General features: G+C 45.5%; 3 protein-coding genes and 2 long non-coding RNA genes across 9 annotated transcripts; all 5 read right to left on the reverse strand.

Moving 5' to 3' along the window:
• Positions 1-4903: 4903 nt before the first annotated feature.
• Positions 4904-54483, reverse strand: LOC124015209 (putative mediator of RNA polymerase II transcription subunit 26). The gene is made up of 8 exons (XM_046330250.1): positions 54071-54483; positions 53858-53971; positions 52829-52888; positions 38840-40222; positions 5520-5668; positions 5166-5324; positions 5049-5085; positions 4904-4972 (listed from the first exon to the last, which is right to left on the reverse strand). Exons 1-7 carry the CDS (start codon positions 54383-54385, stop codon positions 5076-5078), a joined length of 2190 nt encoding a protein of 729 aa, XP_046186206.1. The 5' UTR covers positions 54386-54483; the 3' UTR covers positions 4904-4972; positions 5049-5075.
• On the reverse strand, positions 16383-17889 carry LOC124015212 (activating signal cointegrator 1 complex subunit 2 homolog). 2 transcript variants are annotated; one of them, XM_046330259.1, is made up of 5 exons: positions 17170-17889; positions 16999-17087; positions 16645-16803; positions 16528-16564; positions 16383-16451 (listed from the first exon to the last, which is right to left on the reverse strand). In XM_046330259.1, exons 1-4 carry the CDS (start codon positions 17581-17583, stop codon positions 16555-16557), a joined length of 672 nt encoding a protein of 223 aa, XP_046186215.1. In that variant the 5' UTR covers positions 17584-17889; the 3' UTR covers positions 16383-16451; positions 16528-16554. The 2 variants fall into 2 exon arrangements, with proteins under 2 accessions (XP_046186215.1, XP_046186214.1); XM_046330258.1 differs by having other exon boundaries at positions 16645-17087.
• On the reverse strand, positions 37793-38456 carry LOC124015213. The gene is made up of 3 exons (XR_006835110.1): positions 38055-38456; positions 37938-37974; positions 37793-37861 (listed from the first exon to the last, which is right to left on the reverse strand). It is a non-coding gene; the product is annotated as an uncharacterized LOC124015213 (long non-coding RNA).
• Positions 50593-52721, reverse strand: LOC124015211 (ataxin-2 homolog). 4 transcript variants are annotated; one of them, XM_046330256.1, is made up of 5 exons: positions 51756-52721; positions 51208-51236; positions 50854-51012; positions 50737-50773; positions 50593-50661 (listed from the first exon to the last, which is right to left on the reverse strand). In XM_046330256.1, exons 1-4 carry the CDS (start codon positions 52695-52697, stop codon positions 50764-50766), a joined length of 1140 nt encoding a protein of 379 aa, XP_046186212.1. In that variant the 5' UTR covers positions 52698-52721; the 3' UTR covers positions 50593-50661; positions 50737-50763. The 4 variants fall into 4 exon arrangements, with proteins under 4 accessions (XP_046186212.1, XP_046186211.1, XP_046186210.1 ...); XM_046330255.1 differs by having other exon boundaries at positions 51726-52721; XM_046330254.1 differs by having other exon boundaries at positions 50854-51236.
• An 8407-nt stretch (positions 54484-62890) lies between the features above and the next one.
• On the reverse strand, positions 62891-63726 carry LOC124015214. The gene is made up of 3 exons (XR_006835111.1): positions 63619-63726; positions 63474-63532; positions 62891-63367 (listed from the first exon to the last, which is right to left on the reverse strand). It is a non-coding gene; the product is annotated as an uncharacterized LOC124015214 (long non-coding RNA).
• Between the last annotated feature and the right edge of the window lie 351 nt (positions 63727-64077).

Below are 64077 nucleotides of genomic sequence, written 5' to 3' on the forward strand. Positions count from 1 at the left end.
TGAGCTCACCATTGATCGAAATAACTAGGTAAAACACTTTATAGCCATGCATTTTTTCCTCACAGAAACCGAAGATAATAAGAGAAGACGAGATGAGTTTGGTCTGTTTGTAGTATGCATGTTGAAGGGGTGTGTCATCTACCGTTGTTCACATCCCACCATTTTAATTTCCGGAAGTCCTCAAAAAATTTGTGAACTCTTACCTCATTTTGTTATAACATCTTTGGTCAAACAGACGTGAATCCCAGAATGCATTGTATGTCAACAAACATGGCTACACAGCTGGAATTAGCTTAGCTCATCATAATCAGTACAACCTTCAAAAAGGTATTTTACACACATAATATGTGCCCATTACAATCTGTGCAAGAATCGGAATGCATGAGTTGTCACCTAGAATTGAAAACATGTGATTAAAATCGTAAATACACAAATAATTACCACAAAACATTTTCTGATAGTGATTTATTGATACAAGTGGCGCGTGCCGGCAGTCAACCACGTAACCTCCCACTCTGCGCCATTCAGTGTTGTTGTTTATGTATGTAGCTAGTGAGCTAAGCTGTAGCATTAACAATGTCTTTCAAAAGGAGACAACTCACAAATGTGGAAATTCTGGATATTTTTTAAAATTCTGACAATGAGTCTGAAAGTCAGGAATCAGATTCTGACAGTGACAGTGAGGAGCTGCCCCTCAACCTTGTCGCCATTGAGAACCCTGAATCTGAATTTCCCTTGTCAACTGAGGAAGTACCAGGTCCCTTTGAAGATGCTGGTGGTGATGGAGGCAGACCCACAGTGGATGAAGTACAGGAGTTCTGTGGTAGCTGGAAGGCCACCAGTCATTTCACCCCACCTGGCCCTGCTGTCTGCTTTGACGAGTCCCAGTCTGGAGTGCAATTCCCCTTGCCATTTCCAACTGAGGCAGAGTGCTTCAAGTTGTTTCTCACAGAGGAGCTGGTGGGAGAGATAGTTGAGGAGACCAATCACTATGCCTTAGAGCTACAGGAGAAGAGAGAGCCAGGAGTGAGGGGGAAACTCGCTAAATGGGTGACAACCACAATTAGTGAAATGTATACCTTCCTGGTGACAGTCCTTCTCATGGGAATAGTAAAGAAGAACTCCCTAAGAGAATACTGGAGCACAGATCCTATGTTTGCAACTCCCTTCTTTGCCTCCCTCTTTTCCCAAGATCGCTTCCTAGTTCTGCTGCGATGCCTGCATTTTGTCAACAATGCTACTGCCATCCTAAGTGACCCGTTATACAAAATAAGAAATGTTCTTACCAGCCTGACATCAGCATTTGGTCGGGTCTTTGTGCCATACAAGGACCTATGCATTGATGAGTCCCTGATGTTATGGAAAGGCAGGCTGGCGTTCCGTCAATATATTCCCTCCAAAAGGCACAGGTTTGGAGTCAAGTTCTTTGTCATGTGCGACGTGAAGACAGGATTTGTCCAGGATATTATAGTTTACACAGGGTCCACCACTGACATCAAACATTATGAGGGGCTTGGGGTGTCAGGGTCCGTGGTGATGACCATGCTGGCTCCTCATCTCGGCAAGGGACACACTTTGTACGTGGACAATTGGTACAGCAGTCCCACACTCTTCCAGCATCTGCTCTCCAACAGCACAGGGGCCTGTGGCACAGTCAGGTCGAACCGGAAGGGGATGCCGGCATTCGGATGCAGGAAGATGCAGAGAGGGGAGCTGGAGTTCCAGGAGAACGGTCAACAGCTGGCAGTAAAGTGGCATGACAAGCGAGACGTCCATGTCCTCTCCACTGTCCATACAGCAACCATGTCGGCCACAGGGAAGGTGGACCACCTGACCGGAGAGAGAAAGATCAAACCAGATTGTGTGCTTGATTATAACCTCAAAATGGGGGCCGTGGATAAGGCAGACATGATAAACAGCTTTGTGGAATGCACACGGAAAACGAACAAGTGGTATAAGAAGATATTTTTCCATCTGATCGACACTGCTGTCCTCAACGGCAGCATAGTTCACCGCCAACTAACAGGTGAGATGATTACTGAACAAGGTATTTTTGTAATTGGATGTACAGTTCACATACAAATCCATTATGCAAGTATAGTGACAATATCTCACCCACCTACCCATTGCCTCATCATCCTCTAACTTTCCTCATCCTCCCCACTCCCTCATAGGTAAAGTAATTACCTACCAAAAATACAGAGAGAACCTCATTAGAGAGCTGCTGGAGGAGCACCACACCCCTCGGCGCCCATCCACTGGGGGTCGTCCTGCTGTAGACAATCCCCTACGCCTCACTGCACGACATTTTCCCTGTAAAGTCCCTCAAACTGCTTCTCACGGTAGTCGCACACGGAGGCATTGCAAAGTCTGCCTGTCTGGCGCCAGGAGAAGTAAGCAGAGGAAGATGACAAAATACATGTGTCTAGCTTGTGATACACCTCTATGTATTTCACCATGCTTTGAGGAGTATCACATGCTCAAGCATTATTGAGCACATCTGCAGCAATAGGTGACTGACCTGACATGTGACTTGACAGGTGACCAGCCATGATACTATGCCTTAGAGATGGGGGTGGAAATGCAGTTGTTGTTCAGTCACTGCATGGATATTAAATATGGGTTATGCATATTCAGTCTTTTGTCCTCTAGTAAAACAAGTTGTTGTACCAACTACCAGTACTGCAATAAAATAAATGAATATTACATATTGGTACATGTGTTTTCTTGCTGTGTTTTCATCTAGTACAACTGTTAAGGAGTGTACGTTAGCATACAAAAGCTGTCCTCATTCTTCAGCTCCAAAGATGTCCAGCTCCAGTTATGATATTGGCAAATAATGTTTCTGGTTTCTGAAAGTACAGAATAAAGAGGAATTATTCATTAGAATACAATATAAGGATATAGCAATAAAACAATACTACAAAGAAGTAACATAATAAACACTGCTATAAAAAAATAGTTTATTGCATTCACAAAATCACAGATTTGAGTTATAACAGTAAGAAACTAACTTTTGAGCTCCACAAGGGGGCAAGGCAGGGCAGAACAGAGCTATGCTGAATAGACCAAATAAACAAACCATGGTCATATTTATTTAACTAGACAAGTAATTTAAGAACAAAATATTATTTACAATGATGGCCTACACCGGCCAAACTCGGACAACGCTGGGCCAATTGTGCGCTGCACTATGGGACTCCCAATCACAGCCAGTTGTGATACAGCCTGGATTTGAACCAGGGTGTCTGTAGTGCCATAGACCGCTGCGCCACTTGGAAGTCATAAGGCCAGGGTAGCTTCAAAATACAACACATGCTAATAGTTTGACGCAACTAGCATCGTTTTACAGAGCTAATAGAATGTAGCTAGGTAAGCATGATTGACAATAACACCATAAAGGTTATAACATGTGTAACGTTACCTCACGTGTCCGCAGTTATAAGGAATATATTATGATCTACAGCTACAACGGCATACGGAAACTATTATTATAACGTAATAAGGCACTTTGATGGAAACGCAGCCTGGATTTGAACCAGGGAGTCTGTAGTGACGCCTCTAGTACTGATGTGCTGTGCCTTTGACCGCTGCACCACTTGAGAGTCATAAGGCCATGGAAGCTTCAAAATGCAATACAAGATAATACTTGACACATTTAGCATTGTTTTACAGAGCTAATAGAAGAATGTGGCTTCATAAGCACGATTGACTATAACACCATAAAGGTTATAAAATGAGTAACGTTACCACGTGTCCACGGTGATAAAGAATATACACAAATATATTATGCTCCATACATACAGTACGCTACAATAGAAATGTGGAATAGAAAATGTGAACACGTGTGCAGATCCTGTTCTGACGGGAGATGAGCAAATGTCTGCAGACATGAACTGCACAAACAATTGGGAAGTGCTTGGGGAATTTTGTCCGTGTCAGAAATGTCCCAAAAATGTAATTATCCGCAAAAGTAAAAATGACTATTTTTATGTGAATGAATGAGGCGGAACACACCTACATTCAAACTGTTTAGAAAATAAAAACTTGTTTGAAAATCATTTGAAATTGAAGTTAAAACAACCTATAAATATAAACAGGCTGCGTGCTTTAGTTTGAGGGCAGCGCGGATCAAATGTACTATTACGTATCAATCACATTCTGGAATGGAGAGAACATTCTAACATCACGTGCATAAAAAAAAAAACTCATGCTGGGGTGACCGTTAGAGATATTTGGAACTCACGCATGAAAGGGTTAAAAAATGAAAAAAGTGTTAATTTGACAAGTATATTCAGAGTTCTTAAACATGTGTAATTGACATAACTATCGAAAGAATTTCAAAAAAACAGTCCAGAAAGCACTTTAAGGGGTGATAAGTTTGACAAAATCATTTTATCCAAATTTTGCTTTTGGATGTTGACTTGGGTTGCATTTGCAATATGAAAAACCACAGTGGAGCGCACAAATCAACGGGTGGGATCGGACACAGTGTATATGGTTTGTCCAATGCCAATGACTTCCCATTCATTTGTCCATTTCAGGGGGGTATTCCCTTACATTTAATAAACAATGGAGGCCACTGTGTTCTTAGGGCCCTTCAATGCTTCAGACATTTTAGTACACTTCCCCAGATCTCTTAATCAGGGATTTGTCTGACAGTCTCACTGTATACAATGCATGCCTACATCTAAAGTATGAACATATGAGGAATGTCTGACAACTCACCCCATCACAAATGCTCTTATGTAGACCCAAGCTTTTATTTTGAATCAGTAGCAAAGGTAAAAGATGAGAACACCAAAGAATTAACTGAACAGTAGTCTTTTTTACTACGGACTGCACACCACCTGTTCTCAATTAGCAAGCAATGGACATGAAACATTTCAAAAGAGACAAGGCATTTTTTAAAGTCAAATTGTTTATTGATTCCATCACACTAGAGTAGCAAGAACACCAGCAACTTCCTGGTCTAAAAAGCAGAAAGAAATGCAAACAGTGTCAGCAACACAGAATGTTAAGTAACAAATGTCAACAACAATACTCACCATTAGAGCTTCTAGAGGATGAATCCATTATATTTCCCTGTTGATAGATATATGGTTGGTACAAAGGCCTTCAAATTCAGAGAGCAAAGTTCAGAGCAGGTTAAAGTGAACCATTACCTTGCAGAATCCTTCACTCGTGTTGGATATATGCTTGGTGCACCAATGCTAACATTACCGTCCTTGGGAGCATTTCCACTGTCAACAGGCATTGCCTCCCTAGGAGTGTAGCTGATTTGGGAGACTCCAGTTCTGCCATTCTTGTAGTGCGATTTGAAACTGTAGGAAGAGATTGGGATGACACCCGACTGTTCAACAATGCTGGCCTGAGAACTACCAGAGGCACCATCTTCAGTGCTTTCGTAGTGCTTCTGCTGAGAATTTGGGGCCAGTTGCTGCTGGGAAATTTGGGCTACATGCCAAAATTGCTGAGGAATGGGGTTGGGTTGTTGCTGGGCCATTTGAGCTGGATACCTCACTTGCTGGGGCTCGGCGGCCAGTTCCTTCTGCTGCTGGGGCTCGACGGCCAGTTCCTTCTGCTGCTGGGGCTCGACGGCCAGTTCCTTCTGCTGCTGGGGCTCGACGGCCAGTTCCTTCTGCTGCTGGGGCTCGACGGCCAGTTCCTTCTGCTGCTGCCAGCTCTGCTGCTGGGGCTCCAGGAGTTCCTTCTGCCAGCTTCATTGCTGCTGGGGCTCGACGGCCAGTTCCTTCTGCTGCTGGGGCTCGACGGCCAGTTCCTCTGCTGCTGGGGCTGCCAGTTCCTTCTGCTGCTGGGGCTCGACGGCCAGTTCCTTCTGCTGCTGGGGCTCGGCCAGTTCCTTCTGCTGCTCGACGGCCAGTTCCTTCTGCTGCTGGGGCTCGACGGCCAGTTCCTTCTGCTGCTGGGGCTCGACGGCCAGTTCCTTCTGCTGCTGGGGCTGGAGTTCCTTCTGCCAGTTCCTTCTGCTGCTGGGGCTCGACGGCCAGTTCCTTCTGCTGCTGGGGAAATGGAGATGGATGCCACATTTGCTGGGGCATGGCGGAGGCTGCTGGTTCAATGGCGGCCAGATGATTCTCCTGTTGGAGCATTTTAGCTCGATACCACATTTGCTGGGGCATGGCGGTCAGTTCCTTCTGCTGAGGTTCAGGGGCCGGTTGCTTCTGATTCAGGGGAATTTGAGCTGGATGCCACGCTTGCTGGGGCGTGGTGGATGGTTGCTTTTGCTGCTGAGGTTCAGTGGATGTTCGATTGTTGGACATTTGAGCTGGATGCCACACCTGCTGAGGTTGCTGGGTTATGGTGGTTGGTTCCTTCTGCAGTAGAGGCTTAGGGGCTAGTTGCTTCTGCTGGGGAAACTGAGCAGGATGCCACCCCAGCTGGGGCACGGCGGTCGGTTGCTTCTGCTGCAGGGGCATTAGAGCAGGATGCCACACTTGCTGGGGCACGGTGGTCGGTTGCTTCTGCAGTGTATGAAATGGATTCCACACTTGCTGGGGCACGGCGGTCGGTTGCTTCTGCTGCAGGGGCATTAGAGCAGGATGCCACACTTGCTGGGGCGTGGTGGATGGTTGCTTCTGCTGCTGAGGTTCAGTGGATGTTCGATTCTTGGACATTTGAGCTGGATGCCACACCTGCTGAGGTTGCTGGGTTATGGTGGTTGGTTCCTTCTGCAGTAGAGGCTTAGGGGCTAGTTGCTTCTGCTGGGGAAACTGAGCAGGATGCCACCCCAGCTGGGGCTCTGCGTTCGGTTGCTTCTGCAGCAGGGGCATTAGAGCAGGATGCCACACTTGCTGGGGCACGGTGGTCGGTTGCTTCTTTAGTGTATGAAATGGATTCCACACTTGCTGGGGCACGGCGGTCGGTTGCTTCTGCTGCAGGGGCATTAGAGCAGGATGCCACACTTGCTGGGGCGTGGTGGATGGTTGCTTCTGCTGCTGAGGTTCAGTGGATGTTGATTCTTGAGGGGCATTTGAGCTGGATGCCACACTTGCTGAGGTTGCTGGGTTCTGCAGTGGTGAAATGGATTCCTTCTGCAGGAGGCTTAGGGGTCGGTTGCTTCTGCTGGGGCATTTGAGCAGGATGCCACACTTGCTGGGGCACTGCGTCGGTTGCTTCTGCAGTTTGTGAAATGGATTCCACACAGGGGCATTTGAGCAGCATTTGATGGATGCCACACTTGCTGGGGCACGGTGGTCGGTTGCTTCTGCAGTGTGTGAAATGGATTCCACACTTGCTGGGGCACGGCGGTCGGTTGCTTCTGCTGCAGGGGCATTTGAACTGGATGCCACACTTGCTGGGGCATGGCGGTCGGTTGCTTCTGCAGTGTGTGAAATGGATTCCACACTTGCTGGGGCATGGCAGTCGGTTGCTTCTGCAGTGTGTGAAATGGATTCCACACTTGCTGGGGCATGGCAGTCGGTTGCTTCTGCAGTGTGTGAAATGGATTCCACACTTGCTGGGGCATGGCAGTCGGTTGCTTCTGGTGCATTTGAAATGGATGCCACACTTGCTGGGGCACGGCAGTCGGTTCCTTCTGCTGCAGGGGCATTTGAGCTGGATGCCACACTTGCTGGGGCACGGCGGTCGGTTCCTTCTGCTGCAGGGGCATTTGAGCTGGATGCCACACTTGCTGGGGCACGGCAGTCGGTTCCTTCTGCTGCAGGGGCATTTGTGCTGGATGCCACACTTGCTGGGGCACGGCGGTCGGTTGCTTCTGCAGCATTTGAGATGGATGCCACACTTGCTGGGGCACAGTGGTTGTTGGCAGGGGCATTTGAGAAGGATGCCATACTTGCTGGGGCACGGCGGTCGGTTGCTTCTGTGGTATTTGAGCTGGATGCCACACTTGCTGGGGCACGGCGGTCGGTTGCTTCTGCTGCAGGGGCATTTGAGCTGGATGCCACACTTGCTGGGGCACGGCGGTCGGTTGCTTCTGCTGCAGGGGCATTTGAGCTGGATGCCACACTTGCTGGGGCACGGCGGTCGGTTGCTTCTGCTGCAGGGGCATTTGAGCTGGATGCCACACTTGCTGGGGCACGGCGGTCGGTTGCTTCTGCTGCAGGGGCATTTGAGCTGGATGCCACACTTGCTGGGGCACGGAGGTCGGTTGCTTCTGCTGCAGGGGCATTTGAGCGGGATGCCAAACTTGCTGGGGCTCGGCGGTCGGTTCCTTCTGCTGCAGGGGCATTTGAGCTGGATGCCACACTTGCTGGGGCACGGCGGTCGGTTGCTTATGCGTCAGCATGTGAGCTTGATGCCACACTTGCTGGGGCACGGCGGGCGGTTGCTTCTGTTGCAGCATGTGAGCTGGATGCCACACTTGCTGAGGTTGCTGGGACATGGGGGCCAGTTCCTTCCGCCCGATGGCGGCCGGATGTTTCTGTTGCGCTTGCAGTTGAGATTTTGGAGACTTATAATTGCCATATCCTAGAGACTGAAGTGATCCTGCATAGAGCCATGCTGCATTAGAATCCAGTGCAGGAGACCAATCACCTAGGTAAAAAATATAAACTGTAAAATGCCAGCCTTTGAAGGTTATGGAACTGCGTAGCTGTTATTTGAAATGAACTCACCTTCTGATGTAGAACACGTTATCCCTCCAATTAGCAGGCAACAAAGCCAAGAAACTCTTCAGGAAAAAGAATGTATGTTATAAACATAGCTACCTGTAACACCTGAAGGACAAGGGAAACAAACTAAATCAATACTTAAAAACATACCTGAAAGCGATCCCAATCATCACAGCCATTTTGCCCTCAAAACCTCACCAGTATTCAGAACTAATGGTAGGCATACGTCCTACCAGAATATCCCTTTTACTATATTTGCCAGATGTTTGGTTGCTCCTTTTAAAGGAATCCCAGACGCTTCTAATGTCGTTGGCTAATTAAGGACAGCTGTCAGCCACTGAACTACATTCAATTTCTATTTCCAAATTGACCCCTAAATCCTACACCTTGATCTAAACACAAGGATTTAATAGGGATAAGCAATATGGCCACAATTGCATCCAGCCTATCAGAAGGCAAGGAGAAGCAATTAACATATTGCTTTACCCTATCTGATCATTTCAAATGCCCATAAGTGACTAAGTGGTAGGTGTAGGAGCTAGGGGTTGATTTGGAATGCAGAAATTTACTCAGGTCTGGTTGATTCTCTAATTGAGATCCTGACAGGTTTGACAGCCCTTACTCTAAAGCACGTGTCAAACTCATTACACGGAGGGCCGAATGTTTGCGGATTTTCACTCCTTCCTTGTACTTGATGGCTGAATTAAGTCCACCAATTACTCCCCTCACCTACAGTAGTTGTCTTGGTCTTAAATGAAAGGAAAAAACAAAAACCTACAGACACTAGGCCCTCCATGGAATGAGTTTGACACCCCTGCTCTAAAGTAGGAAACACATTTTGTCTTAGCACTTCATTGATCGGTTTAAATTATTGCTTGTACAAAATTCACTTGGCTCATTTGAGATTAGAGGCTGAATGAGCAGTTAGGCACCATTATTTTACACATGCCTTCTTTAAAACCGTGTGTTTCATTCAGCATAGCAACATTAGATGGATAACAGTTTCATTTGCACAAAGTGCAACATCTTAGACAAATTCTGATTTCAGACAGACACCAATTAATAAACACTCATGTTATGCTTTTGATGATCTGAGTCTTTAATTTTTCAGAGGCAAACATACAGTAGGGCTCGTTTGAGTGGTAAGGCTAAAGCAACTGACTGTAGACCAAAGTCAAGAAGTAAAGTCAGGAGAGGTGCATCTGCGACAACCGAAAGTCGGATACTAACTTCATTTTCCAACAGCAAGGCTCAGTTCACCATGGCAGTGTTGCCATTGTTTATAAAAGGTTTCCTTTATAATGTAAAACTGTGCTTTGACATATGCATTGATGGGTCTTAGATTTTTAGACTGGGTATCTCTAAAATGCTTTGTGACTACTGCTGATGCAAAAAAAGGGCTTTTAAGAAATACATATGGTTGATTGACAGATTTGTATTATTATAAAAATAATATAACAATATTATTATTATCATCATAATCTTTATTATTATTATATTACAGGTGAGACATACCCAGAAATGTCAACATCTTGGCAAGTGCTCAAATCTGTACAGCAGCCCCAGACAATCATGTACAGTAGCTCCAACTTACAAGAATGGGTTTACAAGGCAGTGATGAAAAAAGTTTATATGAGCGCTAATTAAAACATACAATGATATATATTTGATACAATTACCCATTCAAAACTGTTGTTACAAAATCACTTCTCATTGTGTTCATTTCAAGGTTTCACAAACATAAAACAACTATCTAGTTAATGTTTCTCAGACTAACACACTGTTGAGTTTCCTATTTACTAAAGAACAGTCATTAAGACAAAACACAAAGAGTTGTAATATAATCTGTATACATGTCATTCTATACTGAAGACAGGTCCACTCTGAAAGATTTTTGATGATGTTAATGTGATAACACATTCTTTATTCATCTCTCAATTTAGGATAATATCATGTATTTTTTACTTTACTGAAATTGTATTATTTATGTTGTCTCATACCATGACAATACACTAACTTTTTCGGACATTCGGTGTCCGTTTTATAAAATAATCAAATTTTGGTCATTTTTCCACTGTGCCGGAAAATCCCACAAGAGGGCATAAGCAATCATATTGCAATTGTACAAAACATCACGAATCACGACGTGGCCTTATCTCCAAAACTGAAAATATTTTGAAGCCAAAACTTGGTGAGCGTAGGTTTGGCATAATGGGCAGTTGGCCCCGAACAAGATGGCGTCTAGGCCTCAACGGTTTTTGAGTTATGGCCATTTCTCTGGGATTAAAGGTCCAAAATGAAAATAGAGAAATAATTTTTCCACTTCACGTCAAAGTCAAGGAGCCTCCGGTGTCAATAAAAAAAGAACCAGCCATTTATCTATCGTCATTTAAGAGAAATCGTACGATGACAGATTGGTGATGTTCACGGATAGGTGTTTTTTTTTCAACGGTTACAGATCCAGTTGCGGGGTGGTCTTACGAATCTTTTTAAAGTGTGCTGCGGAGCTCTGCGAGATTTGTGTGATTTTCTATGATTTTCTGAAATAACACACACTCACTAAACCCTCTGTAAATAACTCCGTTCTTAACGTAAAGACTTAAAACTCAGGATTCTGTAAAGGCATACCCCAATCAGGATATTAGTTTATTTATAGCTTCCTGTGCCAACCGGAAGTGCCTTAAATGGTGTCACAGTGGCAGTTTCCAAGGGTTAAAAAGGTCAGATCTTTTCAAAACTTCATATGTGTGACTAGGTAACCATCATGAACTGTAAATCAGTCATTTCTCCCAACAGATGTCAAAGAAAATCTCTCACACGCACACACAGCAAGGATGGAGTGAAAAGTGCGGTTCTCAAAGACACAGAGAGCAGGCAATGGCATAAACATAATCTCTAGGCCGTGCCGAGTTCAACGAGATATCCCGCTTGACCGTAGCTCGCTCGGTCTGAGCGCAGCGACCATTAGAAAAGTAGGCCCAAAATGAAGCCTGCCCCACAACGTCATTTGCTTTTGGGTGACAGTGAGAGAACCGTTAGGGTGAGAAGCACAATTCGACCTCAGGTACGTTCCTAAGGTCCTCCTGATCCATGCAAGCCTAACCTTGACCGTGTGGCATTAACCCTTAATAGTTAAAATAAGGTGTTTACTTCAAAGAGTTTGCATTGACTTCTCTCCCCATAGGAATACATTGCCTGCACCCCTAAATTCAACCTGAAGTCTATATGGGTTATGAATGCCGTATGAACCTGTCTTTGATGACAGTCCATCAGGACAGTATGAGGTCTACCTGTGTTGATTCTAAGCTTCCTGGACCAACCGGAAGTGGTTCAAATCATCCTAAAAGTGTTTTTTTTTCCATTACCTGCCTGCAGTTTGATAGACATAGTGCATTCAACCCTGTGTAAATCAGTCAATTCTTAACGTAAGGACTTAAAACTCAGGATTCTGTAAAAGCATAGCCCAGTGAGGATATGTCTTGACTTATAGCTTCCTGTGCCAACCGGAAGTGCCTTAATTGGTGTCTCAGGGGCTGTTTCAAGGGGTTAAAAAAGTCAGATCTGTCCAAAACTTCATATGTGTGATTAGGCAACCCCCATGAACTCTAAATCAGTCATTTTTCCCATAAAATTTCAAAGGAAAACTAAATCACAGACACACAACTTGGAAGGAGGGACGTATTGGGGTTTGTAGAGACAGACAGTGCCTCCAATAGTTAGCTTTGTTCGAGCTAAAAAAGAACCGTCAGACCTAGAGTTCGAAACTTTAGAATCCTGTTCTAGACCTCAGGTCGATAGTGCGTGGTGAGTTACGTGGCTCTAGACGGTTCTCGGACCGAGAAACAGCTTCGTACATTTGCAATGACTTCAATTCATTTTGACCATTACGAAAATGGCGACATTTAGAAATGTCTCAGAGACACAAGACTAGGTGCATTGCGACCGTCTCGGCCCATATAGACAGACCCCAACGTTTCTGTCCGATAGCTCATTCAAGGACCCCGTAGCAAGTCATGGAAAAAAGTGGATTTTCAGCACCAATTAGGGTTTTCAGCACCAATTAGGGTTTTGCTCGGACACCAAATGACCGATCGAGCCTGAAACTTAGGATTCGGGGTCGCCTCAGCTAGGCCTACACGTAACATAAGAAATGGACCCGCAGCTAGAACGTAACTACATGTTTTATGTTTTTTATGGTTTGAACCAAAGGCGTTGTGAATTTTGGGCCAGCTCTGAAGTGTGTGATAGTTGGCTACTAAACAGGTTGGAAAAAGTGGGTTTAGTGTCAATTTGTATCAGTTTGGTGTCAGAATGACATCTAATTGACTGGTGGACACTGACTTGCTAGTTGACTTTTGTACATTAGCAATATGTTTAAACGGTGAGGTACCATCACCAAAAGTGACATTCTGAAATCAACCCTAACGAGCCATTGAGATGAACCAGAATCACTGCCCAGCCATCCCGAGTTCATCGGGCCAGTCAATTTCACATTCCTGCAGGATTTTTATAGCATGACAAATTCGTGATGGTACCTGCCCATTGAACCATATTGCAAATGCACATTGACTTTGCAAAAGTGAGAAAACATAAACAAATGGACATGATGAAATCAACACAACGAGTAATGGAAATGTACAACTATCACTGCTCTGCCATCCTGTGTTCATCAGACCAGTCAATTTTGCATTTTTGAGCATGTCAAATTTCATATGGTAAATGCACATTGAAACATATTGCAAATGCACGTGCACTTACAATATGATTCTATAGTGAAAAAACATCACCTAATGTTCATGATGAAATCAACACAACGAGTGATGGAAATGTACAACTATCACTGCTCGGCCATCCTGTGTTCATCAGACCAGTCAATTTAGCATTTTTGAGCAAGGTCAAATTTCATATGGTAAATGCACATTGAAACATATTGCAAATGCACGTGCACTTACAATATGATTCTATAGTGAAAAAACATCACCTAATGGACATGATGAAATCAACACAACGAGTGATGGAAATGTACAACTATCACTGCTCGGCCATCCTGTGTTCATCAGACCAGTCAATTTTGCATTTTTGAGCAAGGTCAAATTTCATATGGTAAATGCACATTGAAACATATTGCAAATGCACGTGCACTTACAATATGATTCTATAGTGAAAAAACATCACCTAATGGACATGATGAAATCAACACAACGAGTGATGGAAATGTACAACTATCACTGCTCGGCCATCCTGTGTTCATCAGACCAGTCAATTTATCATTTTTGAGCATGTCAAATTTCATATGGTAAATGCACATTGAAACATATTGCAAATGCACGTGCACTTACAATATGATTCTATAGTGAAAAACAATCACCTAACGGACATGATGAAATCAACACAACGAGTGATGGAAATGTACAACTATCACTGCTCGGCCATCCTGTGTTCATCAGACCAGTCAATTTTGCATTTTTGAGCATGTCAAATTTCATATGGTAAATGCACATTGAAACATATTGCAAATGCACGTGCACTTACAATATGATTTATAGTGATAGTGAAAAAACATCACCTAATGGACATGATGAAATCAACACAACGAGTGATGGAAATGTACAACTATCACTGCTCGGCCATCCTGTGTTCATCAGACCAGTCAATTTATGCATTTTTGAGCATGTCAAATTTCATATGGTAAATGCACATTGAAACATATTGCAAATGCACGTGCACTTACAATATGATTCTATAGTGAAAAACAATCACCTAACGGACATGATGAAATCAACACAACGAGTGATGGAAATGTACAACTATCACTGCTCAGCCATCCTGTGTTCATCAGACCAGTCAATTTTGCATTTTTGAGCATGTCAAATTTCATATGGTAAATGCACATTGAAACATATTGCAAATGCACGTGCACTTACAATATGATTCTATAGTGAAAAAACATCACCTAATGGACATGATGAAATCAACACAACTAGTGATGGAAATGTACAACTATCACTGCTCAGCCATCCTGTGTTCATCAGACCAGTCAATTTTGCATTTTTGAGCATGTCAAATTTCATATGGTAAATGCACATTGAAACATATTGCAAATGCACGTGCACTTACAATATGATTCTATAGTGAAAAACATCACCTAATGGACATGATGAAATCAACACAATAGTGATGGAAATGTACAACTATCACTGCTCGGCCATCCTGTGTTCATCAGACCATGTCAATTTTGCATTTTTGAGCATGTCAAATTTCATATGGTAAATGCACATTGAAACATATTGCAAATGCACGTGCACTTACAATATGATTCTATAGTGAAAAACATCACCTAATGGACATGATGAAATCAACACAACAGTGATGGAAATGTACAACTATCACTGCTCGGCCATCCTGTGTTCATCAGACCAGTCAATTTTGCATTTTTGAGCATGTCAAATTTCATATGGTAAATGCACATTGAAACATATTGCAAATGCAGTGAAACATACAAATGCACTATAGTGAAAAACATCACAAAATGGACATGATCAACACAACGAGTGATGGAAAGTACAACTATCACTGCTCGGCCATCCTGTGTTCATCAGACCAGTCAATTTTGCATTTTGCATTTTTGAGCATGTCAAATTTCATATAGTAATTGTCCATTGAAACATATTGCAAATGCACGTGCACTTGCAATATGATTCTATAGTGAAAAAACATCACCTAATGGACATGATGAAATCAACACAACGAGTGATGGAAAGGAACAACTATCACTGCCCGGCCATCCCGAGTTCATTAGGCCAGTCAATTTTGCATTTCTGCAGGATTTTTGAGCATGTCAAATTTCTTATGTCATTTGGCCCACAAAAATATTCCTTATGCACAATTTAAAAAAATATATAAAAAAATATAATAAAATTGGACAAAAGTATATTCATACAGTTCTTACACATGTGTAATTGACAAAAAAAATGAAAGAATTTCAAAAACGGTCCAGAAAGCACTTTTTAAGGGGTGATAAGTTTGACAAATTTCATTTTTTCAAAATTGTACTTTTGGACATTGACTTGGGTTACATTTCCAATATGAAAAACCCCGGTGGAGCGCATTCGCCCCCTGTTGAATTTTTTAAGTGTTACAACTGGCAATTGCCATATGGCATTTGCAATACACTTTGCATGAATCAACGCCGAATTGGGTGGTATTGGCCAATGTGTATATGGTTTGTCCGATGCCAATGACTTGCCATTCATTTTTGTCCAATACAGGGGGGACTTCCCTTACATTTAATAAACAATGGAGGCCACTGTGTTCTTAGGGCCCTTCAATGCTTCAGACATTTTAGTACACTTCCCCAGATCTCTTGGGGTTCTGTAGCTCAGTTGGTAGAGCATGGCGCTTGTAACGCCAGGGTAGTGGGTTCAATCCCCGGGACCACCCATACGTAGAATGTATGCACACATGACTGTAAGTCGCTTTGGATAAAAGCGTCTGCTAAATGGCATATATATATATATATATCTCTTAATCAGGGATTTGTCTGACAGTCTCACTGTATACAATGCATGCCTACATCTAAAGTATGAACATATGAGGAATGTCTGACAACTCACCCCATCACAAATGCTCTTATGTAGACCCAAGCTTTTATTTTGAATCAGTAGCAAAGGTAAAAGATGAGAACACCAAAGAATTAACTGAACAGTAGTCTTTTTTACTACGGACTGCACACCACCTGTTCTCAATTAGCAAGCAATGGACATGAAACATTTCAAAAGAGACAAGGCATTTTTTAAAGTCAAATTGTTTATTGATTCCATCACACTAGAGTAGCAAGAACACCAGCAACTTCCTGGTCTAAAAAGCAGAAAGAAATGCAAACAGTGTCAGCAACACAGAATGTTAAGTAACAAATGTCAACAACAATACTCACCATTAGAGCTTCTAGAGGATGAATCCATTATATTTCCCTGTTGATAGATATATGGTTGGTACAAAGGCCTTCAAATTCAGAGAGCAAAGTTCAGAGCAGGTTAAAGTGAACCATTACCTTGCAGAATCCTTCACTCGTGTTGGATATATGCTTGGTGCACCAATGCTAACATTACCGTCCTTGGGAGCATTTCCACTGTCAACAGGCATTGCCTCCCTAGGAGTGTAGCTGATTTGGGAGACTCCAGTTCTGCCATTCTTGTAGTGCGATTTGAAACTGTAGGAAGAGATTGGGATGACACCCGACTGTTCAACAATGCTGGCCTGAGAACTACCAGAGGCACCATCTTCAGTGCTTTCGTAGTGCTTCTGCTGAGAATTTGGGGCCAGTTGCTGCTGGGAAATTTGGGCTACATGCCAAAATTGCTGAGGAATGGGGTTGGGTTGTTGCTGGGCCATTTGAGCTGGATACCTCACTTGCTGGGGCTCGGCGGCCAGTTCCTTCTGCTGCTGGGGCTCGACGGCCAGTTCCTTCTGCTGCTGGGGCTCGACGGCCAGTTCCTTCTGCTGCTGGGGCTGCTGGGACGGCCAGTTCCTTCTGTTCCTTCTGTTCTCTGCTGCTGGGGCTCGCTGCGGCCAGTTCCTTCTGCTGCTGGGGAAATGGAGATGGATGCCACACGAGCGGAGGCTGCTGGACAATGGCGGCCAGATGATTCTCCTGTTGGAGCATTTTAGCTCGATACCACATTTGCTGGGGCATGGCGGTCAGTTCCTTCTGCTGAGGTTCAGGGGCCGGTTGCTTCTGATGCAGGGGAATTTGAGCTGGATGCCACGCTTGCTGGGGCGTGGTGGATGGTTGCTTTTGCTGCTGAGGTTCAGTGGATGTTCGATTGTTGGACATTTGAGCTGGATGCCACACCTGCTGAGGTTGCTGGGTTATGGTGGTTGGTTCCTTCTGCAGTAGAGGCTTAGGGGCTAGTTGCTTCTGCTGGGGAAACTGAGCAGGATGCCACCCCAGCTGGGGCACGGCGGTCGGTTGCTTCTGCTGCAGGGGCATTAGAGCAGGATGCCACACTTGCTGGGGCACGGTGGTCGGTTGCTTCTGCAGTGTATGAAATGGATTCCACACTGCTGGGGCACGGCGGTCGGTTGCTTCTGCTGCAGGGGCATTAGAGCAGGATGCCACACTTGCTGGGGCGTGGTGGATGGTTGCTTCTGCTGCTGAGGTTCAGTGGATGTTCGATTCTTGGACATTTGAGCTGGATGCCACACCTGCTGAGGTTGCTGGGTTATGGTGGTTGGTTCCTTCTGCAGTAGAGGCTTAGGGGCTAGTTGCTTCTGCTGGGGAAACTGAGCAGGATGCCAGCAGCTGGGGCTCTGCCACGGTTGCTTCTGCAGCAGGGTTGCATTAGAGTGGATGCCACACTTGCTGAGGCACGGTGGTCGGTTGCTTCTGCTGTATGAAATGGATGCCACACTTGCTGGGGCACGGCGGTCGGTTGCTTCTGCTGCAGGGGCCACACTTGCTAGAGCAGGATTCTGCCACACTTGCTGGCTGGGGCATGGCGGTCGGTGCAGTTGTGAAATGGATTCCACACTTGCTGGGGCATGGCAGTCGGTTGCTTCTGGTGCAAATGGATTCCACACTTGCTGGGGCACGGCGGTCGGTTGCTTCTGCAGTGTGTGAAATGGATTCCACACTTGCTGGGGCACGGCGGTCGGTTGCTTCTGCTGCAGGGGCATTTGATAGGATGCCACACTTGCTGGGGCACGGCGGTCGGTTGCTTCTGCAGTGTGTGAAATGGATTCCACACTTGCTGGGGCATGGCAGTCGGTTGCTTCTGCTGGTGCATTTGAGCAGGATGCCACACTTGCTGGGGCACGGCGGTCGGTTGCTTCTGCTGCAGGGGCATTTGAGCAGGATGCCACACTTGCTGGGGCACGGCGGTCGGTTGCTTCTGCAGTGCATGTGAAATGGATTCCACACTTGCTGGGGCACGGCGGTCGGTTCCTTCTGCTGCAGGGGCATTTGAGCTGGATGCCACACTTGCTGGGGCACGGCAGTCGGTTCCTTCTGCTGCAGGGGCATTTGAGCTGGATGCCACACTTGCTGGGGCACGGCGGTCGGTTCCTTCTGTGCAGGGGCATTTGAGCTGGATGCCACACTTGCTGTCAGCTTTTGCAGCATTTGAATGGATGCCACACTTGCTGGGGCACAGTGGTTGTTCTGCAGGGGCATTTGAGAAGGATGCCATACTTGCTGGGGCACGGCGGTCGGTTGCTTCTGTGGGCATTTGAGCTGGATGCCACACTTGCTGGGAGCTGGATGCCACACTTGCATTTGGGATGCACGGCGGTCGGTTGCTTCTGCAGTCTGGATGCCACACTTGCAGGGGCGGTTGCTTTTGAGCTGGATGCCACACTTGCTGGGGCACGGCGGTCGGTTGCTTCTGCTGCAGGGGCATTTGAGCTGGATGCCACACTTGCTGGGGCACGGCGGTCGGTTGCTTCTGCTGCAGGGGCATTTGAGCTGGATGCCACACTTGCTGGGGCACGGCGGTCGGTTGCTTCTGCTGCAGGGGCATTTGAGCTGGATGCCACACTTGCTGGGGCACGGAGGTCGGTTGCTTCTGCTGCAGGGGCATTTGAGCGGGATGCCAAACTTGCTGGGGCTCGGCGGTCGGTTCCTTCTGCTGCAGGGGCATTTGAGCTGGATGCCACACTTGCTGGGGCACGGCGGTCGGTTGCTTATGCGTCAGCATGTGAGCTTGATGCCACACTTGCTGGGGCACGGCGGTCAGCGGTTGCTTGCTTCTGCTGCAGCATGTGAGCTGGATGCCACACTTGCTGAGGTTGCTGGGACATGGGGGCCAGTTCCTTCCGCCCGATGGCGGCCGGATGTTTCTGTTGCGCTTGCAGTTGAGATTTTGGAGACTTATAATTGCCATATCCTAGAGACTGAAGTGATCCTGCATAGAGCCATGCTGCATTAGAATCCAGTGCAGGAGACCAATCACCTAGGTAAAAAATATAAACTGTAAAATGCCAGCCTTTGAAGGTTATGGAACTGCGTAGCTGTTATTTGAAATGAACTCACCTTCTGATGTAGAACACGTTATCCCTCCAATTAGCAGGCAACAAAGCCAAGAAACTCTTCAGGAAAAAGAATGTATGTTATAAACATAGCTACCTGTAACACCTGAAGGACAAGGGAAACAAACTAAATCAATACTTAAAAACATACCTGAAAGCGATCCCAATCATCACAGCCATTTTGCCCTCAAAACCTCACCAGTATTCAGAACTAATGGTAGGCATACGTCCTACCAGAATATCCCTTTTACTATATTTGCCAGATGTTTGGTTGCTCCTTTTAAAGGAATCCCAGACGCTTCTAATGTCGTTGGCTAATTAAGGACAGCTGTCAGCCACTGAACTACATTCAATTTCTATTTCCAAATTGACCCCTAAATCCTACACCTTGATCTAAACACAAGGATTTAATAGGGATAAGCAATATGGCCACAATTGCATCCAGCCTATCAGAAGGCAAGGAGAAGCAATTAACATATTGCTTTACCCTATCTGATCATTTCAAATGCCCATAAGTGACTAAGTGGTAGGTGTAGGAGCTAGGGGTTGATTTGGAATGCAGAAATTTACTCAGGTCTGGTTGATTCTCTAATTGAGATCCTGACAGGTTTGACAGCCCTTACTCTAAAGCACGTGTCAAACTCATTACACGGAGGGCCGAATGTTTGCGGATTTTCACTCCTTCCTTGTACTTGATGGCTGAATTAAGTCCACCAATTACTCCCCTCACCTACAGTAGTTGTCTTGGTCTTAAATGAAAGGAAAAAACAAAAACCTACAGACACTAGGCCCTCCATGGAATGAGTTTGACACCCCTGCTCTAAAGTAGGAAACACATTTTGTCTTAGCACTTCATTGATCGGTTTAAATTATTGCTTGTACAAAATTCACTTGGCTCATTTGAGATTAGAGGCTGAATGAGCAGTTAGGCACCATTATTTTACACATGCCTTCTTTAAAACCGTGTGTTTCATTCAGCATAGCAACATTAGATGGATAACAGTTTCATTTGCACAAAGTGCAACATCTTAGACAAATTCTGATTTCAGACAGACACCAATTAATAAACACTCATGTTATGCTTTTGATGATCTGAGTCTTTAATTTTTCAGAGGCAAACATACAGTAGGGCTCGTTTGAGTGGTAAGGCTAAAGCAACTGACTGTAGACCAAAGTCAAGAAGTAAAGTCAGGAGAGGTGCATCTGCGACAACCGAAAGTCGGATACTAACTTCATTTTCCAACAGCAAGGCTCAGATCACCATGGCAGTGTTGCCATTGTTTATAAAAGGTTTCCTTTATAATGTAAAACTGTGCTTTGACATATGCATTGATGGGTCTTAGATTTTTAGACTGGGTATCTCTAAAATGCTTTGTGACTACTGCTGATGCAAAAAAGGGCTTTTAAGAAATACATATGGTTGATTGACAGATTTGTATTATTATAAAAATAATATAACAATATTATTATTATCATCATAATCTTTATTATTATTATATTACAGGTGAGACATACCCAGAAATGTCAACATCTTGGCAAGTGCTCAAATCTGTACAGCAGCCCCAGACAATCATGTACAGTAGCTCCAACTTACAAGAATGGGTTTACAAGGCAGTGATGAAAAAAGTTTATATGAGCGCTAATTAAAACATACAATGATATATATTTGATACAATTACCCATTCAAAACTGTTGTTACAAAATCACTTCTCATTGTGTTCATTTCAAGGTTTCACAAACATAAAACAACTATCTAGTTAATGTTTCTCAGACTAACACACTGTTGAGTTTCCTATTTACTAAAGAACAGTCATTAAGACAAAACACAAAGAGTTGTAATATAATCTGTATACATGTCATTCTATACTGAAGACAGGTCCACTCTGAAAGATTTTTGATGATGTTAATGTGATAACACATTCTTTATTCATCTCTCAATTTAGGATAATATCATGTATTTTTTACTTTACTGAAATTGTATTATTTATGTTGTCTCATACCATGACAATACACTAACTTTTTCGGACATTCGGTGTCCGTTTTATAAAATAATCAAATTTTGGTCATTTTTCCACTGTGCCGGAAAATCCCACAAGAGGGCATAAGCAATCATATTGCAATTGTACAAAACATCACGAATCACGACGTGGCCTTATCTCCAAAACTGAAAATATTTTGAAGCCAAAACTTGGTGAGCGTAGGTTTGGCATAATGGGCAGTTGGCCCCGAACAAGATGGCGTCTAGGCCTCAACGGTTTTTGAGTTATGGCCATTTCTCTGGGATTAAAGGTCCAAAATGAAAATAGAGAAATAATTTTTCCACTTCACGTCAAAGTCAAGGAGCCTCCGGTGTCAATAAAAAAAGAACCAGCCATTTATCTATCGTCATTTGATGTAAATATATCACTAGCCACTTTAAACAATGCTACCTTATATAATGTTACTTACCCTACATTATTAATCTCATATGCATATGTATATACTGTACTCTACAACATCGACTGCATCCTTATGTAACACAGTATTAGCCACTTTAACTATGCCACTTTGTTTACTTTGTCTACACACTCATCTCACGGATACCATCTACTGTATGCTGCTATGTACCATCACTCATTCATATATCCTTATGTACATGTTCCTTATCCCCTTACACTGTGTATAAGACAGTAGTTTTGGAATTGTTAGTTAGATTACTTGTTGGTTATCACTGCATTGTCGGAACTAGAAGCACAAGCATTTCGCTACACTCGCATTAACATCTGCTAACCATGTGTATGTGACAAATAAAATTTGATTTGATTTGATTTAAGAGAAATCGTACGATGACAGATTGGTGATGTTCACAGATAGGTGTTTTTTTTCAACGGTTACAGATCCAGTTGCGGGGTGGTCTTACGAATCTTTTTAAAGTGTGCTGCGGAGCTCTGCGAGATTTGTGTGATTTTCTATGATTTTCTGAAATAACACACACTCACTAAACCCTCTGTAAATAACTCCGTTCTTAACGTAAAGACTTAAAACTCAGGATTCTGTAAAGGCATACCCCAATCAGGATATGAGTTTATTTATAGCTTCCTGTGCCAACCGGAAGTGCCTTAAATGGTGTCACAGTGGCAGTTTCCAAGGGTTAAAAAGGTCAGATCTTTTCAAAACTTCATATGTGTGATTAGGCAACCCAGTCATTTCTCCCAATAGATGTCAAAGAAAAGCTCTCTCTCACACACACACACACAGAAACACACACACAGCAAGGATGGAGTGACAAAGTGCTGTGCTTAAAGACACACAAAGCCTACAATGGCATTTCCATATTCCCTAGGCCATGCCGAGTTCAACGAGATGCCCCGCTTGACCGTAGCTCGCTCGGTCTAAGCACAGCGACCATTAGAAAAGTAGGCCCAAAATGAAGGCTGGCGCTCAATGTCATTTGCTTTTGGGTGACAGTGAGAGAACTCTTAGAGTGAGAAGCACAATTCGACCTCAGGTACGTTCCTAAGGTCCTCCCGATCCGTGCAAGCCTAACCTTGACCATGTGGCCTTAACCCTTAACAGTTAAAAGGTGTTTACATCAAACAGTTTGCATTGACCTCTCTCCCCATAGGAATACATTGCCTGCACGTCTAAATTCAACCTGAAGCCTATGTGGGTTATGAATGCCTAATGAACCTGTCTTCTATGACAGTCCATCAGACCACTATGAGGTCTACCTGTGTCGATTCTAAGCTTCCTGGAGCAACCGGATGTGGTTAAATTGACCCAAAAGGTGTTTTGATGTACATAACCTTCAAAGGTGAAAATGACTACATTCAACTCTGTGTAGATCGTAGATCAGTCAATTGTTAACTTAAAGACTTAAAACTCAGGATTCTGTAAGTTTCTATGTCAGTCAAGACATGTGTTTACTTATAGCTTCCTGTGCCAACCGAAAGTGCCTTTAATTGGGTCACACTGTCTGTTTTGAAGGGTTAAAAAAGTCACATCTTTCCTAAACCTCATATGTGTGACTAGGTAACCCTCATGAACTGTAAATCAGTCATTTCTCCCAACAGATGTCAAAGAAAAGCTCTCACACGCACACACAGCAAGGATGGAGTTAAAAAGTGCGGTGCTTAAAGACACAGAGAGCAGGCAATGGCATTACCATAATCTCTAGGCCGTGTCGAGTTCAACGAGATATCCCGCTTGACCGTAGCTCGCTCAGTCTAAGCGCAGCGACCATTAGAAAAGTAGGCCCAAAATGAAGCCTGCCCCACAACGTCATTTGCTTTTGGGTGACAGAGAGAGAAGCGTTAGGGTGAGAAGCACAATTCGACCTCTTGTACGTTCCTAAGGTCCTCCCGATCCGTGCAAGCCTAACCTTGACCGTGTGGCATTAACCCTTAACAGTTAAAAGAAGGTGTTTACTTCAAAGAGTTTGCATTGACTTCTCTCCCCATAGGAATACATTGCCTGCACCCCTAAATTCAACCTGAAGTCTATATGGGTTATGAATGCCGTATGAACCTGTCTTCGGTAACAGTCCATCAGGCCACTATGAGGTCTACCTGTGTTGATTCTAAGCTTCCTGGACCAACCGGAAGTGGTTAAAATCACCCTAAAAGTGTTTATCCATACCCTGCCTGCAGTTTGATAGACATAGTGCATTCAACCCTGTGTAAATCAGTCAATTCTAAACGTAAAGACTTAAAACTCAGGATTCTGTAACAGCATACCCCAAGGAGGATATGTGTTGACTCATAGCTTCCTGTGCCAACCGGAAGTGCCATAATTGGTGTCTCTTGGGCTGTTTCGAGGGGTTAAAAAAGTCAGATCTTTCCAAAACTTCATATATGTGATTAGGCAACCCCCATGAACATAAGCGCATAAGTAATATGTTTTGTCCATTTTCAATATGATTTCATAGGAAGTCAAAAGTCAAAAGTAAAAAATGTCAAAATTTTGTAAAAAACTTCACACACCCTTAAGAAAGTGCTTTCTGGACCGTTTTTCAAAATTCTTTCAAATTTTGTGTCAATTACACACGTATAAGAACTGTATCAACATACTTTAGTTGTATTTTATTATCATAATTTTTTAAAACTTGTGCATAAGAAATATGATTTGTCCATTTACAATATGATTTCATAGGAAGTCAAAAGTCAAAGTCAAAAGTCACTTTTTATGGGGCAAAATGACATAAGAAATTTGACATGCTCAAAAATCCTGCAGAAATGCAAAATTGACTGGCCTGATGAACTCGGGATGGCCGGGCAGTGATAGTTGTTCCTTTCCATCACTCGTTGTGTTGATTTCATCATGTCCATTTGTTTATGTTTTCTCACTTTTGCAAAGTCACTGTGCATTTGCAATATGGTTCAATGGACATGTACCATCACGATTTTGTCATGCTATAAAAATCCTGCAGGAATGCAAAATTGACTGGCCTGATGAACACATGATGGCCTGGCAGTGATAGTTGTTCCTTTCCATCACTCGTTGTGTTGATTTCATCATGTACATTTGGTGATGTTTTTTCACTATAGAATCATATTGCAAATGCACGTGCATTGTTGTGCAACTGGTAACCCCCCCCCAAAAATATGGTTGTAAATGCATTTACCAGGACTCCTATTGTCCATGCCTGCTATGGTAGTACCCTACTACGGCCCTCTATCTATGGGGGCCGTCCTGAGTGCTTTATGGACTGTTTAAAATATTCTGATGGATACGCATTGTTGTGCAACTGGTGATTGAAAATAGGCACCTGGTAACCCAAAAATAAAAATATGGTTGTAAATGCATTTACCGGTCATTCTGATATTAATGCTCGCTATGGGAACACAGGATGGCCGGGCAGTGATAGTTGTTCCTTTCCATCACTCGTTGTGTTGATTTCATCATGTCCATTTGGTGATGTTTTTTCACTGTTGAATCATATTGCAAGTGCACATGCATTTGCAATATGTTTCAATGGGCATTTACCATTTGAAATTTGACATGCTCAAAAATGCAAAATTGACTGGCCTGATGAACACAGGATGGCCTGGCATTGCTAGTTGTACCTTTCCATCACTCGTTGTGTTGATTTCATCATGTCCATTTGTTTATGTTTTCTCACTTTTGCAAAGTCACTGTGCATTTGAAATATGGTTCAATGGGCATGTACCATCACTAATTTGTCATGCTATAAAAATCCTGCAGGAATGCAAAATTGACTGGCCTGATGAACACAGGATGGCCTGGCAGTGATAGTTGTACCTTTCCATTACTCGTTGTGTTGATTTCATCATGTCCATTTGTTTATGTTTTCTTACTTTTGCAAAGTCACTGTGCATTTGCAATATGGTTCAATGGGCAGGTACCATCACAAATTTGTCATGCTATAAAAATCCTGCAGGAATGTGAAATTGACTGGCCAGATGAACTCGGGATGGCTGGGCAGTGATTCTGGTTAATCTCAATGGCTCGTTAGGGTTGATTTCAGAATGTCACCTTTGGTGATGGTACCTCACTGTTTAAACATATTGCAACTGGACAAGAGACACCAGCAAGTCAACGTCCATCAGTCAATTAGATATCATTCTGACACCAAACTGATACAAACTGACACCAAACACACTTTTTCCAACTCGTTTAGTAGCCAACTATCACATACTTCAGAGCTGGCCCAAAATTCACAACGCCTTCGGTTCAAACCATAAAAAAACATAAAACACATAGTTACGTTCTAGCTGTGGGTCCATTTCTTATGTTATGTGTAGGCCTAGCTGAGGCGACCCCGAATCCCAAGTTTCGGCTCGATCGGTCATTTGGTGTCCGAGCAAAACCTAAATTGGTGCTGAAAATCCACTTTTTACCTTGACTTGCTACGGGGTCCTTGAATGAGCTATCGGACAGAAACGTTGGGTTCTGTCTCTATGGGCCGAGACGGTCGCAATGCACCTAGTCTTGTGTCTCTGAGACTTTTCTAAATGTTGTCATTTTCGTAATGGTCAAAATGAATTGAAGTCATTGCACATGTACGAGGCTGTTTCTCGGTCCGAGAACCTTCTAGAGCAACGTAACTCACCACGCACTATCGACCGGAGGTCTAGAACATGATTCTAAAGTTTCGGAACTCTAGGTCCGACGGTTCTTTAAAAGTTCCAACAAGGTTAACTAATGCAGGCAGTGTATGTCTCTACGCACCCCAATGGGTCCCTACTTCCAAGCTGTGTGTGTGTGTGATTTAGTTTTCCTTTGAAATTTTACGGGACAAATGACTGATTTACAGTTCATGGGGGTTGCCTAATCACATATATGAAGTTTTGGAAAGATCTGACTTTTTTAACCCCTCGAAACAGCCCAAGAGACACCAATTATGGCACTTCCGGTTGGCACAGGAAGCTATGAGTCAACACATATCCTCCTTGGGGTATGCTGTTACAGAATCCTGAGTTTTAAGTCTTTACGTTTAGAATTGACTGATTTACACAGGGTTGAATGCACTATGTCTATCAAACTGCAGGCAGGGTATGGATATACACTTTTAGGGTGATTTTAACCACTTCCGGTTGGTCCAGGAAGCTTAGAATCAACACAGGCCTCATACTGGCCTGATGGACTGTTACCAAAGACAGGTTCATACGGCATTCATAACCCATATAGGCTTCAGGTTGAATTTAGGAGTGCAGGCAATGTATTCCTATGGGGAGAGAAGTCAATGCAAACTGTTTGATGTAAACACCTTCTTTTAACTGTTAATGGTTAATGCCACATGGTCAAGGTTAGGCTTGCACGGATCGGGGGGACCTTAGGAACGTAACTGAGGTCGAATTGTGCTTCTCACCCTAACGGTTCTCTCACTGTCACCGAAAAGCAAATGACGTTGTGGGGCAGGCTTCATTTTGGGCCTACTTTTCTAATGGTCGCTGCGCTTAGACCGAGCGAGCTACGGTCAAGCGGGATATCTCGTTGAACTCGGCACGGCCTAGAGATTATGTTTATGCCATTGCCTGCTCTCTGTGTCTTTGAGCAGTGCACTTTTTAACTCCATCCTTGCTGTGTGTGCGTGTGAGAGCTTTTCTTTGACATCTGTTGGGAGAAATGACTGATTTACAGTTCATGAGGGTTACCTAGTCACACATATGAAGTTTAGGAAAGATGTGACTTTTTTAACCCTTCAAAACTGACAGTGTGACCCAATTAAAGGCACTTCCGGTTGGCACAGTAAGCTATAAGTAAACACGTCTTGATTGACATAGACAGTTACAGAATCCTGAGTTTTAAGTCTTTAAGTTAAGAATTGACTGATCTACGATCTACACAGGGTTGAATGGAGTCATTTTCACCTTTGAAGGTTATGTACATCAAAACACCTTTTGGGTCAATTTAACCACTTCTGGTTGCTCCAGGAAGCTTAGAATCGACACAGGTAGACCTCATAGTGGTCTGATGGACTGTCATAGAAGACAGGTTCATTATGTATTCATAACCCACATAGGCATCAGGTTGAATTTAGAGGTGCAGGCAATGTATTCCTAGGGGGAGAGAGGTCAATGCAAACTGTTTGATGTAAACACCTTTTAACTGTTAATGGTTAATGCCACATGGTCAAGGTTAGGCTTGCACGGATCGGGGGGACCTTAGGAACGTACCTGAGGTCGAATTGTGCTTCTCACCCTAACAGTTCTCTCACTGTCACCCAAAAGCAAATGACATTGAGGGCCAGCCTTCATTTTGGGCCTACTTTTCTAATGGTCGCTGTGCTTAGACCGAGCGAGCTACGGTCAAGCGGGGCATCTCGTTGAACTCGGCATGGCCTAGAGAATATGGAAATGCCATTGTAGGCTTTGTGTGTCTTTAAGCACCGCACTTTGTCACTCCATCCTTGCTGTGTGTGTGTTTCTGTGTGTGAGAGAGAGCTTTTCTGTGACATCTATTGGGAGAAATGACTGACTTACAGTTTATGGGGGTTGCCTAATCACACATATGAAGTTTTGAAAAGATCTGACCTTTTTAACCCTTGGAAACTGCCACTGTGACACCATTTAAGGCACTTCCGGTTGGCACAGGAAGCTATAAATAAACTCATATCCTGATTGGGGTATGCCTTTACAGAATCCTGAGTTTTAAGTCTTTACGTTAAGAACGGAGTTATTTACAGAGGGTTTAGTGAGTGTGTGTCATTTCAGAAAATCATAGAAAATCACACAAGTCTCGCAGAGCTCCGCAGCACACTTTAAAAAGATTCGTAAGAACACCCCGCAACTGGATCTGTAACCGTTTTTTTTTAAACTATCCGTGAACATCACCAATCTGTCATCGTACGATTTCTCTTAAATGACGATAGATAAATGGCTGGTTCTTTTTTTTATTGACACTGGAGGCTCCTTGACTTTGACATGAAGTGGAAAAATAATTTCTCTATTTTCATTTTGGACCTTTAATCCCAGATAAATGGCCATAACTCAAAAACCGTTGAGGCCTAGACGCCATCTTGTTCGGGGCCAACTGCCCATTATGCCAAACCTACGCTCACCAAGTTTCGGCTTCGAAATATTTTCCGTTTGAGATAAGGCCCCATCGTGAATCGTGATGTTTTGTCCAATAGCAATATGATTGCTTATGCCCTCTTGTGGGATATTCCAGGACAGCGGAAAAATGACCAAAATCTTATTTTTGTGAAACGGAAACCGAATGTCCGACAAAGTTCATTTGATGACTTCCTGGTAGGTCCGGCCCTGCCGCTCGGCCCAACGCCGTCCGCAAATTTTACAAACGATTTTGGACGTCTAGTAAGGGACCGTACATTTGCAATATGGACTTTCTCACTAACCATACAGCAACTGTCGAAATCTTCCCTTATGTAAATGCCCATTGAACCATATTGCAAATGCACAGTGACTTTGCAAAAGTGAGAAAAACAAATTGACATAATGAAAACACGAGTGATGGAAAGGAACAACCGTCACTGCATGGCCATCCTGTGTTCATCAGGCCAGTCAATTTTGCATTTCTGCAGTATTTTTGAGCATGTCAAATTTCTTATGGCATTTGGCCCCAAAAAGAGTGACTTTTGACTTCCTATGAAATCCTATTGCAAATGGACAACACATATGCCTTATGCGAAAGTTTAACCCTTTCACACGTACCATCACACGGGTGTGATCGTTCTACAGTGGTCCCTGAAGCGTACGATCACACCCGTGTGTTTAGAACACTCATTTAGAATGCTCGTTGAGAACGGCAGTTTCGAATGACGCAACAATCAGCGTTTGAGCTGGCCACACTTTTTTCAGAAACTATTTACACAAACACAGTCCTTACAAAGTTATGTCCAGAATGTCAGCAGTTTATTTTTGGATGCATTGTTCAGATATTCACAGAAGAAGATATAGCATAACACAATCATCCTAACCGGAAAAATGTAGGTTACATTTGTCCTAGCGCTGAGGAAAGATTGACCCAACACAAGCAGTCATATTTTCTAACTCTCGGCTGATGTAAACTACAATATGAATTAGCTAATAGCATTTACTGTATATAATTAATCACATCAAGGGTGAGTGAGCTCACCATTGATCGAAATAACTAGGTAAAACACTTTATAGCCATGCATTTTTTATTCACAGAAACCGAAGATAATAAAAGACGAGATGAGTTTGGTCTGTTTGTAGTATGCATGTTGAAGGGGTGTGTCATCTACCGTCGTTCACATCCCACCATTTTAATTTCCGGAAGTCCTCAAAAAATTTGTGAACTCTTACTCACCTCATTTTGTTATAACATCTTTGGTCAAACAGACGTGAATCCCAGAATGCATTGTATGTCAACAAACATGGCTACACAGCTGGAATTAGCTTAGCTCATCATAATCAGTACAACCTTCAAAAAAGTATTTTACACACATAATATGTGCCCATTACAATCTGTGTGTAATGATATTCGTCTGCTGTTTGAAGAAAGTCAGACTGAAATGCAGCGTGTAGGTTACTCATGACTTTTAATGAAGAATAATGCGGTACATGAGATAACTGAAAATACGAAAACAACAAACGAGTGAAACAAATACAGCCTATCTGGTGACTAACACTAAGACAGGTACAATCGCCCACGAAATACAACGTGCACTCAGGCTGCCTAAATACGGTTCCCAATCCGAGACAACTAGAATCAGCTGACTCCAATTAGGAATCGCCTCAGGCAGCCAAGCCTAACTAGACACACCCCTAATAATACACCTCCCAATTAATACAACCCCAATACGAAATACAACATATAAACCCATGTCACACCCTGGCCTACCCAAACATATAACAAAAACACAAGATACAATGACCAAGGCGTGACAGAACCCCCCCCTAAGGTGCGGACTCCGGGACGCACCTCAAGAGCATAGGGAGGGTCCGGGTGGGCGTCTGTCCATGGTGGCGGTTCTGGCTCAGGACGTGGACCCCACTCCATAAATGTCCTAGTTCTTCCCCTTCGCGTCCTAGGATAATCCACCTTCTCCGCCGACCATGGCCTAATAGTCCTCACCCTGATCCCCACATAACTGAGGGGCAGCTTGGGACAGAGGGGCAGCTCGGGACAGAGGGGGCAGCCCGGGACAGAGGGGCAGCCCGGGACAGAGGGGCAGCCCGGGACAGAGGGGCAGCCCGGGACAGAGGGGCAGCCCGGGACAGAGGGGCAGCCCGGGACCGAAGCAGCCCGGTACTGAGGGGAAGCAGCCCGGCACTGAGGGGAAGCCCGGTACTGAGGGGAAGCCCGGTACTGAGGGGAAGCCCGGTACTGAGGGGAAGCCCGGTACTGAGGGGAAGCCCGGTACTGAGGGGAAGCTCGGTACTGAGAGGAAGCTCGGTAGTGAGAGGAAGCTCAGTACTGAGAGGAAGCTCAGTACTGAAAGGGAGCCCAGTACAGAGAGGAAGCTCAGTACTGAGTGGAAGCTCAGGCAGGTAGTAGGCTCCGGTAAATCCTGGCTGGCTGGTGGACCTGGATGATTAAGGTTGTCTGGCCGATCTAGAAGATCTTGGTAGACTGGCACTTCTGGCGGATCCTGGCAGACTGGCACTTCTGGCGGATCCTGGCAGACTGGTGACGCTGGGCCGACTGGCGGCGCTGGGCAGACAGGAGACTCCGGCAGCGCAGGAGAGGAGAAAGGCTCTGGCTGCGCTGAACAGGTGAGGCGCACTGGACGCGCTGGGCCGACTGGGAGCACTGGTGGCGCTGGACACAGGAGACTCCGGCAGCGCAGGAGAGGAGAAAGGCTCTGGCTGCGCTAAACAGGCGAGAGACTCCGATAGCGCAGGAGAAGAGAACAGCTCTGGTTGCGCTAAACAAGCGGGAGACTCCGGCAGCGCAGGAGGGGAGAAAAGCACTGGCTGCGCTGAACAGGCGAGGCGCACTGGAGGACTGGTGCGTGGTGCTGGAACTGGTGGTACTGGCGCGAGGACAGGCACAGGAAGCCTGGTGCGGGGAGCTGCTTACCGGAGGACTGGTGTGTATAGGTGGCTCTGGATAGACCGGACCGTGCAGGCGCACTGGAGCTCTTGAGCACCGAGCCTGCCCAAGCTTACCTGGCTCGATGCCCACTCTAGCCCGGCCAATAGGAAGGGCTGGTATGAGTCGCAGCTGGCTCTGCACCCGCACTGGAAACACCGTGCGCTCCATAGCATAACACGGTGCCTGCCCGGTCTCTCTAGCCCAACGGTGAGCACAGGGAGTATGCACAGGTTTCCTACCTGGCATAACTATTCTCCCTTTTAGCCCCCCCCAATAAATTTTTTGGGGTGACTTTCCGGTTTCCAACCGCGTCGCAGTGCTGCCTCCTCATACTCACGCCTCTCCGCATTAGCTACTTCTATTTCCTCCTTGGGACGGCGATATTTTCCCGGCTGCGCCCAGGGTCCTTTTCCGTCTAATATCATCTCCCAAGACCAGAAGTCCTCATATTGCTGCTCCTCACAATTAACAGGGAGAGTAGGCTCAGGTCTGACTCCTGACTCTGCCACTCTCTCTCTGCGCTTTCCCCCGTTACCTACGGTTTTCGCTCTGTATAGCCGTGCTCTCCTTTTCGATTCCATCCGTGTATAGCCCTCTTCGCATTGCTGTAGGGAATCCCAGGCGGGCTCTTGCACTCGCTCTGGGTCGGACGCCCACCTGTCGATTTCTTCCCACGTCGTATAATCCCTGCTTCTGCCGTCCATATCGTCCTCCTTTAGCTCCTGCCAGTTCACACGCCGCTCGGTCTGTGAATCGTGGTGGGCGATTCTGTAATGATATTCGTCTGCTGTTTGAAGAAAGTCAGACCGAAATGCAGCGTGTAGGTTACTCATGACTTTTAATGAAGAATAATGCGGTACATGAGATAACTGAAAATACGAAAACAACAAACGAGTGAAACAAATACAGCCTATCTGGTGACTAACAGTAAGACAGGTACAATCGCCCACGAAATACAACGCGCACTCAGGCTGCCTAAATACGGTTCCCAATCCGAGACAACTAGAATCAGCTGACTCCAATTAGGAATCGCCTCAGGCAGCCAAGCCTAACTAGACACACCCCTAATAATACACACTCCCAATTAATACAACCCCAATACGAAATACAACATATAAACCCATGTCACACCCTGGCCTACCCAAACATATAACAAAAACACAAGATACAATGACAAAGGCGTGACACTGTGCAAGAATCGGAATGCATGAGTTGTCACCTAGAATTGAAAACATGTGATTAAAATCGTAAATACACAAATAATTACCACAAAACATTTTCTGATAGTGATTTATTGATACAAGTGGCGCGTGCCGGCAGTCAACCACGTAACCTCCCACTCTGCGCCATTCAGTGTTGTTGTTTATGTATGTAGCTAGTGAGCTAAGCTGTAGCATTAACAATGTCTTTCAAAAGGAGACAACTCACAAATGTGGAAATTCTGGATATTTTTTAAAATTCTGACAATGAGTCTGAGTATGAAAGTCAGGAATCAGATTCTGACAGTGACAGTGAGGAGCTGCCCCTCAACCTTGTCGCCATTGAGAACCCTGAATCTGAATTTCCCTTGTCAACTGAGGAAGTACCAGGTCCCTTTGAAGATGCTGGTGGTGATGGAGGCAGACCCACAGTGGATGAATTACAGGAGTTCTGTGGTAGCTGGAAGGCCATCAGTCATTTCACCCCACCTGGCCCTGCTGTCTGCTTTGACGAGTCCCAGTCTGGAGTGCAATTCCCCTTGCCATTTCCAACTGAGGCAGAGTGCTTCAAGTTGTTTCTCACAGAGGAGCTGGTGGGAGAGATAGTTGAGGAGACCAATCACTATGCCTTAGAGCTACAGGAGAAGAGAGAGCCAGGAGTGAGGGGGAAACTCGCTAAATGGGTGACAACCACAATTAGTGAAATGTATACCTTCCTGGTGACAGTCCTTCTCATGGGAATAGTAAAGAAGAACTCCCTAAGAGAATACTGGAGCACAGATCCTATGTTTGCAACTCCCTTCTTTGCCTCCCTCTTTTCCCAAGATCGCTTCCTAGTTCTGCTGCGATGCCTGCATTTTGTCAACAATGCTACTGCCATCCTAAGTGACCCGTTATACAAAATAAGAAATGTTCTTACCAGCCTGACATCAGCATTTGGTCGGGTCTTTGTGCCATACAAGGACCTATGCATTGATGAGTCCCTGATGTTATGGAAAGGCAGGCTGGCGTTCCGTCAATATATTCCCTCCAAAAGGCACAGGTTTGGAGTCAAGTTCTTTGTCATGTGCGACGTGAAGACAGGATTTGTCCAGGATATTATAGTTTACACAGGGTCCACCACTGACATCAAACATTATGAGGGGCTTGGGGTGTCAGGGTCCGTGGTGATGACCATGCTGGCTCCTCATCTCGGCAAGGGACACACTTTGTACGTGGACAATTGGTACAGCAGTCCCACACTCTTCCAGCATCTGCTCTCCAACAGCACAGGGGCCTGTGGCACAGTCAGGTCGAACCGGAAGGGGATGCCGGCATTCGGATGCAGGAAGATGCAGAGAGGGGAGCTGGAGTTCCAGGAGAACGGTCAACAGCTGGCAGTAAAGTGGCATGACAAGCGAGACGTCCATGTCCTCTCCACTGTCCATACAGCAACCATGTCGGCCACAGGGAAGGTGGACCACCTGACCGGAGAGAGAAAGATCAAACCAGATTGTGTGCTTGATTATAACCTCAAAATGGGGGCCGTGGATAAGGCAGACATGATAAACAGCTTTGTGGAATGCACACGGAAAACGAACAAGTGGTATAAGAAGATATTTTTCCATCTGATCGACACTGCTGTCCTCAACAGCAGCATAGTTCACCGCCAACTAACAGGTGAGATGATTACTGAACAAGGTATTTTTGTAATTGGATGTACAGTTCACATACAAATCCATTATGCAAGTATAGTGACAATATCTCACCCACCTACCCATTGCCTCATCATCCTCTAACTTTCCTCATCCTCCCCACTCCCTCATAGGTAAAGTAATTACCTACCAAAAATACAGAGAGAACCTCATGAGAGAGCTGCTGGAGGAGCACCACACCCCTCGGCGCCCATCCACTGGGGGTCGTCCTGCTGTAGACAATCCCCTACGCCTCACTGCACGACATTTTCCCTGTAAAGTCCCTCAAACTGCTTCTCACGGTAGTCGCACACGGAGGCATTGCAAAGTCTGCCTGTCTGGCGCCAGGAGAAGTAAGCAGAGGAAGATGACAAAATACATGTGTCTAGCTTGTGATACACCTCTATGTATTTCACCATGCTTTGAGGAGTATCACATGCTCAAGCATTATTGAGCACATCTGCAGCAATAGGTGACTGACCTGACATGTGACTTGACAGGTGACCAGCCATGATACTATGCCTTAGAGATGGGGGTGGAAATGCAGTTGTTGTTCAGTCACTGCATGGATATTAAATATGGGTTATGCATATTCAGTCTTTTGTCCTCTAGTAAAACAAGTTGTTGTACCAACTACCAGTACTGCAATAAAATAAATGAATATTACATATTGGTACATGTGTTTTCTTGCTGTGTTTTCATCTAGTACAACTGTTAAGGAGTGTACGTTAGCATACAAAAGCTGTCCTCATTCTTCAGCTCCAAAGATGTCCAGCTCCAGTTATGATATTGGCAAATAATGTTTCTGGTTTCTGAAAGTACAGAATAAAGAGGAATTATTCATTAGAATACAATATAAGGATATAGCAATAAAACAATACTACAAAGAAGTAACATAATAAACACTGCTATAAAAAAATAGTTTATTGCATTCACAAAATCACAGATTTGAGTTATAACAGTAAGAAACTAACTTTTGAGCTCCACAAGGGGGCAAGGCAGGGCAGAACAGAGCTATGCTGAATAGACCAAATAAACAAACCATGGTCATATTTTTTATTTATTTAACTAGACAAGTAATTTAAGAACAAAATATTATTTACAATGATGGCCTACACCGGCCAAACTCGGACAACGCTGGGCCAATTGTGCGCTGCACTATGGGACTCCCAATCACAGCCAGTTGTGATACAGCCTGGATTTGAACCAGGGTGTCTGTAGTGCCATAGACCGCTGCGCCACTTGGAAGTCATAAGGCCAGGGTAGCTTCAAAATACAACACATGCTAATAGTTTGACGCAACTAGCATCGTTTTACAGAGCTAATAGAATGTAGCTAGGTAAGCATGATTGACAATAACACCATAAAGGTTATAACATGTGTAACGTTACCTCACGTGTCCGCAGTTATAAGGAATATATTATGATCTACAGCGGCATACGGAAACTATTATTATAACGTAATAAGGCACTTTGATGGAAACGCAGCCTGGATTTGAACCAGGGAGTCTGTAGTGACGCCTCTAGTACTGATGTGCTGTGCCTTTGACCGCTGCACCACTTGAGAGTCATAAGGCCATGGAAGCTTCAAAATGCAATACAAGATAATACTTCTGACGCATTTAGCATTGTTTTACAGAGCTAATAGAAGAATGTGGCTTCATAAGCACGATTGACTATAACACCATAAAGGTTATAAAATGAGTAACGTTACCACGTGTCCACGGTGATAAAGAATATACACAAATATATTATGCTCCATACATACAGTACGCTACAATAGAAATGTGGAATAGAAAATGTGAACACGTGTGCAGATCCTGTTCTGACGGGAGATGAGCAAATGTCTGCAGACATGAACTGCACAAACAATTGGGAAGTGCTTGGGGAATTTTGTCCGTGTCAGAAATGTCCCAAAAATGTAATTATCCGCAAAAGTAAAAATGACTATTTTTATGTGAATGAATGAGGCGGAACACACCTACATTCAAACTGTTTAGAAAATAAAAACTTGTTTGAAAATCATTTGAAATTGAAGTTAAAACAACCTATAAATATAAACAGGCTGCGTGCTTTAGTTTGAGGGCAGCGCGGATCAAATGTACTATTACGTATCAATCACATTCTGGAATGGAGAGAACATTCTAACATCACGTGCATAAAAAAAAACTCATGCTGGGGTGACCGTTAGAGATATTTGGAACTCACGCATGAAAGGGTTAAAAAATGAAAAAAGTGTTAATTTGACAAGTATATTCAGAGTTCTTAAACATGTGTAATTGACATAACAATCGAAAGAATTTCAAAAAACAGTCCAGAAAGCACTTTAAGGGGTGATAAGTTTGACAAAATCATTTTATCCAAATTTTGCTTTTGGATGTTGACTTGGGTTGCATTTGCAATATGAAAAACCACAGTGGAGCGCACAAATCAACGGGTGGGATCGGACACAGTGTATATGGTTTGTCCAATGCCAATGACTTCCCATTCATTTGTCCATTTCAGGGGGGTATTCCCTTACATTTAATAAACAATGGAGGCCACTGTGTTCTTAGGGCCCTTCAATGCTTCAGACATTTTAGTACACTTCCCCAGATCTCTTAATCAGGGATTTGTCTGACAGTCTCACTGTATACAATGCATGCCTACATCTAAAGTATGAACATATGAGGAATGTCTGACAACTCACCCCATCACAAATGCTCTTATGTAGACCCAAGCTTTTATTTTGAATCAGTAGCAAAGGTAAAAGATGAGAACACCAAAGAATTAACTGCACACCACCTGTTCTCAATTAGCAAGCAATGGACATGAAACATTTCAAAAGAGACAAGGCATTTTTTAAAGTCAAATTGTTTATTGATTCCATCACACTAGAGTAGCAAGAACACCAGCAACTTCCTGGTCTAAAAAGCAGAAAGAAATGCAAACAGTGTCAGCAACACAGAATGTTAAGTAACAAATGTCAACAACAATACTCACCATTAGAGCTTCTAGAGGATGAATCCATTATATTTCCCTGTTGATAGATATATGGTTGGTACAAAGGCCTTCAAATTCAGAGAGCAAAGTTCAGAGCAGGTTAAAGTGAACCATTACCTTGCAGAATCCTTCACTCGTGTTGGATATATGCTTGGTGCACCAATGCTAACATTACCGTCCTTGGGAGCATTTCCACTGTCAACAGGCATTGCCTCCCTAGGAGTGTAGCTGATTTGGGAGACTCCAGTTCTGCCATTCTTGTAGTGCGATTTGAAACTGTAGGAAGAGATTGGGATGACACCCGACTGTTCAACAATGCTGGCCTGAGAACTACCAGAGGCACCATCTTCAGTGCTTTCGTAGTGCTTCTGCTGAGAATTTGGGGCCAGTTGCTGCTGGGAAATTTGGGCTACATGCCAAAATTGCTGAGGAATGGGGTTGGGTTGTTGCTGGGCCATTTGAGCTGGATACCTCACTTGCTGGGGCTCGGCGGCCAGTTCCTCTGCTGCTGGGGCTCGACGGCCAGTTCCTTCTGCTGCTGGGGCTCGACGGCCAGTTCCTTCTGCTGCTGGGGCTCGACGGCCAGTTCCTTCTGCTGCTGGGGCTCGACGGCCAGTTCCTTCTGCTGCTGGGGCTCGACGGCCAGTTCCTTCTGCTGCTGGGGCTCGACGGCCAGTTCCTTCTGCTGCTGGGGCTCGCCAGTTCCTTCTGCTGCTGGGGCTCGACGGCCAGTTCCTTCTGCTGCTGGGGCTCTGGGGCTCGGCCAGTTCCTTCTGCTGCTGGGGCTCGACGGCCAGTTCCTTCTGCTGCTGGGGCTCGACGGCCAGTTCCTTCTGCTGCTGGCCAGGCTGCTGGGGCTCGACGGCCAGTTCCTTCTGCTGCTGGGGCTCGACGGCCAGTTCCTTCTGCTGCTGGGGCTCGACGGCCAGTTCCTTCTGCTGCTGGGGCTCGACGGCCAGTTCCTTCTGCTGCTGGGGCTCGATGGCCAGTTCCTTCTGCTGCTGGGGAAATGGAGATTGATGCCACACGAGCGGAGGCTGCTGGACAATGGCGGCCAGATGATTCTCCTGTTGGAGCATTTTAGCTCGATACCACATTTGCTGGGGCATGGCAGTCAGTTCCTTCTGCTGAGGTTCAGGGGCCGGTTGCTTCTGATTCAGGGGAATTTGAGCTGGATGCCACGCTTGCTGGGGCGTGGTGGATGGTTGCTTTTGCTGCTGAGGTTCAGTGGATGTTCGATTGTTGGACATTTGAGCTGGATGCCACACCTGCTGAGGTTGCTGGGTTATGGTGGTTGGTTCCTTCTGCAGTAGAGGCTTAGGGGCTAGTTGCTTCTGCTGGGGAAACTGAGCAGGATGCCACCCCAGCTGGGGCACGGCGGTCGGTTGCTTCTGCTGCAGGGGCATTAGAGCAGGATGCCACACTTGCTGGGGCACGGTGGTCGGTTGCTTCTGCAGTGTATGAAATGGATTCCACACTTGCTGGGGCACGGCGGTCGGTTGCTTCTGCTGCAGGGGCATTAGAGCAGGATGCCACACTTGCTGGGCGTGCGTGGTGGATGGTTGCTTCTGCTGCTGAGGTTCAGTGGATGTTCGATTCTTGGACATTTGAGCTGGATGCCACACCTGCTGAGGTTGCTGGGTTATGGTGGTTGGTTCCTTCTGCAGTAGAGGCTTAGGGGCTAGTTGCTTCTGCTGGGGAAACTGAGCAGGATGCCACCGCAGCTGGGGCTCTGCGTTCGGTTGCTTCTGCAGCAGGGGCATTAGAGCAGGATGCCACACTTGCTGGAGCACGGTGGTCGGTTGCTTCTTTAGTGTATGAAATGGATTCCACACTTGCTGGGGCACGGCGGTCGGTTGCTTCTGCTGCAGGGGCATTAGAGCAGGATGCCACACTTGCTGGGGCATGGCGGTCGGTTGCTTCTGCAGTGTGTGAAATGGATTCCACACTTGCTGAGGCACGGCGGTCGGTTGATTCTGCTGCAGGGGCATTTGAGTAGGATGCAACACTTGCTGGGGAAAGGCGGTCGGTTGCTTCTGCAGTGTGTGAAATGGATTCCACACTTGCTGAGGCACAGCGGTCGGTTGCTTCTGCTGCAGCGGCATTTGCGTAGGATGCAACACTTGCTGGGGCACGGCGGTCAGTTGCTTCTGCAGTTTGTGAAATGGATTCCACACTAGCTGGGGCATGGCAGTCGTTTGCTTCTGGTGCATTTGAGCTGGATGCCACACTTGCTGGGGCACGGCGGTCGGTTGCTTCTGCAGTGTGTGAAATGGATTCCACACTTGCTGGGGCACGGCAGTCGGTTGCTTCTGCAGTGTGTGAAATGGATTCCACACTTGCTGGGGCATGGCAGTCGGTTGCTTCTGCAGTGTGTGAAATGGATTCCACACTTGCTGGGGCATGGCAGTCGGTTGCTTCTGCAGTGTGTGAAATGGATTCCACACTTGCTGGGGCATGGCAGTCGGTTGCTTCTGCAGTGTGTGAAATGGATTCCACACTTGCTGGGGCATGGCAGTCGGTTGCTTCTGGTGCATTTGAGCAGGATGCCACACTTGCTGGGGCACGGCAGTCGGTTCCTTCTGCTGCAGGGGCATTTGAGCTGGATGCCACACTTGCTGGGGCACGGCGGTCGGTTCCTTCTGCTGCAGGGGCATTTGAGCTGGATGCCACACTTGCTGGGGCACGGCGGTCGGTTCCTTCTGCTGCAGGGGCATTTGAGCTGGATGCCACACTTGCTGGGGCACGGCGGTCGGTTTCTTTTGCAGCATTTGATTAGGATGCCACACTTGCTGGGGCACAGTGGTTGTTGGCAGGGGCATTTGAGAAGGATGCCATACTTGCTGGGGCACGGCGGTCGGTTGCTTCTGTGGTATTTGAGCTGGATGCCACACTTGCTGGGGCACGGCGGTCGGTTGCTTCTGCTGCAGGGGCATTTGAGCTGGATGCCACACTTGCTGGGGCACGGCGGTCGGTTGCTTCTGCTGCAGGGGCATTTGAGCTGGATGCCACACTTGCTGGGGCACGGCGGTCGGTTGCTTCTGCTGCAGGGGCATTTGAGCTGGATGCCACACTTGCTGGGGCACGGCGGTCGGTTGCTTCTGCTGCAGGGGCATTTGAGCTGGATGCCACACTTGCTGGGGCACGGAGGTCGGTTGCTTCTGCTGCAGGGGCATTTGAGCGGGATGCCAAACTTGCTGGGGCTCGGCGGTCGGTTCCTTCTGCTGCAGGGGCATTTGAGCTGGATGCCACACTTGCTGGGGCACGGCGGTCGGTTGCTTATGCGTCAGCATGTGAGCTTGATGCCACACTTGCTGGGGCACGGCGGGCGGTTGCTTCTGTTGCAGCATGTGAGCTGGATGCCACACTTGCTGAGGTTGCTGGGACATGGGGGCCAGTTCCTTCCGCCCGATGGCGGCCGGATGTTTCTGTTGCGCTTGCAGTTGAGATTTTGGAGACTTATAATTGCCATATCCTAGAGACTGAAGTGATCCTGCATAGAGCCATGCTGCATTAGAATCCAGTGCAGGAGACCAATCACCTAGGTAAAAAATATAAACTGTAAAATGCCAGCCTTTGAAGGTTATGGAACTGCGTAGCTGTTATTTGAAATGAACTCACCTTCTGATGTAGAACACGTTATCCCTCCAATTAGCAGGCAACAAAGCCAAGAAACTCTTCAGGAAAAAGAATGTATGTTATAAACATAGCTACCTGTAACACCTGAAGGACAAGGGAAACAAACTAAATCAATACTTAAAAACATACCTGAAAGCGATCCCAATCATCACAGCCATTTTGCCCTCAAAACCTCACCAGTATTCAGAACTAATGGTAGGCATACGTCCTACCAGAATATCCCTTTTACTATATTTGCCAGATGTTTGGTTGCTCCTTTTAAAGGAATCCCAGACGCTTCTAATGTCGTTGGCTAATTAAGGACAGCTGTCAGCCACTGAACTACATTCAATTTCTATTTCCAAATTGACCCCTAAATCCTACACCTTGATCTAAACACAAGGATTTAATAGGGATAAGCAATATGGCCACAATTGCATCCAGCCTATCAGAAGGCAAGGAGAAGCAATTAACATATTGCTTTACCCTATCTGATCATTTCAAATGCCCATAAGTGACTAAGTGGTAGGTGTAGGAGCTAGGGGTTGATTTGGAATGCAGAAATTTACTCAGGTCTGGTTGATTCTCTAATTGAGATCCTGACAGGTTTGACAGCCCTTACTCTAAAGCACGTGTCAAACTCATTACACGGAGGGCCGAATGTTTGCGGATTTTCACTCCTTCCTTGTACTTGATGGCTGAATTAAGTCCACCAATTACTCCCCTCACCTACAGTAGTTGTCTTGGTCTTAAATGAAAGGAAAAAACAAAAACCTACAGACACTAGGCCCTCCATGGAATGAGTTTGACACCCCTGCTCTAAAGTAGGAAACACATTTTGTCTTAGCACTTCATTGATCGGTTTAAATTATTGCTTGTACAAAATTCACTTGGCTCATTTGAGATTAGAGGCTGAATGAGCAGTTAGGCACCATTATTTTACACATGCCTTCTTTAAAACCGTGTGTTTCATTCAGCATAGCAACATTAGATGGATAACAGTTTCATTTGCACAAAGTGCAACATCTTAGACAAATTCTGATTTCAGACAGACACCAATTAATAAACACTCATGTTATGCTTTTGATGATCTGAGTCTTTAATTTTTCAGAGGCAAACATACAGTAGGGCTCGTTTGAGTGGTAAGGCTAAAGCAACTGACTGTAGACCAAAGTCAAGAAGTAAAGTCAGGAGAGGTGCATCTGCGACAACCGAAAGTCGGATACTAACTTCATTTTCCAACAGCAAGGCTCAGTTCACCATGGCAGTGTTGCCATTGTTTATAAAAGGTTTCCTTTATAATGTAAAACTGTGCTTTGACATATGCATTGATGGGTCTTAGATTTTTAGACTGGGTATCTCTAAAATGCTTTGTGACTACTGCTGATGCAAAAAAAGGGCTTTTAAGAAATACATATGGTTGATTGACAGATTTGTATTATTATAAAAATAATATAACAATATTATTATTATCATCATAATCTTTATTATTATTATATTACAGGTGAGACATACCCAGAAATGTCAACATCTTGGCAAGTGCTCAAATCTGTACAGCAGCCCCAGACAATCATGTACAGTAGCTCCAACTTACAAGAATGGGTTTACAAGGCAGTGATGAAAAAAGTTTATATGAGCGCTAATTAAAACATACAATGATATATATTTGATACAATTACCCATTCAAAACTGTTGTTACAAAATCACTTCTCATTGTGTTCATTTCAAGGTTTCACAAACATAAAACAACTATCTAGTTAATGTTTCTCAGACTAACACACTGTTGAGTTTCCTATTTACTAAAGAACAGTCATTAAGACAAAACACAAAGAGTTGTAATATAATCTGTATACATGTCATTCTATACTGAAGACAGGTCCACTCTGAAAGATTTTTGATGATGTTAATGTGATAACACATTCTTTATTCATCTCTCAATTTAGGATAATATCATGTATTTTTTACTTTACTGAAATTGTATTATTTATGTTGTCTCATACCATGACAATACACTAACTTTTTCGGACATTCGGTGTCCGTTTTATAAAATAATCAAATTTTGGTCATTTTTCCACTGTGCCGGAAAATCCCACAAGAGGGCATAAGCAATCATATTGCAATTGTACAAAACATCACGAATCACGACGTGGCCTTATCTCCAAAACTGAAAATATTTTGAAGCCAAAACTTGGTGAGCGTAGGTTTGGCATAATGGGCAGTTGGCCCCGAACAAGATGGCGTCTAGGCCTCAACGGTTTTTGAGTTATGGCCATTTCTCTGGGATTAAAGGTCCAAAATGAAAATAGAGAAATAATTTTTCCACTTCACGTCAAAGTCAAGGAGCCTCCGGTGTCAATAAAAAAAGAACCAGCCATTTATCTATCGTCATTTAAGAGAAATCGTACGATGACAGATTGGTGATGTTCACGGATAGGTGTTTTTTTTTCAACGGTTACAGATCCAGTTGCGGGGTGGTCTTACGAATCTTTTTAAAGTGTGCTGCGGAGCTCTGCGAGATTTGTGTGATTTTCTATGATTTTCTGAAATAACACACACTCACTAAACCCTCTGTAAATAACTCCGTTCTTAACGTAAAGACTTAAAACTCAGGATTCTGTAAAGGCATACCCCAATCAGGATATTAGTTTATTTATAGCTTCCTGTGCCAACCGGAAGTGCCTTAAATGGTGTCACAGTGGCAGTTTCCAAGGGTTAAAAAGGTCAGATCTTTTCAAAACTTCATATGTGTGACTAGGTAACCATCATGAACTGTAAATCAGTCATTTCTCCCAACAGATGTCAAAGAAAATCTCTCACACGCACACACAGCAAGGATGGAGTGAAAAGTGCGGTTCTCAAAGACACAGAGAGCAGGCAATGGCATAAACATAATCTCTAGGCCGTGCCGAGTTCAACGAGATATCCCGCTTGACCGTAGCTCGCTCGGTCTGAGCGCAGCGACCATTAGAAAAGTAGGCCCAAAATGAAGCCTGCCCCACAACGTCATTTGCTTTTGGGTGACAGTGAGAGAACCGTTAGGGTGAGAAGCACAATTCGACCTCAAGTACGTTCCTAAGGTCCTCCTGATCCATGCAAGCCTAACCTTGACCGTGTGGCATTAACCCTTAATAGTTAAAATAAGGTGTTTACTTCAAAGAGTTTGCATTGACTTCTCTCCCCATAGGAATACATTGCCTGCACCCCTAAATTCAACCTGAAGTCTATATGGGTTATGAATGCCGTATGAACCTGTCTTTGATGACAGTCCATCAGGACAGTATGAGGTCTACCTGTGTTGATTCTAAGCTTCCTGGACCAACCGGAAGTGGTTCAAATCATCCTAAAAGTGTTTTTCCATTACCTGCCTGCAGTTTGATAGACATAGTGCATTCAACCCTGTGTAAATCAGTCAATTCTTAACGTAAGGACTTAAAACTCAGGATTCTGTAAAAGCATAGCCCAGTGAGGATATGTCTTGACTTATAGCTTCCTGTGCCAACCGGAAGTGCCTTAATTGGTGTCTCAGGGGCTGTTTCAAGGGGTTAAAAAAGTCAGATCTGTCCAAAACTTCATATGTGTGATTAGGCAACCCCCATGAACTCTAAATCAGTCATTTTTCCCATAAAATTTCAAAGGAAAACTAAATCACAGACACACAACTTGGAAGGAGGGACGTATTGGGGTTTGTAGAGACAGACAGTGCCTCCAATAGTTAGCTTTGTTCGAGCTAAAAAAGAACCGTCAGACCTAGAGTTCGAAACTTTAGAATCCTGTTCTAGACCTCAGGTCGATAGTGCATGGTGAGTTACGTGGCTCTAGACGGTTCTCGGACCGAGAAACAGCTTCGTACATTTGCAATGACTTCAATTCATGAAGACAAACAATGTATACGAAATGCTTCAGTCTGGTTTTAGACCCCATCATAGCACTGAGACGGCACTTGTGAAGGTGGTAAATGACATTTTGATGGCATCGGACCGAGGCTCTGCATCTGTCCTCGTGCTCCTAGACCTTAGTGCTGCTTTTGATACCATCGATCACCACATTCTTTTGGAGAGATTGGAAACCCAAATTGGTCTACACGGACATGTTCTGGCCTGGTTTAGGTCTTATCTGTCGGAAAGATATCAGTTTGTCTCTGTGAATGGTTTGTCCTCTGACAAATCAACTGTACATTTCGGTGTTCCTCAAGGTTCTGTTTTAGGACCACTATTGTTTTCACTATATATTTTACCTCTTGGGGATGTTATTCGAAAACATAATGTAAACTTTCACTGCTATGCGGATGACACACAGCTGTACATTTCAATGAAACATGGTGAAGCACCAAAATTGCCCTCGCTAGAAGCATGTGTTTCAGACATAAGGAAGTGGATGGCTGCAAACTTTCTACTATTAAACTCGGACAAAACAGAGATGCTTGTTCTAGGTCCCAAGAAACAAAGAGATCTTCTGTTGAATCTGACAATTAATCTTAATGGTTGTACAGTCGTCTCAAATAAAACTGTGAAGGACCTCGGCGTTACTCTGGACCCTGATCTCTCTTTTGAAGAACATATCAAGACCATTTCGAGGACAGCTTTTTTCCATCTACGTAACATTGCAAAAATCAGAAACTTTCTGTCCAAAAATGATGCAGAAAAATTAATCCATGCTTTTGTCACTTCTAGGTTAGACTACTGCAATGCTCTATTTTCCGGCTACCCGGATAAAGCACTAAATAAACTTCAGTTAGTGCTAAATACGGCTGCTAGAATCCTGACTAGAACCAAAAAATTTGATCATATTACTCCAGTGCTAGCCTCTCTACACTGGCTTCCTGTCAAAGCAAGGGCTGATTTCAAGGTTTTACTGCTAACCTACAAAGCATTACATGGGCTTGCTCCTACCTACCTCTCTGATTTGGTCCTGCCGTACATACCTATACGTACGCTACGGTCACAAGACGCAGGCCTCCTAATTGTCCCTAGAATTTCTAAGCAAACAGCTGGAGGCAGGGCTTTCTCCTATAGAGCTCCATTTTTATGGAACGGTCTGCCTACCCATGTCAGAGACGCAAACTCGGTCTCAACCTTTAAGTCTTTACTGAAGACTCATCTCTTCAGTGGGTCATATGATTGAGTGTAGTCTGGCCCAGGAGTGGGAAGGTGAACGGAAAGGCTCTGGAGCAACGAACCGCCCTTGCTGTCTCTGCCTGGCCGGTTCCCCTTTTTCCACTGGGATTCTCTGCCTCTAACCCTGTTACGGGGGCTGAGTCACTGGCTTGCTGGGGCTCTCTCGTGCCGTCCCTGGGGGGGGATGCGTCACCTGGGTGGGTTGATTCACTGTTGTGGTCGGCCTGTCTGGGTTCCCCCCCCCACCCCTTGGGTTGTACCGTGTCGGAGATCTTTGTGGGCTATACTCGGCCTTGTCTCAGGATGGTAAGTTGGTGGTTGAAGATTTCCCTCTAGTGGTGTGGGGGCTGTGCTTTGGCAAAGTGGGTGGGGTTATATCCTTCCTGTTTGGCCCTGTCCGGGGGGTGTCCTCGGATGGGGCCACAGTGTCTCCTGACCCCTCCTGTCTCAGCCTCCAGTATTTATGCTGCAGTAGTTTATGTGTCGGGGGGCTAGGGTCAGTTTGTTTATCTGGAGTACTTCTCCTGTCCTATTCGGTGTCCTGTGTAAATCTAAGTGTGCGTTCTCTAATTCTCTCCTTCTCTCTTTCTTTCTCTCTCTCGGAGGACCTGAGCCCTAGAACCATGCCCCAGGACTACCTGACATGATGACTCCTTGCTGTCCCCAGTCCACCTGGCCATGCTGCTGCTCCAGTTTCAACTGGCCTGGGCCCTAGGACCATGTCCCAGGACTACCTGACATGAGGACTCCTTGCTGTCCCCAGTCCACCTGGCCATGCTCCTGCTCCAGTTTCAACTGTTCTGCCTTACTATTATTCAACCATGCTGGTCATTTATGAACATTTGAACATCTTGGCCACGTTCTGTTATAATCTCCACCCGGCACAGCCAGAAGAGGACTGGCCACCCCACATATGCTCTCTCTAATTCTCTCTTTCTTTCTCTCTCTCTCTCGGAGGACCTGAGCCCTAGGACCGTGCCCCAGGACTACCTGACATGATGGCTCCTTGCTGTCCCCAGTCCATCTGACTGTGCTGCTGCTCCAGTTTCAACTGTTCTGCCTTATTATTATTTGACCATGCTGGTCATTTATGAACATTTGAACATCTTGGTCATGTTCTGTTATAATCTCTACCCGGCACAGCCAGAAGAGGACTGGCCACCCCACATAGCCCGGTTCCTCTCTAGGTTTCTTCCTAGGTTTTGGCCTTTCTAGGGAGTTTTTCCTAGCCACCGTGCTTTTACACCTGCATTGTTTGCTGTTTGGGGTTTTAGGCTGGGTTTCTGTACAGCACTTTGAGATATCAGCTGATGTACGAAGGGCTATATAAATAAATTTGATTTGAATTCATTTTGACCATTACGAAAATGGCGACATTTAGAAATGTCTCAGAGACACAAGACTAGGTGCATTGCGACCGTCTCGGCCCATATAGACAGACCCCAACGTTTCTGTCCGATAGCTCATTCAAGGACCCCGTAGCAAGTCATGGAAAAAAGTGGATTTTCAGCACCAATTAGGGTTTTGCTCGGACACCAAATGACCGATCGAGCCGAAACTTAGGATTCGGGGTCGCCTCAGCTAGGCCTACACGTAACATAAGAAATGGACCCGCAGCTAGAACGTAACTACATGTTTTATGTTTTTTTAATGGTTTGAACCAAAGGCGTTGTGAATTTTGGGCCAGCTCTGAAGTGTGTGATAGTTGGCTACTAAACAGGTTGGAAAAAGTGGGTTTAGTGTCAATTTGTATCAGTTTGGTGTCAGAATGACATCTAATTGACTGGTGGACACTGACTTGCTAGTTGACTTTTGTACATTAGCAATATGTTTAAACGGTGAGGTACCATCACCAAAAGTGACATTCTGAAATCAACCCTAACGAGCCATTGAGATGAACCAGAATCACTGCCCAGCCATCCCGAGTTCATCGGGCCAGTCAATTTCACATTCCTGCAGGATTTTTATAGCATGACAAATTCGTGATGGTACCTGCCCATTGAACCATATTGCAAATGCACATTGACTTTGCAAAAGTGAGAAAACATAAACAAATGGACATGATGAAATCAACACAACGAGTAATGGAAATGTACAACTATCACTGCTCTGCCATCCTGTGTTCATCAGACCAGTCAATTTTGCATTTTTGAGCATGTCAAATTTCATATGGTAAATGCACATTGAAACATATTGCAAATGCACGTGCACTTACAATATGATTCTATAGTGAAAAAACATCACCTAATGTTCATGATGAAATCAACACAACGAGTGATGGAAATGTACAACTATCACTGCTCGGCCATCCTGTGTTCATCAGACCAGTCAATTTAGCATTTTTGAGCAAGGTCAAATTTCATATGGTAAATGCACATTGAAACATATTGCAAATGCACGTGCACTTACAATATGATTCTATAGTGAAAAAACATCACCTAATGGACATGATGAAATCAACACAACGAGTGATGGAAATGTACAACTATCACTGCTCGGCCATCCTGTGTTCATCAGACCAGTCAATTTTGCATTTTTGAGCAAGGTCAAATTTCATATGGTAAATGCACATTGAAACATATTGCAAATGCACGTGCACTTACAATATGATTCTATAGTGAAAAAACATCACCTAATGGACATGATGAAATCAACACAACGAGTGATGGAAATGTACAACTATCACTGCTCGGCCATCCTGTGTTCATCAGACCAGTCAATTTATCATTTTTGAGCATGTCAAATTTCATATGGTAAATGCACATTGAAACATATTGCAAATGCACGTGCACTTACAATATGATTCTATAGTGAAAAACAATCACCTAACGGACATGATGAAATCAACACAACGAGTGATGGAAATGTACAACTATCACTGCTCGGCCATCCTGTGTTCATCAGACCAGTCAATTTTGCATTTTTGAGCATGTCAAATTTCATATGGTAAATGCACATTGAAACATATTGCAAATGCACGTGCACTTACAATATGATTCTATAGTGAAAAAACATCACCTAATGGACATGATGAAATCAACACAACGAGTGATGGAAATGTACAACTATCACTGCTCGGCCATCCTGTGTTCATCAGACCAGTCAATTTTGCATTTCTGCAGGATTTTTGAGCATGTCAAATTTCTTATGTCATTTGGCCCACAAAAAAATTCCTTATGCACAATTTAAAAAAGTATATAAAAAAAATAATAAAATTGGACAAAAGTATATTCATACAGTTCTTACACATGTGTAATTGACAAAAAAAGAAAGAATTTCGAAAAACAGTCCAGAAAGCACTTTTTAAGGGGTGATAAGTTTGACAAATTTCATTTTTTCAAAATTTTACTTTTGGACATTGACTTGGGTTACATTTCCAATATGAAAAACCCCGGTGGAGCGCATTCGCCCCCTGTTGAATTTTTTAAGTGTTACAACTGGCAATTGCCATATGGCATTTGCAATACACTTTGCATGAATCAACGCCGAATTGGGTGGTATTGGCCAATGTGTATATGGTTTGTCCGATGCCAATGACTTGCCATTCATTTTTGTCCAATACAGGGGGGACTTCCCTTACATTTAATAAACAATGGAGGCCACTGTGTTCTTAGGGCCCTTCAATGCTTCAGACATTTTAGTACACTTCCCCAGATCTCTTAATCAGGGATTTGTCTGACAGTCTCACTGTATACAATGCATGCCTACATCTAAAGTATGAACATATGAGGAATGTCTGACAACTCACCCCATCACAAATGCTCTTATGTAGACCCAAGCTTTTATTTTGAATCAGTAGCAAAGGTAAAAGATGAGAACACCAAAGAATTAACTGAACAGTAGTCTTTTTTACTACGGACTGCACACCACCTGTTCTCAATTAGCAAGCAATGGACATGAAACATTTCAAAAGAGACAAGGCATTTTTTAAAGTCAAATTGTTTATTGATTCCATCACACTAGAGTAGCAAGAACACCAGCAACTTCCTGGTCTAAAAGCAGAAAGAAATGCAAACAGTGTCAGCAACACAGAATGTTAAGTAACAAATGTCAACAACAATACTCACCATTAGAGCTTCTAGAGGATGAATCCATTATATTTCCCTGTTGATAGATATATGGTTGGTACAAAGGCCTTCAAATTCAGAGAGCAAAGTTCAGAGCAGGTTAAAGTGAACCATTACCTTGCAGAATCCTTCACTCGTGTTGGATATATGCTTGGTGCACCAATGCTAACATTACCGTCCTTGGGAGCATTTCCACTGTCAACAGGCATTGCCTCCCTAGGAGTGTAGCTGATTTGGGAGACTCCAGTTCTGCCATTCTTGTAGTGCGATTTGAAACTGTAGGAAGAGATTGGGATGACACCCGACTGTTCAACAATGCTGGCCTGAGAACTACCAGAGGCACCATCTTCAGTGCTTTCGTAGTGCTTCTGCTGAGAATTTGGGGCCAGTTGCTGCTGGGAAATTTGGGCTACATGCCAAAATTGCTGAGGAATGGGGTTGGGTTGTTGCTGGGCCATTTGAGCTGGATACCTCACTTGCTGGGGCTCGGCGGCCAGTTCCTTCTGCTGCTGGGGCCGGCCAGTTCCTTCTGCTGCTGGGGGCCAGTTCCTTCTGCTGCTGGGGCTCGACGGCCAGTTCCTTCTGCTGCTGGGGCTCGACGCCAGTTCCAGCTTCAATGGCCAGTTCCTTCTGCTGCTGGGGCTCGACGGCCAGTTCCTTCTGCTGCTGGGGCTCGACGGCCAGTTCCTTCTGCTGCTGGGGCTCGACGGCCAGTTCCTTCTGCTGCTGGGGCTCGACGGCCAGTTCCTTCTGCTGCTGGGGCTCGGCCAGTTCCTTCTGCTGCTGGCCAGTTCCTTCTGCTGCTGGGGCTCGACGGCCAGTTCCTTCTGCTGCTGGGGCTCGACGGCCAGTTCCTTCTGCTGCTGGGGCTGCTGCTGCTGGGGCTCGACGGCCAGTTCCTTCTGCTGCTGGGGCTCGACGGCCAGTTCCTTCTGCTGCTGGGGCTCGACGGCCAGTTCCTTCTGCTGCTGGGGCTCGACGGCCAGTTCCTTCTGCTGCTGGGGCTCGACGGCCAGTTCCTTCTGCTGCTGGGGCTCGACGGCCAGTTCCTTCTGCTGCTGGGGAAATGGAGATTGATGCCACACGAGCGGAGGCTGCTGGACAATGGCGGCCAGATGATTCTCCTGTTGGAGCATTTTAGCTCGATACCACATTTGCTGGGGCATGGCGGTCAGTTCCTTCTGCTGAGGTTCAGGGGCCGGTTGCTTCTGATGCAGGGGAATTTGAGCTGGATGCCACGCTTGCTGGGGCGTGGTGGATGGTTGCTTTTGCTGCTGAGGTTCAGTGGATGTTCGATTGTTGGACATTTGAGCTGGATGCCACACCTGCTGAGGTTGCTGGGTTATGGTGGTTGGTTCCTTCTGCAGTAGAGGCTTAGGGGCTAGTTGCTTCTGCTGGGGAAACTGAGCAGGATGCCACCCCAGCTGGGGCACGGCGGTCGGTTGCTTCTGCTGCAGGGGCATTAGAGCAGGATGCCACACTTGCTGGGGCACGGTGGTCGGTTGCTTCTGCAGTGTATGAAATGGATTCCACACTTGCTGGGGCACGGCGGTCGGTTGCTTCTGCTGCAGGGGCATTAGAGCAGGATGCCACACTTGCTGGGGCGTGGTGGATGGTTGCTTCTGCTGCTGAGGTTCAGTGGATGTTCGATTCTTGGACATTTGAGCTGGATGCCACACCTGCTGAGGTTGCTGGGTTATGGTGGTTGGTTCCTTCTGCAGTAGAGGCTTAGGGGCTAGTTGCTTCTGCTGGGGAAACTGAGCAGGATGCCACCCCAGCTGGGGCTCTGCGTTCAGTTGCTTCTGCAGCAGGGGCATTAGAGCAGGATGCCACACTTGCTGGAGCACGGTGGTCGGTTGCTTCTTTAGTGTATGAAATGGATTCCACACTTGCTGGGGCACGGCGGTCGGTTGCTTCTGCTGCAGGGGCATTAGAGCAGGATGCCACACTTGCTGGGGCATGGCGGTCGGTTGCTTCTGCTGTGGAAATGGATTCCACACTTGCTGAGGCACGGCGGTCGGTTCCTTCTGCTGCAGGGGCATTTGAGTAGGATGCAACACTTGCCGGTCACTTCTGCAGTGCTGGGGCACACTTGCTGAGGCACAGCGGTCGGTTGCTTCTGCTGCAGGGGCATTTGCGTAGGATGCAACACTTGCTGGGGCACGGCGGTCAGTTGCTTCTGCAGTTTGTGAAATGGATTCCACACTAGCTGGGGCATGGCAGTCGTTTGCTTCTGGTGCATTTGAGCTGGATGCCACACTTGCTGGGGCACGGCGGTCGGTTGCTTCTGCTGCAGGGAAATGGATGCCACACTTGCTGGGGGGCAGTCGGTTGCTTCTGCAGTGTGTGAAATGGGCATGGCGGTCGGTTGCTTCTGCAGTTGTGAAATGGATTCCACACTTGCTGGGGCATGGCAGTCGGTTGCTTCTGCAGTGTGTTGCTTGCTGGGGCTGTTCCTTCTGCAGGTTCAGGGGCCGGTTGCTTTGCAGGGGAATTTGAGCTGGATGCCACGCTTGCTGGGGCGTGGTGGATGGTTGCTTTTGCTGCTGAGGTTCAGTGGATGTTCGATTGTTGGACATTTGAGCTGGATGCCACACCTGCTGAGGTTGCATGGTGGTTGGTTCCTTCTGCAGTAGAGGCTTAGGGGCTAGTTGCTTCTGCTGGGGAAACTGAGCAGGATGCCACCCCAGCTGGGGCACGGCGGTCGGTTGCTTCTGCTGCAGGGGCATTAGAGCAGGATGCCACACTTGCTGGGGCACGGTGGTCGGTTGCTTCTGCAGTGTATGAAATGGATTCCACACTTGCTGGGGCACGGCGGTCGGTTGCTTCTGCTGCAGGGGCATTTGAGCAGGATGCCACACTTGCTGGGGCGTGGTGGTTGGTTCCTTTGCTGCAGTGTGTGGGGCATGGATGCCACACTTGCTGGGGCACGGCGGTCGGTTGCTTCTGCTGCAGGGGCGAGCTGGATGCCACACTTTTCCTGGGGCATTTGAGCTGGATGCCACACTTGCTGGGGCACGGCAGTCGGTTGCTTCTGCAGTGTGTGAAATGGATTCCACACTTGCTGAGGCACGGCGGTCGGTTGATTCTGCTGCAGGGGCATTTGAGTAGGATGCCACACTTGCTGGGGCACGGCGGTCGGTTGCTTCTGCTGCAGGGGCATTAGAGCAGGATGCCACACTTGCTGGGGCACGGCGGTCAGTTGCTTCTGCAGTTTGTGAAATGGATTCCACACTTGCTGGGGCATGGCAGTCGTTTGCTTCTGGTGCATTTGAGCTGGATGCCACACTTGCTGGGGCATTTGCTTCTGCAGTGTGTGAAATGGATTCCACACTTGCTGGGGCATGGCAGTCGGTTGCTTCTGCAGTGTGTGAAATGGATTCCACACTTGCTGGGGCATGGCAGTCGGTTGCTTCTGGTGCATTTGAGCTGGATGCCACACTTGCTGGGGCACGGCAGTCGGTTCCTTCTGCTGCAGGGGCATTTGAGCTGGATGCCACACTTGCTGGGGCACGGCAGTCGGTTCCTTCTGCTGCAGGGGCATTTGAGCTGGATGCCACACTTGCTGGGGCACGGCGGTCGGTTTCTTTTGCAGCATTTGATTAGGATGCCACACTTGCTGGGGCACAGTGGTTGTTGGCAGGGGCATTTGAGAAGGATGCCATACTTGCTGGGGCACGGCGGTCGGTTGCTTCTGTGGTATTTGAGCTGGATGCCACACTTGCTGGGGCACGGCGGTCGGTTGCTTCTCTGCAGGGGCATTTGAGCTGGATGCCACACTTGCTGGGGCACGGCGGTCGGTTGCTTCTGCTGCAGGGGCATTTGAGCTGGATGCCACACTTGCTGGGGCACGGCGGTCGGTTGCTTCTGCTGCAGGGGCATTTGAGCTGGATGCCACACTTGCTGGGGCACGGCGGTCGGTTGCTTCTGCTGCAGGGGCATTTGAGCTGGATGCCACACTTGCTGGGGCACGGCGGTCGGTTGCTTCTGCTGCAGGGGCATTTGAGCTGGATGCCACACTTGCTGGGGCACGGCGGTCGGTTGCTTCTGCTGCAGGGGCATTTGAGCTGGATGCCACACTTGCTGGGGCACGCGGTCGGTTGCTTCTGCAGTGTGTGAAATGGATTCCACACTTGCTGGGGCATGGCAGTCGGTTGCTTCTGCAGTGTGTGAAATGGATTCCACACTTGCTGGGGCATGGCAGTCGGTTGCTTCTGGTGCATTTGAGCAGGATGCCACACTTGCTGGGGCACGGCAGTCGGTTGCTTCTGCTGCAGGGGCATTTGAGCTGGATGCCACACTTGCTGGGGCACGGCAGTCGGTTGCTTCTGCTGCAGGGGCATTTGAGCTGGATGCCACACTTGCTGGGGCACGGCGGTCGGTTGGCAGCATTTGAGCTGGATGCCACACTTGCTGGGGCACGCGGTTGTGGCAGGGGCATTTGAGAAGGATGCCTACTTGCTGCACGGTGGGGGCATTTGAGCTGGATGCCACACTTGCTGGGGCACGGCGGTCGGTTGCTTCTGCTGCAGGGGCATTTGAGCTGGATGCCACACTTGCTGGGGCACGGCGGTCGGTTGCTTCTGCTGCAGGGGCATTTGAGCTGGATGCCACACTTGCTGGGGCACGGCGGTCGGTTCCTTCTGCTGCAGGGGCATTTGAGCTGGATGCCACACTTGCTGGGGCACGGCGGTCGGTTGCTTATGCGTCAGCATGTGAGCTTGATGCCACACTTGCTGGGGCACGGCGGGCGGTTGCTTCTGCTGCAGCATGTGAGCTGGATGCCACACTTGCTGAGGTTGCTGGGACATGGGGGCCAGTTCCTTCCGCCCGATGGCGGCCGGATGTTTCTGTTGCGCTTGCAGTTGAGATTTTGGAGACTTATAATTGCCATATCCTAGAGACTGAAGTGATCCTGCATAGAGCCATGCTGCATTAGAATCCAGTGCAGGAGACCAATCACCTAGGTAAAAAATATAAACTGTAAAATGCCAGCCTTTGAAGGTTATGGAACTGCGTAGCTGTTATTTGAAATGAACTCACCTTCTGATGTAGAACACGTTATCCCTCCAATTAGCAGGCAACAAAGCCAAGAAACTCTTCAGGAAAAAGAATGTATGTTATAAACATAGCTACCTGTAACACCTGAAGGACAAGGGAAACAAACTAAATCAATACTTAAAAACATACCTGAAAGCGATTCCAATCATCACAGCCATTTTGCCCTCAAACCCTCACCAGTATTCAGAACTAATGGTAGGCATACGTCCTACCAGAATATCCCTTTTACTATATTTGCCAGATGTTTGGTTGCTCCTTTTAAAGGAATCCCAGACCCTTCTAATGTCGTTGGCTAATTAAGGACAGCTGTCAGCCACTGAACTACATTCCATTTCTATTTCCATATTGACCCCTAAATCCTACACCTTGATCTAAACACAAGGATTTAATAGGGATAAGCAATATGGCCACAATTGCATCCAGCCTATCAGAAGGCAAGGTGAAGCAATTAACATATTGCTTTACCCTATCTGATCATTTCAAATGCCCATAAGTGACTAAGTGGTAGGTGTAGGAGCTAGGGGTTGATTTGGAATGCAGAAATTTACTCAGGTCTGGTTGATTCTCTAATTGAGTACCTGATAGGTTTGACAGCCCTTACTCTAAAACAAGCGTCAAACTCATTACACGGAGGGCGGAGTGTTTGCGGATTTTCACTCCTTCCTTGTACTTGATGGCTGAATTAAGTCCACTAATTACTCCCCTCACCTACAGTAGTTGTCTTGGTCTTAAATGAAAGGAAAAAACAAAAACCTACAGACACTAGGCCCTCCATGGAATGAGTTTGACACCCCTGCTCTAAAGTAGGAAACACATTTTGTCTTGGCACTTCATTGATCGGTTTAAATTATTGCTTGTACAAAATTCACTTGGCTCATTTGAAGATTAGAGGCTGAATGAGCAGTTAGGCACCATTATTTTACACATGCCTTCTTTAAAACCGTGTGTTTCATTCAGCATAGCAACATTAGATGGATAACAGTTTCATTTGCACAAAGTGCAACATCTTAGACAAATTCTGATTTCAGACAGACACCAATTAATAAACACTCATGTTATGCTTTTGATGATCTGAGTCTTTAATTTTTCAGAGGCAAACATACAGTAGGGCTCGTTTGAGTGGTAAGGCTAAAGCAACTGACTGTAGACCAAAGTCAAGAAGTAAAGTCAGGAGAAGTGCATCTGCGACAACCGAAAGTCGGATACTAACTTCATTTTCCAACAGAAAGGCTCAGATCACCATGGCAGTGTTGCCATTGTTTATAAAAAGGTTTCCTTTATAATGTAAAAACAAAAACACGTCTCCAACACCCACTCACAGACTGAAATCATTTGTGTACTTTATAAAATCAATAAATGAGAGAACCTCAATAACATCATTAATTTATGCACTGTAGGCTACACGTGAATTTTAGCAAGTTGGTTCCTGTTTCAGTCATGTTTTTGGTTACATGGGTTCAACATAAGCACTAAAGATTGGTTGACAATGGAGCCCCCACATGACAGGTGATAGCTGCAGGATGAAGTTGGTGAAGAGCAATTGTAAAGTTCATGCAGTCGACATATAGACTCACGTCGGAAATGTTTTATCCCCAGAACGCAAAACACTTTGAAAGGCGGTAACCAACAATTGTCACCGACTTGACAATAGTGATCAGCTCGAAGGTGCCCACTGTCTCCATAAAATGTCTCCCTCATGTGGATGAAATAAAACACAAGACAACAACCCATCACATCATCCTCTGACCGTCTACCCTCCTATGTGGAAGCATTTTTTCAAAATTTTCCAATGTTGTCTCAAATTTGATTGCAGTACACATCCACAAACACATAAACTCGATTGCAACTGTTTAGATAGTTCTGCATATATCTCCAGCCCCTTTAAATCTGCCACAGTGTTTTCCCTATTCCGACTGATGTTTCCGCTTGCATTCCATCTCTGATATTTATACTTGATTCCAAGTCTGTGCCTTGAAAATTCCAATCTACTTTTCTTCTCCTGTTTCTTTCAGCACAGCAGGCAGAAAATCTGTTCTTTTTTCTGGTCTTTTATATTCACCCCAAGTGATCCAATCCTTCTTTACTTTATTGTACGGTCCTTAATGTCTAGAAATCTGCACTAACTCTCCTCTTCCACTGCTGTAGGCTGGCCTACTGTAACTGGAATGCAAATGTATGTCACTTAAATCAGACTTGGGTTCAAATACTATTTAAAATATTTCAATTAATTTCACATACATTCAAAGTAAGTATTCTGATCTTTTATTTGAAAAGATAAGTAGTTACATGTTATGTATTTAGAAATACACTTGGAAAGTGTTTGAAAAACTCAAAATCACACACTAATTTACATTCCAATGTATTAAATGTAAATTTAATACATTGCTCTGCTTCTTCAGAGTCATTGTGGCTGGTTGCTTCTGCTGCTGAGGCACGAGAGCCTGTTGCTTCAAATAAGGTATTTACGCAGTCTTCACACTTGCTGAGGCATTGTGGCTGGTTGCTTCTGCTGAAGAGGCATGCGAGCCCGTTCCTTTTGTTGCTGGGACATTGGCGCAGGTTCCGTTTAATGAAGTGTGGAGAATATATCTATAATTTACCAAGGAAACAAAGACAAAAAGTTCAAAATAGTAAAATGCCAGAATTTGAAGTCATTGGAATTATACAAATGCTGTTTTTTTAACTTAATTTGTGTATAACAAACACTGTTAGGTGTAGGATAACAGGTTATCCCTCCAATGAATAGATCAATTGAAGGTCAGAATTCTCATAATATGCAGTTAGTGAATGAGATCTATAGCTATCATCTCTTATGACCGAAAATAACTGCAATTACTCACCACAAACTGGCAGAATCCTTTTTTTTGGAACAGAAGCCTTTTTTTGGGACAGGCCCAGATCCGTGATTTGTGTGAAGAGAAGGTGGAGAAAAAGGGGGCCAGAGGCTGAACTGCCTTCTGAGATTTAGTAGGCGATCGAATAAACCCCCACTTCCTTCCATTCTGCTAGCAAACGTGTAATCTTTGGAAAATAAAATAGATGACCTACACGGAAGATTAATTCAAAATTGTAATATCTTATGCTTCACGGAGTCATGGCTGAACAATGACATTATCAACATGCAAGGGGCGGTGGACTATGTATTTTTGTAAATAACAGCTGGTGCACGATATCTAAGGAAGTCTCGAGCTATTGCCAGCCTGAGGAAGAATATCTCATGATAAGCTGTAGGCCACACTATCTACCTAGAGAGTTTATCTGTATTTTTTGTAGCTGTATACATACCACCACAGACTGAGGCTGGCACTAAGACCGCATTGAATGAACAGTATTCTGCCATAAGCAAAAAGGAAAACGCTCACCGGGAGACGGTTCTCCTCGTAGCCGGGGACTTAAATGTATGGCAACTTTAATACATCTTACCATATTTCTATCAGCATGTTACATGTGCAACGAGAGGGAAAAAAAAAAAAAACTCTGGACCACCTTTACTCCACACACAGAGACGCATACAAAGCTCTTCCTCACCCTCCATTTGGCAAATCTGACCATAATTCTATCCTCCTGCTTACAAGCAATCATTTAAGCAGGAAACACCAGTGACTTGATAAAAAAAAAAGTGGTCAGATGAAGCAGCTGCTAAGCTACATGACTGTTTTGCTAGCACAGACTGGAATATATTCCGTGATTCCTCCGATGACATTGAGGATTACACCGCACCAGTCATTGGCTTCATCAATAAGTGCATCAATGACGTCGTCCCCACAGTGACCGTACGCACATAACCCAACCAGAAGCCATGGATTACAGGCAACATTTGCACTGAGCTAAAGGCTAGAGTTGCCGCTTTCAAGGAGCGGGACGCCAACCCGGACGCTTATAAGAAATCCCGCTATGCCCTCCGATGAACCATCAAACAGGCAAAGCGTCAATACAGGACTAAGATTGATCCTACTACACCGGCTCTGACACTCGTCGGATGTGGCAGGGCTTGCGAACCTTTACAGACTAAAGGGAAGCACAGCCGAGAGCTGCCAAGTGACACCTGCCTACCAGACGAGCTAAAATACTTCTATGCTCACTTCGAGGCAAATAACACTGAAACATGCATCAGAGCAAAAGCTGATCAGGAAGGCTGTGTGATCACGCTCTCCGTAAGACCTTTAAACAGGTCAACATTCACAAGACCGTAGGGCTTGACAGATTACCAGGACGTGTACTGCGAGCAGGTGCTGACCAACTGGCAAGTGTCTTCACTGACATTTTAAACCTCTCCCTGTCCAACATGTTATAAGGAGACCACTATAGTCCCTGTGCTCAAGAACACTAAGGTAACCTGCCTAAATGACTACCAATCCGTAGCACTCACGTCTGTAGCTATGAAGTGCTTTGAAAGGCAGGTCATGGCTCACATCAACCCCATTATCCCAGAAACCCTAGACCCACTACAATTTGCATACCGTCCTAACAGATCCATAGATGCAATTTTATTGCACTCCACACTGCTATTCTTTGCTATTCTTTGACTAGTGCTCAGCATTCAACATCATAGTGCCCTCAAAGCTCATCAATAAGCTAAGGACCCTGGGACTAAACACCTCCCTCTGCAACTGGATCCTGGACTTCCTGACGGCCCGCCACCAGGTGGTAAGGGTAGGTAATAACACATCCGCCACACTGATCCTCAACACGGGGCCACTCAGGGGTGCGTGCTCAGTCCCCTCATGACAGCACGGCCAGGCACTACTCCAACACCATCATTAAGTTTGTTGACAGTGGTAAGCCTGACCAGACAACGAGACAGCCTATAGGGAGGTCAGAGACCTGGCCGTGTGGTGCAAGGACAACAACCATTCCCTCAATGTGATCAAGACAAAGGAGATGATTGTGGACTACAGGAAAGAGAGGACAGAGCATTCCCCCATTCTCATCGACGGGGCTGTAGTAGAGGCGGTTGAGAGCTTCAAGTTCCTTGGTGTCAAATCAAATGTATTTATATAGCCCTTCGTACATCAGCTGATATCTCAAAGTGCTGTACAGAAACCCAGCCTAAATCCCCAAACAGCAAGCAATGCAGGTGTAGAAGCACAGTGGCTAGGAAAAACTCCCTAGAAAGGCCAAAACCTAGGAAGAAACCTAGAGAGGAACCAGGCTGTGTGTCCACATCACCAACAAGCGAACATGTTCCAAGCACACCAAGACAGTCGTGAAGCCAGCACGACAAAACCTATTCCCACTCAGGAGACTGAAAAGATTTGGCATGGATCCTCATATTCTCTAAAGGTTCTACAGCTGCACCATCAAGAGTATCCTGACTGGTTGAATATCTGCCCGGTATGGCAACTGCTCAGCCTCCGACCGCAAGGCACTACAGAGGGTAGTGTGAACGGCCTAGTACATCACTGGGGACAAGCTTCCTGCCACCCAGGACCTCTGTACCAGGCCATGACAGAGAAAGGCCCTAAAATGTGTCAAAGACTCCAGCCACCCTAGTCATTGACTGGTTTCTCTGCTACCGCACGGCAAGTGGTACCGGAGCACCAAGTCTAGGTCCAAGAGGCTTCTAAAAAGCTTCTACCCCCAATCCATAAGACTCCTGAACATCTAGTCAAACGGCTAATCAGACTACTTGCATCCCCCCCCTCCTTTACACCGCTGCTACTCTCTGTGGTTATCATCTATGCATTGTCATTTTAATAACTCCACCTACATATTACCTCAACTAAAACGGTGCACCTACACATTGACTCTGTACGCCCCTGTATAGAGTCTCACTTGTTATTTTACTGCTGCTCTTTAATTACTTGTTACTTTTATTTCCTATTCTTAGTATTATTTGTTTTTAAACTGCATTGTTGCTTACAGGCTCGTAAGTAAGCATTTCACTGTTGCATTCGGTAGCGCGAACGGCCTAGTACTTTACTGGGGCCAAGCTTCCTGCCATCCAGGCAGAGGTAGACATTAAAAACACAGTAGATCAAAAAACAAGGACACTTTTAAAAAGGTACAATATTTTATTGTAATTACAAGTAATGCAGGGTAGAATGAGCAGCAGCAACTCCCTGATCGATGCAAAAGCATACAGTGGAAGCTTAAAGAAAGTGTCAGCAACAACTCGGAATTGTCATCCAAAGGATGAATCTACCATTGCAATTCTGTTGACAGATGATTAGTACAACGGATTTCAAAATCAGAACAAAGTGCAGGTGAGTGTAAAAGTTGCACATTACATTTCATCCCAGTAGCCGTTCCCTTGTGGCGGGGCTATTTTAGCAGGTTGCTTGGTTCAGAGATGCCAACGTCACTACAGTCCGAGAGGTATAACCTACCCAGTGGTGTGGCAGGTTTGGGAGTAGACAGTATTGCCATTCTGACTGTTCAACGATGCTGCCTTGAACACTGCTGGAGCTGACACATTGGGTGCTTTCATTGTCACCCTCATACCCAAAATCCTGAGAAACATCACTGCTGCTAAAATCCATGTTGCTTGAGGAGTTGGCCCTCCTGTTCAAGGCCTGCCGCTTCCGCCGGGGGCAAGGGCGCCCGCCGCTCCCGCCGGGGGCTAGGGCGCCCGCCGCTCCCGCCGGGGGCAAGGGCGCCCGCCGCAAGGGCGCCCGTCGCTTCTGCCGAGGCATTTGAACCAGATTCTGCACTTGAGGTACCGTGGCCGGTTGCTTCACCTAAGGTATTTAGGAAAGTCGTGGCACTTGATGAAGCACTGTGGCCAGTTGCTTCACCTAAGGTATTTGGGCCAGTTGCCACACTTGCCGAGGCATTATGGGTGGCCGCTTGCGTGGCACTGTGGCCAGTTGCTTCCGCTGCCAGGGAATTGTGGCCAGTTACTTCATCTGAGGCATTTGGGCCAGTCATGGCACTTGATGAGCATACCACCCTGCATTCCACTGCTGGCTTGCTTCTGAAGCGAAGCAGGGTCGGTCCTGGTTAGTCCCTGGATGGGAGACCAGATGCTGCTGGAAGTGGTATTGGAGGGCCAGTAGGGGGCACTCTTTCCTCTGGTCTAAAACATACATATATATCCCATTGCCCAATGACACTGCCCTGTGTAGGGTGCGGTCTTTCGGATGGGACGTTAAACGGGTGTCCTGACTCTCTGAGGTCATTAAAGAGCCCATGGCACTTATTGTAGGAGTAGGTGTGTTAACCCCGGTGTCCTGGCTAAATTCCCAATCTGGCCCTCAAACCCATCACGGTCACATAATAAACCCCAGTTAACAATTGGCTCATTCATCCCCCTCTCCCCTGTAACTATTCCCCAGGTCGTTGCTGCAAATGAGAACGTGTTCTCAGTCAACTTACCTGGTAAAACAATGGATAAATAAAAAAAATGAAGCATTGTGGCCAGTTGCTTCAGCTAAGGCATTTGGACCAGTCGTGGCGCTTGATGAAGCATTGTGGCCAGTTGCTTCAGCTAAGGTATTTGGGCCAGTCGTGATGCTTGCAGAGGCATTATGGGTGGCTGCTTCACCTGCTGAGGCACGGGAGCCGGTAGCTTCCGCTGCATTGTAGCCAGTTACTTTTACTTGATTTTGGGGAATGTATCTATAATTACCTACAAAAGAAAATGAAGTTTCAAAATCGTAAAAATGCCAGCATTTTAAGTTCTGCATTTATACACATTTAATTTTACTGAATTAAATGTGCAGAACAAAACACACCTTTAGGTGGAGGATAACAGGTTATGCCTCCAATTAGCAGGCAACAAATCCAAGAAATTCTAAATAAAAATATCCTAGTCAGTTAAATACAGGTACCTGTAAAACATGGAAGACAAGGGAATCAAACTAGAGCCATACAACTTACCTCAAAGACATTTCAAAACTCACAGCTATTTCTCATCAAAACCTCAGTATTCAGAACTAATGGTTGCCAGAAGCCTTACCAGGAGATTCCTGACATTGTATCTGGTTGTCTTTTCTGCTGCACCTTAGAAAGGAATCCTAGACCCTTCTAATCTTGCTGGTTAATTAGGTACACCTGCAAGCCACTGAACATCATTTCCATTGGTCCAATTTCCCAATTGAGATTAGGTGCGCTTGATTTCATTCAGCTGGTGTGCTGGAGGGTTTGCGCATCATGGACAAAACCAGTGGTTTTAATTAATAAAGAGTGAACTCTTCCTACCCATTGCACTGGGTGAGCTTAATCAAGTGCACCTTTATTTCATGCTAATTAAGATCCTGCCAGGGGCTTTTGCAGGTGCAACCTCAGTGGTCCGGTGGAAGTGTGTTGTGCAAAAATATATTTTAGATTTTTCAAAGT

Source organism: Oncorhynchus gorbuscha, linkage group LG26, assembly GCF_021184085.1.
Source record: "Oncorhynchus gorbuscha isolate QuinsamMale2020 ecotype Even-year linkage group LG26, OgorEven_v1.0, whole genome shotgun sequence".
Lineage (NCBI taxonomy): Eukaryota > Metazoa > Chordata > Actinopteri > Salmoniformes > Salmonidae > Oncorhynchus > Oncorhynchus gorbuscha.

What these genes read in the sequence shown, in the direction of transcription:
- LOC124015209 (XM_046330250.1), bottom strand. Translation starts at nt 54,385, where the DNA reads ATGCCCCTGCCAACAACCACTGTGCCCCAGCAAGTGTGGCATCCTAAT. An exon ending in CGACTGCCATGCCCCAGCAA is followed by an intron (nt 53,972 to 54,070) that starts GTGTGGAATCCA and finishes ATGCCCCAGCAA; the next exon opens with GTGTGGAATCCATTTCACAA. An exon ending in CGACCGCCGTGCCCCAGCAA is followed by an intron (nt 52,889 to 53,857) that starts GTGTGGCATCCT and finishes GTGCCCCAGCAA; the next exon opens with GTGTTGCATCCTACGCAAAT.
- LOC124015212 (XM_046330258.1), bottom strand. Translation starts at nt 17,583, where the DNA reads ATGCCCCTGCAGCAGAAGCAACCGACCGCCGTGCCCCAGCTGGGGTGG. An exon ending in CATTTCCCCAGCAGCAGAAG is followed by an intron (nt 17,088 to 17,169) that starts GAACTGGCCGCA and finishes CAGCAGCAGAAG; the next exon opens with GAACTGGCCGTCGAGCCCCA.
- LOC124015211 (XM_046330253.1), bottom strand. Translation starts at nt 52,697, where the DNA reads ATGCCCCAGCAAGTGTGGCATCCTGCTCTAATGCCCCTGCAGCAGAAG. An exon ending in TCGAGCCCCAGCAGCAGAAG is followed by an intron (nt 51,237 to 51,725) that starts GAACTGGCCGTC and finishes CAGCAGCAGAAG; the next exon opens with GAACTGGCCGCCGAGCCCCA.